Raw genomic sequence first — 60,948 nt, 5'->3', positions numbered from 1 at the left:
ACCTGTCTGTGATCGGTAGAAATAGCACAACGGTTGCATTGGTCATAGAGGACGACTCTTAGTTCTAAGGCAACACGTAAGTTTGAATTTCCGGACTTCTGAATGGAGATCTGAATGTCTCCCTCAGCTCCGTTCAGGGTGACGACACTGACTCAGTGTCTGTTTGCAGTACATGGAGCAGCTGACCTGAGACCTGCGGGAGTCACACATCCATGTTGCATCCCACAGAGCGGTTGACCTCTGACCTCTCATCTGTTTGACGTCTCTCTGCCACAGGTCTGACAGCTCTTCATCAATTATCCATGAACGCAACAAATGTATTGTCTATTGTTCTTCTGTTTTGTTTGTATCCAGAGCCCCGAGGCTCCAGAACAACCTGTCACAGGAAATATGGCTCTTCTACGTCGCCTCCATGAACATCTGATCTGGAAGCATATCTCATTTTATCTGAGCTGCCGGTTTATTTGATTGATTTTTTATTTGATTTTTCACCATTAATTTAAGTATTTAAGTTTATTATTAGTAGCATTTATAATGCACATAATAATAGTGATAATAATAATTAAATATCAAAAGACCACAGTATCAAACTTAAATGTTTTCCACTATCCATAATGTGTGGCCAGATGATTCATTTAATATGGATATAATTTTCCAAATCATTTAAAACTGATTATAAACTGCTACGTGAGCGGCAAATAACGCATTGGAAACATATAATGATCCTTCACGTTTTCTTTTAAATAGGATTTATTTTGACAGAGATTGTGTGTGTGTCTGAAAGGTGACGTCGTCACAGAGCAACCCCTCTCACGAGTGGAAGCCGAGGCGTGTGTTTACTACGAAACATGAACACAGCGAGTACCTACCGGGGTTTCATGGGACCTGATTTCTGTTTTGCACATTCCCCGGCCTTTGATGGCTTTTCCCGATGCAGCTGATGGAAACTACAATGAAATCCATCCTTTAAGTAAACACAGAATACAGGTCCCAGCTGGTGATTCCTCTCTACCTTTCTGTTTTTTTCTATTGTTTTTTCTAACCACGTGTTTTAAAAAGAAGAGTTTTTTATCCTTTAAGTATGCGAGTAGAGCCGGCAGTGCTCAGCCACTCAACATACTCCTGCTATCAGGAAAATAAATAAAAACCTACTTACCCCGTTAGCAAGGTTCTCAATAAAAGCCCTCTGAGTGAAGAGAGGAGTTCCAGCAGCAGGAATCAGTCACGAGTGGCTCCAGACGGTAAACATGCAGACCCCAGACTCCATCCCCTCTCGGTCCTCCTCCTCTAACTCAAACCACGGAGACGCCTCTTGTCAGGCAGCAAGAAAACCTCTGGATACTTTTTACAGCTAAACATTTCATAATGAGATATAGGTGGAGGTGGGCATGAGCCCTAAAGCTTGTTCTTACGTTCAATAAATAAAAATACTTTCAAGGCTTGAAAAGGTTTTTAAAGGTTAGACATTGCACACTTATTTTCCCGTGTTGTACGCAATAAGTAATTTATTGAAAAAAATCCGAATCAGCGGTTATACTGCTGAGGTGTGTAATGGGAAAATTTAGTGTTGTAACAATACAGTCTAAATTGAACCTTAGATGATCCTCAGAGGTGAGGGACCAAATGGCTGAGGCAGGAGATGGGAAAGTACTGGGATCAGAGATCTTGTTGACCTGTCTTCATTTGTATATGGAGGGGTCGTAAACAGATAAGGTGTTGATTGTCAGGACAAAGGGGATGTACGTTCTGTTTGGCGGGGACAGTGGGGGTTCATGTTTCTCGAACAGACTCAGCAACTTGGTCTCCTTCATTGGGGGGGTGGAGGCGGAGACCTCATGGTGTTATAAAATGGGCTGATGACTGTTGCTTCTTTGAATTCTGTGTTACAGGCTGCGCCAGTAGCTGTGACAGACTTTTCCTTCCTGCAGGAATAAACGGACTTAAGACAACTTTGATTCAGAGACCTCATTCCTTTTTAACAGATCTATAGTAAAATCTTTCATTACAGGTGTCAGTTTGAACACGTTTGAATTCTGTCCTCTAAGACAACATGTATGTGTATTGTCCTGCAGGCGACTGTCATCTTTAAGTGGTGCTTGGATCAACTCCCCACACCTCCAAAACTTTGAGTTCACGGACAACCTTGTACCTTCAAAATAAAACAAAACAATCTGTCGGTGAAATTAGACTTTTAATACACAAATACATCTTTTATTTTTCATACAGCAGCAGCCCACAGGTTTGACTTGTGTGTCCTTGCACGACATGTTGTGTCCAGGAAGCAGCCGGCCAATAGCTGCATCTGGTGGAGCAAACGTGTATGTTTACACAGAACAGAAGCTCCCAATGGTTTCAATTGAAAAAACACAAGCGGGCCCGTATTTACTGAGCTCCTGGAGCCAGAGGGCCCCGATCTAGAGTCGCTGCACGTTTCCTCGAGCGACTCATTCATAGCAACTTCAAAGAGCACACTGATTCCAGATCAGCACTGCTTCTGTGCTTTCAGAATAGATTAATAGCCGGGAATGCGTTTCTTTCTCGTCCATCAGTAGAAACACACGGTCACATTTTAAAGTTATGACGGTCAACCAGCACAACAGATCGGTTTGTTGAGGAATAAAACGGGAAAAGAAGGAGATATGTTCAATATACACTAGGTTGCTCTGTGATCATGTCAGAATACAGGCAGACGCGTTTCTTTGGGACAACTTCCAGTCGAGGGGACACTTCACACATGGGTCGCCCCGTAAAGGGCCTTCCATCAGAGAGAAAGTTAGGAGTAAAGGCAATCCGACGATGATCACGAGCAGACACGAGACAAACGGGAAACACACAGCGACTGTTCACTCATCACTCCGGGCAACAAGATCATTTGTGCATAAGTTAGATGTGACTATCAAAGGTAGGACACAAAACACTATTGCGGTACACACAGAGCGTGACTAGAAGTAATACAAATATATAGTATCTAACACTTTCGCGTGCCTTTTTGCACCCAAGTTCAAATTCATTGAAATGCACCTCACGTCTGGAAACAGAAACAGAGGATGCATGGAGGCGGTACGAGCTCACCAATGAAACAACAGGAAGGGATGAGAGGTCACGTGGTGGTAGAGGTGTGTGCATGTGCATACGGTGATTAATATGCGTCGGTGCATGCATGGGTGTACTGGAATGTCTGTGTAGCTACAATATATCCGTGGATATATTGTACGCTGGAGAGGCAGTGTGATGCATACATCTTGCTGGGGTGGTGTAGGGGGGGTTCCGGTCAGCAGGATGCTGGGAATGTTTTCATGCTGTGGCGGTGGTGTACGGGGGAGGAGCCTGCTTGGGAGGGACGCTGACGCTGTCGTCGTACGGAGGCATCAGCACCTGATGAAGGGCGAAGAGGAGGAGAAACAGACTTAGGTTAGTGTGAGATGTTCGATCACATGACTTCGCAAGAGAGCAGGTGCAGTTTGAAACAAAAAGAGTCAAATAGTGCAAAATGATGATAATTCTGTCAATTGCTTTTTGTTAAAGTCACATAATATGACACCAGTTTTGGTGCAAAGGGTCTTTCAAATTATGTGTTCAACTCATGGATGAAGCATCAGTGTGTCCTCTGTTTTGGTGAAATCCTAATGTGCCGTTTGTCAAAATGATTGTTCCATTAACATGGGAAGTTTAAGATAATAGTGGGGAGGGCCCAAAGCAAATATTAATAACCTTGGGGAAGTTTTTATTAAAGTAAAACGAAAGGTTTTACTTTAATAAACCCTTTTTTGGTTCAGTACAAAGTAGCTTGACTATTTGTTTCATTCTTGGATGATACATTGATTCATTGTTCCAGATAAAAATTATTATGCAAAATATTTTGATAATGAATTAATAGTTTAGGTTGTGTCTGAAAAAAAAGAAGGAAAAAAAGCAAAACTTGTACTGGTCACAGCTTCTAAAATGTGAATATTTGCTGGTTGTCTGTGACAGTAAAATGAACATCTTTGGGTTTTGGACTGTTGATCAGACAAAACCAGAGATTTAGAGATGGGCTAGATATGGGATAGTGGCCAGTGATTTAAGCTATTGACCTAGTTATAGATATGAAGCTTTAGCACTACATCATGTGTTTGTCAGCTAGAGACAGAGCTTCTAGTCATTTAACTCATGAAGTTTTTTTGTATTACCCCCCTCGCCCCCCCCCCCCCACTAAAGCTTGCTGGTGTCACCCCCGTGCTGAAAAAACATAACTACCGGCCCATCTCTAACCTCCCCTACCTGTCCAAAGTCCTTGAGAGAGCTGTTGCATCACAACTCAAGTCCCACCTCAATCTCCACAACCTCTACGAACCCTTCCAATCCGGCTTCCGTTCAAAACACAGCACAGAAACCGCCCCACTGAAAATCCCAAACAACATACTTCTCTCTGCTGACTCTGGCTTCCTCACCATCCTCATCCTTCTTGACCTCAGCGCTGCCTTTCGACACTATCAACTCTCACGTCTCCAGCAATCCCTTGGTATAACTGGCACTGCCCTCTCCTGGTTCACCTCATGTGTCTCAGACCGACATCAATTCATTGCCATAAATAACTGCAAATCCTCCACCTCCCCAGTGGCCCACGGTGTCCCCCAAGGTTCGGTGCTTGGTCCCCTCCTCTTCATCATTTACATCCTCCCACTTGGACAAATCATTCGTCGTCATGGTCTTGATTTCCACTGTTACGCTGACGACACCCAACTCTATTTCTCCTCTAAGACCATCACCTCAGTCACCCACTCCACTCTCACCTCCTGTCTCACTGATATAAAATCTTGGATGCAGCAGAATCCAGCAATAAAAAAAAAAACTTCCTTTATGCAATAAATCTGAAATGCTCATCGGCCCTAACTCCCTCACCCGCTCAGCCCAGACCTTCTCTCTGCACATTGATGGCTCCATCGTCACACCCTCCACCCAGGTCCGGAACCTCTACATCATTCTCGACCCCACCCTCTCTTTCCTACCCCACGCCAACCACGTCACCAAAACTGCCTTCTTTCACCTCGGGAACATTACTCGCCTCCGGCCCTCCTTGTCCTCTGCCACCACTGAAATTCTCATCCATGCACTCATAACATCTAGACTTGATTATTGCAACAGCATCCTCTACAGCTCCCCCAACAAAATTATCAACAAACTTCAATATGTTCAGAACTCTGCCGCTCGACTGCTCACCTCCACCTGCCGCTATGACCACATCACCCCGGTCTTATGCAACCTCCACTGGCTCCCAGTCAAATACAGGATTGACTTTACAATCTTACTCACCACTTGCAAAGCCCTAAACAATCTGGCCCCTCCCTACCTTTCAGACCTCCTCCCCCTTCATGCCCCGACCCGTTGCCTCAGGTCCGCCAATTTGAACACTCTGAAGACCATCAAGACCAAGCGTCGGACCTGGGGTGACATGGCCTTTTCAGTCGCTGCACCCCCCCTCTGGAACGCCCTCCCCATCCACATCCGTCAAGCTCCCACCCGATCGTCATTTAAGCAAGCCCTCAAAACACACCTCTTCAAACTCACCTTCACCTGCTAACCCCTGCTTCCTACCCTTCACCTGCTAACCCCTGCTTCCTACCCTTCTCCTGCTAACCCCTGCTTCCTATCCTTTACCTGCTAACCCCTGCTCCCTACCCTTCACCTGCTAACCCCTGCTCCCTACCCTTCACCTGCTAACCCCTGCTTCCTATCATTCACCTGCTAACCCCTGCTTCCTATCCTTCACCTGCTAACCCCTGCTCCCTACCCTTCACCTGCTAACCCCTGCTCCCTACCCTTCACCTGCTAACCCCTGCTTCCTATCATTCACCTGCTAACCCCTGCTTCCTATCCTTCACCTGCTAACCCCTGCTCCCTACCCTCCACTGCAGGACTAATTCCGTTGCAGCTTCTCCAGCTGTTTTATGAAATGACTGAGCCTTTAAAAATAAAGAAAAGTAAAAACCTCAGGGTTAGGGGCACACACTGTTGGTCTACTACTGGATATGATATCGGCGCCCTTATCGTCTAAACCTTGATTTCAAACAATGACGTCAGCGTGGTAGAGGGGACTTACCGTGGTGTCATTGGTCGTGACGTAGAGCAGGATTTCTGAAGCCCCCCGGCCGCAAACATATCTGTAGCAGTTCCACACACAAGCCATCAGGTAGGCCTGACATCGCACAGGAAGAGAACACAACCGCAGATTAGAAGCTTGAACTGCATCACGTCAACATCTTAGTTCACAAAAATCTAAAATATACTTCTTAGTTCTTATGGTAAGTGGTACATTATTTGGTTCATGTGTCGAAGTATACATATTCAGCTTCTCGTGACAAAACACAGATGGCTGTTAGCCCTGCTAGCGCAATGGATAACTTGTTGGTCTGTCCTCCACTTTGGTCCAGACGCAAATATCTCAACAACCATTTCATGGATCGTCTCAACATTTTACAGACATTCATGTTATTCTTGGGATTAACTGTAATAACTCTGCTAAAAACCCTTGGCCTTTCAGCGCCATCGTACGGTCAAAAAACTAAATTCTCCAAGACTTTGGTTCGTGACACAATAGTCATTCCCATGAACCTCAGCTCCATTCTGAGCTAACTAGCATGATAACAAGCTACGCTAAGATGGAGGAGGAGGTTTCAACTGTGAGCATGTTAGCATGAATTTAGCTCAAAGTACAGCCTCACGCTATAGTTTTTTAGTAGAATTGTAGTTTCAGGAAACCGTATATAAAATAATGAGGTCATCTCATCCCAAGGGAAGCTGTGGTGGAAGTGTAACAGTCTTGTCTTATATATTCTATATTCAGAGTAGCAAAAACAACTTGCTGTTGTTCTCTGTCATCCAGGAATCATCTGGCTCTCGGCAGGGAGCTTGCTACTGGAACTCCCCGGCCAAACACAACACCATCTGCTGAATCCATCCGCTGGCACCCACTAAAGCCAGACAGAGCTCTCTAACTTCTACAGCAACCAAATAAAGAAGCCACTTCAATGCTCTGACTGCTAGGTTTAAACAGCCTCCGTGGGAACCGGAGGACATCCATTTGGAACAACAGAGATCATTCAATTAAGCTCCCATTACGCCAAGCAAAAGGTTTGATAACAATGCCGATTGTGCAAAGCAAATGATTCCATCGGTCAGAACCGATTCTGGGTCTCACTAATAAAGAACAATTAGCGTATCCAATCGAAAAAAGGAATTCATCTATGATACTCCAAACCACAACCACTGCTATTAAAATAAGCTGTTTGTTTTATAATCTCAGACTTGGCATTGGTTATTACAGAATGCAAATGTGATTGGTTGTCAGCAGAGCTGCATCATAACCACAACAACTTATCTGACGACTCTACTGGATCATCTGTAGCGACACAATACAAAAGAACAAGACTGATAGTATATAGCCATGCTAGCAGCTCTGTGGGGCTGGACCTGGACCAGAAGTGTGACCAGTGTGCAACTCCTCTGGTTGTATAGAAGTCTATGCTTCATGTGTTAAAGTTGCATTCATTCTCCTGTCCACCGGGGGCAACTCCTCTGGTTGTATAGAAGTCTATGCTTCATGTGTTAAAGCTGTATTCTCTCTCCTGACCACCAGGGGGCGACTCTTCTGGTTGTATAGAAGTCTATATAAATGACTCTACTTCTCTTGATTTATTCCCTCAGTAAACATTGTAAACATGAGTTTATGTCTCAATCTCTAGTTTTAAGTCTTCTTCAATACAGCATGATGTTCATTTAGTACATTATGGTCATTTAGAGTCAAACAGACCATAAAGCAGGGGATGCTTTAGGGCGGGGCTACAAGGTGATTGACAGGTCTCAACCAGAGCCGTATACGGCGTCAAAATGTCACTCCTCCTCATTCCAAATATAGGAAAAGTCAGGGATCATCCAAGTGAGTAGGATGTATCATCTGGGTACCATGAGCGTTATGGCAATCCATCCAATAGCTGATGAGATATTTCAGCCTTGCCTTAGAGGTGGATCGATTGACATCCCTCGAGTCATGCCGCATGGTTAAAGAGATACAAGTGACAGACAGGTAATTTGTCACTGCGATATTAAATCCTGCCCATATTGTGGGAAAGCCAACAGCGGCAAAGTAGCTATCCGTAGATCCCATTACACATCCTTGGGGTCTACATCTGGACAGAAAGAACCAGGTGCCTGTGCAACAATGTTTTCTGTTATCATATAATTCCTGGCAGGCCTGCAATAAGTGCTGCTAATAGCATGAATGAAGGTGTGACAGCGTTACCTTGAAGCCGAGAATGGAGCCGATGAAGAGCAGCACGATGAGGACCAAGCACACGTTACTGAGAGCTGCGATCTCCTCTTTGTAGGGGAAGTTATCCGGCTGCCCGGGAGACAGAACAAAACACATGAGCTGCAGCAGCAGACGGTTCATTAGAGATTAAAGGGAGCACCAGCCGCGAGATAGTAGAGGCATCTGCCCTCCTCAGCTCTCAGAGGAAAACACTTTCCTCACCAGTTGCTGCAGGTAGTCCTGCACTGTGTTTGGGTAAACCACGACGCTGACAGCGACCAGGGCGTTGAGCGCAAAGTCAAATATTTGGTAGCAGAAAAACGGGATGATCCAGGCGGCGCGCAGCTGAAACAAAGATATGTGTCTTTTTTTAGGAACAGTTATGTAGACTTATTCATCTGCGAGCAGCAGGGAAACAAGCTGAGCTCCTTCATAAATCACAGCTTGAACTGGGTCGTATACAGTGTGTTCAAAGAGAATTAAATAAAGGGTAGGGCTATTTGGATTAGTTCTATTTCCAAAGACTTCAAAAATAGATGCAGCGGAGCTGTAGCCTGGCAACATTCATATCTTTTTCAAATTGTTTTAAACCCGTTTATGTTCTGGAAATGAACGCTTGAGGATCCTCTGATCCGACAACACAGTCAGCGTTGGTCGTAATCAGCAGTATAATCTCAGGAATCATTGGTTTACCTTGAATGCACCATATGTTGCCATCCCGCATATCAGTATCATCAGCAGAGAGATGGCTGAGGCGATGCACATGTCTGGGGCAGAGAGAGAGAGGCGGGGTTAGAAGTCAGTGTGAGGTCTCTCCGGCTCAGGAACGCCGTTTGGATTTTCAAAATCAAATTTGTGAATATGTTCGCAACATCGCGTTCAGCCGAACACCAATTCCATCAACCGGACGAGAGGATTAAGCCCTCCGCTCCATGTCAGCATGACCTCGTATCAAAATAACATTACTAATCATCGCGTTACGTAAGGACAGCGCCGGGAAAACTGAACCGAGTGCAGAACATGTGGCGCTGCTGGGGAAACGTCTCTGTGACCCGTTAGAAGGCCAAGTACATCCGTTATAAACTCTCAATGACATGTGGAGCCCTGAGTCACAGGAGGAATCACGTTTGCTCATCAAAGTGGACAGAGAGGCAAATTATCCCACTTCTTCTTTCTCAGTCTAATTTAGCTGAGTGTCATGAGGGCCGACGGAATCAGACATCTAGAACATTCTAAACCAATTATCTGAAATGCCAAGAATAGAAGAAGCTGTGGCCGTCTTCAAAGGTCAGTCAGAAAGCTGCGATTGATTGAGATGTTTGTTGTGTTTGCCAGCAACATACAGTCACACCAAGTGGATATGGATAAGTCCAATATTCACTCTCCTTTTGGCTCTGTTTTTGGTCTCCTCCAACTCCTGAGAGTTCTGTGTCCAGCTGTCTGCTGCTGCCGGACACAACGCTGCGTTCACGCTGCGAGCTTCAGTGCTCAATCCACATTTATTCCTCAGGTCTGATTTATTTGTAACTTTAAAATGTGGCTATTATCAGATTCCAGTGTGAGCTGAGCTGCAGCACACTGCGGTACAGTATAAAACATGGAGTCTGCTGAAGTCAGCGTTTACGGCTCAATATAGAAGTTGATGTGCAGTGGAGGCCGGCGAGGAGGTAACGAGGACATGTTAATCGTGTTCTTCTCTCCATTGTTTGACATTTTTTGTCAAATAAATTATCTCAAAAAATTCTAAAATTCTTTTTTTATGATTTATGGCAATATAACTGTGTTATACTGCACAAAATACATGTTTGAGTTCCCTCTACTTCTAGCCACGGTTGTGTTGGTTCCAGAGAGGAGCAGGACTTTTATATTCTCATCCGATGTGAGGTCCCGGGACAGAGGGTGTCGTATGTGTACAGATTGCAAATTTGTAATTTGTGATTTTGGGCTACACAAAATAAACTGAATTTAATTGAATATTGCAGTGAACACCAAGGCCACAGACTTGGGGTCCAGAGGGTTTTAAGGACCACATGTGCAAGTGGCCCGAATCTGAAGTTCAGATTCCCCAAAAACAATTGACTTGAGGCCACGTTCATCTGCAGTGTGAACGTAGAGCGACACACTATTCATTTGAAAAAACGAAACAGAGGAACATAAATAAACAAAAATAAAACATCCAAAAATGTGTTGATCATCTGATTTAATAATTAGCAGCATATTTCTATTCCGTATGGAGCGGCAGAGGGGTCAAAGTTTAGAGAAACAAAACAGCTGTCACTACAGCTTGTTGAATATTCAACAACCCTAAAACATCTGAGCCGTATCACAGGGTTCTTGTTCCCACAGACCGGCGGATTGGGTTCTTGCAGCACCATGGGACACCCTCATCGCTCAGAACCGGGACACTACAGTCGTTCCCAACCAGAGGCGCACAGCGGCCCACATCGATGGACATCGGGCTGAAGCTTTAGTCTCAGGTGGAACACAAACCCTGCAGAGGTTCCTCACAGAACCCAAACAAGCTGTTTACCCGAGCAAACGGAACAACATGAGACGGAGCTGTTGAGATATTATTAGAATGCAGAAAAAATAAGAACTACGCAGCCGATTGGTATTGCGAGACACAAGTAGTGCACTTACTGGCGTCATCCATGACATCCAGGTCGTTAGCCAGCTCAGCGCTGGTCAGGTGGTACTGCTCAGGATCGCTGAGCGCCGTGAGCAGGATGAGTAACACCACGGCATTGATGAGCTTAGGGACAGAGGACATATGGGTAGATAGAGGCAACAACACGGACACACTGACACGCACATGCTTAAAAACACACAAAGCCTCTAGAAACCCCACATACTGAGAATAAGACCTCTCTCCACACACAGGAGCCTTTGTGTTGGCGCAGCTTATTATGCAAGATGACTCACACGTCCCCATTGATCAGGTGCATGTAATGGAACATTCTGGGCGGTCACAGAAGCCGCTACCTGAAGGGCCCGATGCTGATTTATTCATAGGGAGCGGAGGGAGCATATTTCCACGGGTGGTGTTTGGGTTAGGTAACCTCTCTCCTGCACATTCAGTTTCACACATCAAGAGAGGGTGCATGTGCATGTTTGCACACATCATTATTTCTAAAAGGCTCCCAATCGTAAGCATAATCATGTATAAAATTAGAGGATGAACCCACCTGAAATTCAGTGAATATAATGCCAGTTTATATAGGCAGAACCCTCTTTTACAGGCCTATAGTATATACCTCAGTCACTTCAAGTATAGCACAATTATACAGATTCAAGATTTGTTAAAAAAATAACAATAATAATAATTCAACCCTTCCCTGTCAGTGAGGGTTGAATTATTGTTTTTATTTTTTGTGCGTGTGCGCAGTAACGCTGCACACACTGAGCGGCGCTCACCATGTACCAGACGCCCAGGATGATGGTCCCTGTGCGGACATGGCAGCACCGGCAGCAGCTCGTGGAGAACCAGCGGTCCCACGGGGAGATCCTCATCTTGTCCGCGCGCGACGGCGGCGTTTGAAGGGAAGAAAGCGCGCGCGCTGTACTGCCGAGCGCCCGGTCCTCTAAACGGCCAACGGGATGCGACTGCGTACGACCTGCGCGTGTCTTCTCACCGCGAGCGGCTTCACGGAGGAGCGGAGGAATGCGGCTTCCGGTTTTCAAAATAAAAACCCGATAATTAATTTGTGTTGTGGTTCAGTTATGGTGGAAATGTTCAGGCATAATCACATTTCATTCTCTCATGTATGATGTAAATGCAATGTAATATATATATATAAATAATATTACTAGTTTCTTTAAATTAGATATTGAACAATGTGTGTATGTTATCGCCAATATTGTACAGGGTTCATACACATTTTGATGGATTTTCATGACTTTAAACCAAATTTCCTTGACCAAACATTTAGTGGAATCTGGGTTGAAAAAGTGAAGTGTAGTATTTAAACTAACAATGAGAATACAAAGCATACAGTAAACCTCAAATGACACAAATGAATGAGAGACAATAGTTTGATTAAAAGAATAACCATTTATATAGATGTCTGTATGTATGCCTGCTTATATTTTGAGCGTCTTTCTTTTAAAAGCATATTCATTATTTCAAACTCAGCGTAAATGAACGTCATCCTCCTTCCATGACTTTTCCAAAACTTTTGGAATTTTATTTTCCCCAAGGACTTTTCCAGGCCTGGAAATAACCATTTAAAAATCCATGACTTTTCCAGGTTTTCCATGACTATAAGAACCCTGATTGCATCACTGCAACAACCGTGGGTTATTATCCTGCCGATCATTCTCCAGATTATTCGATTCATTGTTCTGCCCATCAACATTTCTCAGGAACGAACTGCAGGATGGGATTATGAAAATAGAAGAATGGGCATATAAATGGGGATTTACAAAGACAAGTTCCTCACAAGATAAATCATTGGAAATGAGGTAAAGCTCAAATGAAATAGTCTAGAATGTGTTAAGGCCGAACACCCCAGTGAGGGAAGGACTCATTAATAACGGTTGCGTTGGAAGTGGAGTGATCCATAAACACAGCTGACAGGAGAACGTTCACACCTGGAGGGAAACTCTGACCCGGACGGATCATTTTGGAGACGGTGATGGTGAGACGTTGAACTGAAGCCAGACTGGAGATGTTATATGTGAGAGGCATTTCATTTCACTTCATATCACATGCCACTTACACTTATAGATCCTCTTTATCATAAACATTACTACAAAATAAATGCACTATTTTGTTTTTTATTTATTTTATCTGCAAAAAGGTTTTGTTTTTATGTATTTATAAATGTACATCACTAAGAGGTGTATGGTCTGTATGAAATGTGCTGTATAAATGAAGATATTATTTTTGTATTATTAAACAACAGTGCTATTTGTGCATGTACTAGTGAGTTAACTATTCCATAAACACCTTTCAATTATGAAAGATATAAACCAACTCAAACCTCAAATCAAATTTTGCTTATTATTTCATCAGTGTTGTCTACTCTCATAAGATCAGAGGTGGTCAGCTGATGAAATTATCATTAAAATAACGTCAGTGTTAAATAACTGTAGAACAGGTGAAAATGAACAGCATGTAACTCATTACATGCCCAAAGTAGGGCAGATAAAACTGCATTGAAGGCATTATAGGGTGGATTAATTATATCAATATTTGATTATGGCTGTGATACGGATCAGCAGTAAGCACATCTCTCAGAAAGGAAGATCATATTCAATATCAGGCTTTGAGATATGTTCGGTGCATTTAAAACAACCCCAAAATCAACATTAAATGTGGAAATGGGAGAAATGCAATTAGAATTGAGAAGGATAGAAACATCACTGAACTACTGGATTCACTTAAATCAAGACCACCCAACACTACACACGTTAAACCTGGTTGGGAAATAGAAAAGCTTTGGATGGTGCAATCCAAATATATATATATATATATATATATATATATATATATATATATATATATATGTGTGTGTGTGTGTGTGTGTGTGTGTGTGTGTGTGTGTGTGTGTGTGTGTGTGTGTGTGTAAAAAGGACTTGACCTGAGCTAAAAGTCTGAGCTGGAAAAAGTTTGATTTTACAACTGTAATAATCTATTTGTTCACCGTCCATTATCACAACACATGTGCTTTACATGCCAACACGGCGCTCTGAGCGAGCGATGAGGAGAGTGTAGTCAACTGTATCAAACGCAGCTGAAAGGTCCAGAAATGACCAATCAGAAGCTAACAAAAGATGGTGAAAACCATTCTTGTGCAGATTCAGAGCTTAAACAAAGACTGTGAACCTCCTCTAAAATGCCATGTAGATGGTTCAGAGTGTATTTGTACAGCTTCTTCTCAAATATTTGAAACAAACGTCAGTCTACGCATCATTGTCAGGACTGACTCAAGGACAGAGACAAGCGGAGTCGACCGTGGTGGCTCAGGGTGTGTGTGTTAGAGAGAGAGAGAGAGAGAGAAAGAGAGAGAGTGAGAGAGAGAGAAGGTGGACTACTGCATGCAATGTTTCTGTAAGTTATTAATAACTCACTCTGAATGCTAACCCGTGATATTTCACAGTAAGGTCGCGGGTCGACCTTCTCATCTCAACTGTTTAGCATCCAAAAGAATGCAACACCCGCGTAACCCCTCAGTCCTCGGTACATCTTGCATCCTGTGCATTAAGATGAGGATGAAGTGGATTCCATTACTTAAAAAGGCGACACTATCACAGTTTACTTGAACTATTTTTATTTATTTTCACTTCCTCTTCAATAAGTTACAATAATTTAAATATAAAAATAGATAGCAGTTACAAAACACACACAAAAAGAAAGAAACCGGTACAGTGTGTGTGTTCTTTTGTTGAAACACTCATGACTTTACATGTTTCTGCCTCTAAGACCCAACAACCTCTCCGAGTACCGTAAAAGCCGGGTTACAAGCCGCTACTACCTTCGGTGGTTGTCCCCGCTGTAGCAAGCTAGCGCTGCTGCTAGCTCCCCGCTGTTGCTGCTACTGGCCGAGTCAGGCGTCGAGCCGGGGCTGGTCCCGCTACCTTCGGTGGTTGTCGGGGAGCTAGCGAGAGCTAGCGGAAGTTAGCGGGGAACTAGCAGCAGCGCTAGCTGGCTACAGCGGGGAATTTGCGGGGACACCCACCGGAAGTAGTAGCAGCTTGTAACCCGACTTTTACGGTATATTAAAACTATATCTCTATTTGTATGTGTTACTAATAAGTCTTGCTGATATGAAAGCAGCGGCTGATGTGGACCAGGTCTAGCTCTATCTCTGAAATCTGTAATTGAGTAGTATTACAGTGGCTGTCAACAGAAGCTTCACCTGAACTCATTCTGACACTGAGACAGTGACTGTTGCTTATGTCGTCCATCTTTGCCTTCAATACACGATTATCAGCTTCAGCTTTCACAAAGTAGACGTCAGTGAAACCTTGCGTGTGCATTAACTCTTCTGGGTGAGGGGGGCTATGAAGGACGGGTTCAGGAGTGGGGAAGGACCACACCCTGTCTCTGGAGATGTCTCAGGACGTCCAGGATGGAGTCCAGCTCCAGACGGAAAGCCTCCAACTCTCTGCTCTTGTCCTGAGCCAGACGCTTCCAGCTCTCCACCTCCGACTGCTGATCAGCCTCTGACGTCTGCCACGAGCCCACAATCACCTGCGGGGGGAGTGAGGGGGGGGGGGGGGGTAACTCTGTTCAGTATGTTCTCTGGCTCACATGGTCTGGAGTCTCTTTTTGCTCTATTGGGTCAAAATCTTTCTGTGGGCGGAGCTTCTTTTAACTTAATGATACCGACGTATACAGCGGCCTCAAAAGTATTCACCTCGTTTGGTGTTTTTCATATTTTGTTGCATTACAACCCTGAATTAAAAACATAAATACAGACATATATACACACATATATATACACATATACATATATATATATATATATATATATATATATATATATATATATATATATATATACACATATACATATATATATATATATATATATATATATATATATATATATAAATAATCATGACTGGTACCTGCTGCAGCTCCTGCTCTCTGTGTTGGTGTCTGAGCTCCATGTTGACGATCTTCCTCTCCAGGCCACACAGGAGCTTCACCTCTGGGCTCTGAGCTTCTTTAGCTTCCTTCAGCTCTGTCAGCAGTCGGGTCAGCTGCACACAAAGCAGTGACTCATGTGAACATGATGAGAGGGATGCTGAACTGTCTCTTGCAATATATATTTATCAATGGACTACTTTCTAAAGACTGGACTAAAATTGAAATCCAATGCAGTAAGGAAGGCAAGCACATCTCTGCATTGCAATTCGACCACCCATCTTTTTACATTTTGGAAGTCCTGAATAAAAAATTGTCCCAAACTATTGATAATTAATAGCGATTCTTCTTTAGACCTCTCAACCTGGTAGAAAATAATATTTCTAGCTGATGTTACAGCTGCTGAAAAGCTGCTGGTAAGATCCACATTCCCTCGTATTTGACTTTTCTTTGTCTCCATCTACTGGTATTTAAGTATGTTGCATATAAGGTTTACATTTTGAGAGAGGATTGCTATGTGTAGTATATGGTGCCATATATATATATATATATATATATATATATATATATATATATATATATATATATATAATATAACAAATATATATATATATATATATATATATATATATATATATATATATATATATTTAAATGACGTATTTGAGCATTTAAGGTGGGAAAATCAATAATAATAATTTGTAAAAGTAGTACAAAAAAAAAAAAATCCAGAAGATAAACAATGAGCTAAATGGCCTTAACATTATATATATATAAATGAAGTGTGTTGAGCGCTTAAAGCAGCAGGGCAGACATCACCTGCTTCTGCAGAGCGTCCTCTCGGGTCCTGGATATTGCCAGAGCCTCTTTAGCTCCCTGCACCTCTTTCAGCTGGTCTCGTAAATGGTTCACCGTTATCTGCAGGTCAGTGAGAAGGTTAAAGGTCAACAGCGTCCCTGTCAGGACTTCCTGTTGACATGTGGAGACTAAAGAAGGAGCCCGTACCTCCTGAGTGTTGAGCTTATTGGCCAGGTCAGCGACCTTTGAGGACGCGTGTTCCAGAGCATGGGCGGCACGCAGCTGGTCCAGCACCCGGAGGTGCTCTGCTCTCATGGAGGACAGCTGCTCTGCAGAGCGGCCCTCGAGCCTAACAGATCACAACCATGTCAGCCGTCTGATGGCATCCGCGCTCTGCGGGAATCATCAGCTGGTGTGTTCGCACCGATACAGACCTGCACAGCTCCTCCTTGGCTTGTAGAGCGTCAGACCCCAACAACTCCCTCTCCTGCTCGCTCTGCAGCTGCAGCCGCTCCACGAGCTCCTTCAGAGCCTCGTTCTCCTGCACAACCTCCGAGATGTGACTGCCTGTCAAAAAGCAGTGACATCTCGGAGTTCCCATGTGTTTTTCACTCCCTGGTAACACCTGAGGGTTTGCTAATACCTGGGGCAATCCTTACCATTCCCTAAGGTACTTATGCAATGAAAACGTTGTTCGCTACTCCAGTAAGTAGGATGCACCTCACTTTAACATTATGCTAGCAAGATTACAAGTCAAGACAAGACTAGCTAGCTATCCATCCACGTCAACGTCCCCAAATCAATATCCAGATTTTCACAAACAAATGAGAGGTCCTGTCTACTGTTTGGCCGCAGCCTGAAGTAGTGAGTTGAACAGCGTATGGGATGCGAGATAAACGTACAAACAAAATGAGCTGTGAAGAATCAAGAAGACAAGGAGAGTAACCCAGAGACACTCCCACAGACAGACAGACAGACAGACAGACAGACAGACAGACAGGAGGTGTAACCGACAGAAAGTCACAAAGCAACCTCCACTATGAAGAGGAGGCATTGTAATTATCTGGAAACTCTAATCTCATATTCACGGACTAATGGATGTCCTTATACGAGCCCTGTAAAGAAAAAAGTATTAAATGCATTATAAAGAAACAAAGGATGAATTTGGCTGCAACATATGTACTGAAATCACATCTGTCATCACGCCATTTTCTGGCTTCACAACAGCGAGTATAAACTATGCTTAAGCTCAGAGAGACAGTGTAACTTACTTCTTCTTGTGTGTTAAAGTCTCCCCCCTTCAGAGGATGAACCACTGTTGCAAATAATATTGTTTTCTTCATTTAATGTGGCCAACGCATTCATTCAGAATGGTGGAACTCCTTAGTAGGTGGCCATTATATGGAACTAAAGGACAATCAGAATCTAGCATTCACCCAGAGCGTGGAATAAATTATGATATTCATGCGGAGGAAAGACGGCCGGAACAAAACGTCCACGTCCGTACCTGTGAAGCTGGTGGGCTGGTAGGTCTTCTCACTATGAGCAGCTGGGAACGCCTTCTCCCCTCCTGCAGGAGCAGAACGGGGCGTTTTGGCTGGTTGCCTCTTCGTCTCCGTAGGACGGGTTTCTGGTCGCGTGTTGGGGACAAACATCATGTTCCTCCTCTCCTTCTGCAGTCTCTCAACAGTGCGGCAAAGCTCCTGAATGCTCCGCGTCTTGGAGGCGAGGTCATTGTTCAGCCGCTCGATCCGGGAGCCAAACGCTGCCTCGGCTTGGCGCCGGTGTCGGTCGGGACTGGGTTGGGCCTGTGAAGGCAAGTGAGGTTATATCATCAGCCCCTTGGATTTGTCTAATCATCACTTATATCATCACCAATATCCTACATAGTCGGTAAAGAATCACACATTTCTGTGAGTTGTGTTTAATCTATGCAGCGTTCATCGACATAGTGAGGCTGAAGCTGGTTCAGGTGCTTCTGCGTGTGAATTACCTGGGTAGCTCCCGCTCCAACCGTGTGCTTGAGCTGCTGCTGGAGAGACTCAATCTGGTCCTGGAGACATCTTTCTCTCTCCTGATGGCTTTGCTCCGCACGCCGCAGCTCGTCCTCCAACGTTCCAGCCTCAGACGGCCGTGGCTCGGACCCCGCTGCCTCCAGCTGCTCCAGCTGCTGCTGCTGCTCGGAGATCTGCTGCTCATAGCGGAGCTAAACACGGCGCACGCAATTTCATGTTTTTCAGAAATCAATTCGGAAAGTTTGTTTTGCACGACATTTTGTTGCAGTTTATGCCAATGTGTTGGTCCTTGGTCAACATCGTGCTGATAACTAATAAAATCCTGTGACCCTACCTCCTCTTACTACCTAAGGAAATCTAGGCACTAGTGATCAACTTTTGGAGGTTGGTTTATGGCGTTTTGCCGGTTCCACTCTTTATCTTCTTGCTTCTTCAAGGTACATTTAGTTTGTAGGCCCTCTGGCGTTTGGAGAATAAAGAAAAGGACAGAACGACGAGCATCAACACCTTTGTGCTAGCTTGGCGCTCGTGCGGCAAGACGTATGCCTGCAGGAGAACTCATGGACGCTTCCTTCTTTTTAGGATTTTCAGCCACATTCTGCCGTTCTCCTAGCTGCTGCTGCTCCATTACTACCCGACCCCGGAGGATAGAAAATGCATCCTTTCCGGTAAACCACAACTGCGGCGGCGACAGGCTTAATCAGGAAATTGTACCTCATTGTTACAACCTCGTCATTGAGCCTAGGTCACATGCTTGCACAATAATAATAACACTAATATATTGTTCTGACAATGTCACTGAAATTGTTGACACAGAGGTGACGACATCATCCAGCAGTTATTACAGCTGGAGTGACATTCGCTGTACCTTGATCCTGTGGAACATTTGTTCCATGGCCCTCAGGCCCCGCTTGGCCTCCTCATCGTGGCCCTCCAGCTCCGCCTCCAGGCGCTTGATCCTGCACTCAAGCAGGGCGTTGATCCTGCCGGGTGGCGTCTTGGCGGCCGCGTCCTCTTGACAGCCGGCCGCCGCTGCAGCATAGATCAGAGCGGGCAGAGAGTTTGGGTTCCTGCGTCTCAGTATCTGCTCCAGCTCCTTCACCTGGTGGAGAGAGAAAGACTGAAGGAATGATGGAGGGACTCAAACTCCAGTGGAAGGGAGAGCGACGGTAACAAGTGTGATCAGTCAGCGTGTTTGTTTGTGTCAGAGACCTGTCGCTCAAGGTCCTGCATCCTCTTAGTGTCCACGGTTTTCTCTCTGGTCTTCCTCTGCTGCTCACTGCCTCTTTTGCCCACACGTTTCAGTTGCTCTACCTGACGTGGAGACAAGCTGTCAATCAGAACACAGTCAGCAGCATTGAACTGATAACTGGCTTCCTGCCACACATCATAGCTGACACTAGGGATGAACGATTAAAAAAAAAAAAATATATATATATATATATATATATATATATAGTTGTGATCATTTGGACTAATAATGACAATGCGATATGATTTGCAATATTAGATTGAATGATGTTCTTACATCATAAATCTCACAAATTATATTGGTGTGATTCCTTTTTTTTTTACCATACAAAGATGGTTCTTTTACGTCTGTAGCACATGATGTGTAGGCCAAAACATCTTCGCAGCACCACGCTATTTTATTTGTATAAATATTGCACCTCGTGGGATTAGAAAACAGTATTGCCATGTCGATACAATGTGTATTACTTGCAATAACTCAGTTCCTTCAGCCGCTCACGTTGCTGCGCACACAGCAGACACACCATCTGTTGAGCTTTCACAAGTGGAGCGGGAAATACATGTTGTTCTATATATTTCCATCTGTCATGCTGCCATTAGCTGGCAACATTGATGAGATGGAACCCATAGTTTTTCATTTTGGCATGGATGATGCGTCTTCCTCTCAAAAAAAAGAAGCCGCTCACTCGCACCCCATGGATGTCTCTGCTGCTCTCTGCTGGGCGGCACTAACATGCATCACACCGCTTTACTTGGTTTTCTGTGTTCTGATTTGATTTGAATGCAGCATGGAAAATGTATTTGTGTGATGTTGCATTGCACTCCACATCCCAAAGCACACGTGACACCACACTCACTCCACCTGGAGTCCACCTATCAAGACATAGACCAGCAGAAATCATCTCTCAGGGGTGTGGAGATCTATTTCATTCTTCCTGACCACCACAGAGAAAGCCATCTAGAATTAATAGAACCACAGTTCCATACAGAACTAGAGATGGAGATTAAAGGAAAGAACGACATCCGCGCTGCAGGTATGTGAGTGAAGCGCATGCTGCAGTGTTACCAGTGCAGACAGCTGTAGTGATAAAAACTAAGACAGACGACATGAGGAAGTTGGAGCTGTGTTTGTGGTGGAATATAAAAACTAAAACTGAGTGTTTAGCTTGAAATACAAAATGTTTATGAGTAATATGTGGTGAAACACTAAAACCTATGCACGTTCATACTGATAAATTATGCCACAAAGTACAACAATGTTGATAAAACACATCACACAACAATATAAGTTTTAGGCAGAAAATAGTCTTTTGATTTACTTTTTTTTTTTTTTAAAGATGTTATATTGTCTTTACTCGTACAAATGTCAACATGCTTTGGTGACGCCCTTTGGGTCCGACTGCTTTGCAAGTCATTGCTGTGTTTTTAGTCCTTCACTGTTTATACAAGGCGACCCAGGACCTGGGCTTCAGATGGGATCCAGACCAGCTGATCCTAATTGGACCAAATTAAGTGGTCTGTTGGAGTACATGCATCTATGAATGCATGTTTTTTTGTCTTATCTACGATGTATAGATATGTATGGTAAATATAGTGGACCTGTAGAGCAGCTTTCTAGTCTTACGACCACTCAAAGTGCTGTAAGACTACATGTCATTCACACACTGATGGGAGAGGCTACCACACAAGCCATCTACGCATTCACTCCCATTTACACACACAATTTGGGGTAAAGTGTCTTGCCATAGACACCCTGATAAGTGGTAAGAGGTAGGTGAGCCTCACCTGCTCCTGGAGTTGGTGTATCTCAGCTGTAGCGGCCTTCAGTCTGCCAGCATCTCTGTCCAACAGCTCCTGGTTCTCAGCGAACCACTGCAGCTTCTTCTTCAGGGCCGCCACGTCTTCTCTGTGCCCGTCCTCCATTACGCGCATCTCAAAAGTCTTGTCCTCTGACACATTCAGAACATGGATACACGTCGTCAGTAAAACAAATATTTGCATATTCAGTATAAACGTCTCAATTCTAGCACTGCTCTGAATCCAGTTTCACCTGAGGCAGACACAGCCTGAGCTTTCGCGAGCTCCCTCTCTGTCTTCATCAGCTGCAGGTCTACCTCCAGAGCCTGCTTCTCTTGCTTCAGTGTGTGGACGTCCTCAGACAGCTTGGCCTCATTCCTCTGCACACAGAAACACATCCCTCTGTTGGTTTCCTGAACACTGAGCGTGTCCTCAATGACTGGTTCTATGGATGGAATTGCAATCTCCGCAAGTTGCTCAATAAAACAGCTGATGGGTCATTGTCACCAATAAACAGTTGTCAGTTATATCTGAATGCAGATGCAGCTGCTCAGTGTGGGCTGGAGAAGACAAGAGGTGACCTCCAGTGACTGGGGTACGCACCTGAAGTGTATTTAGTTGAGCCAACAAGTCTGTAATGCGTTGAGTGTGATCCATTAAGCAAACACTTCCCACGGTCCCTGAGGTTTTATTCAGCTGCTCCCTGGTGAAGATGGAACAATGTCATCGAGAAAACAAGCAACAGTTAACTACATTTTCAGAAAAAATAAAGAAATGGACATTCACACTTGGAAGACATTCACAACGATCTCTGATAGACACACCTTGTGAAAGCCAGCTCACTCAGCAGCCTCTGGTTTTCACTAAACATGGCCTCCTCGTTGGCTTTACTCTTAACCTGCTGAGCCCTCATCTGCAAATACAGCTTCTCATTCTCCTGCAAAAGAAAGCTCAGCTTTACTGCACTTGAATAAGAACAACTGTTCAAACTACAAGAGGAAAAAGAAGCAGAAAGAAAACTACACATCATGCAATTGAGACATGAGTGAGGGTTTTTCGTGGCAGCCTGCTTCATGTTAAGAATGAATGAATTAAGACTACTGAGCTGGCACAATGGAAATAGTGTTCCTCTGAGGGAGTGCGACGTTATCTCAGTCAGACTGTATGTGCAGGAGCACAACAGGGTAATTTAGGCTGTGACCGAAATCCCCCCCTCATTCAGATTCACTCCTCCCTGCATAACTGACACCTCATAGTTAACTCTGTAGTGAGCAGAATTTGAAGCCCCTTTTCAACCAGCAGAGCTTTCGGGGGGGATGTGGGGGAAGGAGGGGTTTCAGGGATGGCCGTCGCTGATTGGTCAGACACGCACAGCGCCGCTGCTTCAGCTCTTGTACCACCTCATTCATGACACGAGGAGGTTCTCTATAATCAATTTAGGACCATTTTAGAAACAAGGAGGGAGAATGTCTCTTTGTTTGATAACATTAAAAGTAGTTTGGTCTTTGTGTCTTCATCCTAACAGAGCAAGTACATTTCTGTAAACACAAACATTTCTAACACAAAAGCACAACAGAGTCGACGAGCTTGAAATTACAGTATATCAGAAAAAGATATCTCAAAAGAGATTTGGTTAAATGGGGGAAAGGGAAGCCCACGCAGATTAACCCCCGACAGGAATGCACAGTGAACATGAAGCCACATAAAGAGATAAACGTTCAGGAGGACCAACCTGCTGGTAACCTTTGATGAGTGTCTCCTGCTCTTTTATCTCTTTATCAATCTGCTGGAGCTTTCCCTCTGAGTCAGTGGCCTCGGCCCATCTCTTCTTCTGACTGGCTTCTTCTGCACTTCTCAGCTGAGGAGAGAGAAAACACGACCGCTTATCTACTACTTATCGTTGTGTCGTTGTTGCTACTACAGATGTATGCATCGAAACAAATGAAGGAGTCTACAGCCAACAATAAGATTACAAGGCAACGTGTTGAAAGGTCCTGAGCTGTGAGTGTGTTTGAGCACCTTGCTGTGCAGAAGGTAGTTCTGCTGTCTGAGGGAGTTGAGCTCCTCTGCGCCTTCCTTCATCAGCTGCAGCTCGCTCTCCTTGTGAGCCAGCTGGCCTCTCAGCTCCTCCAGCAGAGAGCCGTCCTCCTCCCTCTGCAAGTCAGACGTCAACACTGACATCACATGCATCACCAAGGAGGACCAAGCCCGACATAATCGAGTTTGGTCATAGAAGAAACACATTATGTGACGTGTATTTCATCCATTCAGGAGCCGGCCCAGCAGCAGGGTTAACCAGCGCTGCAACAAAGACATGACCCCTCACCGGCATCCCGTCTGCAAACACTGACATCTCACACCAAAGTGAAATGCAAACATTTAAAATTCTATTGTTAGTCACATTTGTCCGACTAAAGCAGCACAATAACGCGAAATAACTGTATCTCTGTCCTGCAATACAGGAACGACGGCGCTCCTTCTGTACACACCCCCGACTAGAAAGCATGCAGGATGTCATCTGAACACCAAAAAGAGATGTAGTTTCATTTTTTCCTACGTTATTTGGAAGCCGATGTGTCAGTCTGGGGACTTTCTGGGGACTGCTGGTGTGTATCTGCTGCTGGAGGACAGACACTAAGGACTGAACGGACGCCACCAGCTCACCGCTCGCCTTCAGGCCCGGCTCTGCTAATCCAACAAACACAGAAGGTATTCAGCAGCTCCAAACACTCCAAACACAACACATTGATAACACTCCTCCACGCCAGGCTTCTGCATTATGAAGACACGAAGGGATACAAAAAATACAAAAAAAAATGAATTCCAAAGATAACAAATAACATGAAGAGGATGGAAATCTTTACGTAGACTTAGAAGCAAATACAAATAAATGTTTATACCCTTTGTAGCGAGAGCCAAACCCCATAAGTTTGAGTAGTTTAATGACTTGATATTTTGTGTGTGAGTGTCATAAATAACCTGTGCAGTCCTCTTTGTCTTGGCTTTTTGTGACTTTGTGTTTTTCTGGTGGATGCTGCAGAGGACGGGAAACAGAAGGCTGGCTTTTGGCTGAGGCAGATGCTCTACTCAGCCCTGAGGAACTGGAAGGCCCCTCCACTCTCCTGCCTCTCACAGGGGTCCCAGTGGGCTTCCTCACTGAAGACGAAGAGGAGCGGGAAACAGCGGATCCATGTGAGGCCTGGGGGGAACATTAGGCCCACTATGTTTGATCCACTGAGTGTTCTGTCTGATACGATTACAAATCCAAGCTCTCCTGAAATGGAGAATAGTTTGAAGTGTTCCTCACCTGTTTCTTAGCTCTGCCAGCCTGAGACGACGTGGAAGAGTATTTGTTCTGATCCTGCATCAGCTTCTCTACTTCCTGTCTGAGGCTCCACGTGAGGTTGGGCGGGTCTGGGGAGCTACAGGTCGACCCCCTGGCTGCGGGGTCAGCCGGCTCTGCTCGCTTCAGTTGTGAGTCTGGAGGCGTCGCATCTGGGAACATCCTTTCCAAGAAGCGGGGTGTCTTTTCTTGGTCCTCCAGTCCTCCAGCACTGTAATCACAGAACGTGAAGAGACACGCTGAAACGCTTTCAACAAAGGTTTGCGTTGCTGTTTGGAAGTCAATTAAAGCACGAATCAGATCTGTGTCTGATGTCTATGGTACAGTGGTGTCGTCCTACAATGACCTCAGACTGTAGATGATGGATATTCGTGTTGATTAACTCAAATACACAGGCTTAAGCCTTGGGTACAGGGAAAAAGCTGTTTCTCTTGTAGACTTATTATTATGTATTATTATTATTGCTCTAGGTTCATTATTATGTATTATTATTATTGATCTAGGCTCATTATTATGTATTATTATTATTGATCTAGGCTCATTATTATTAGGAATTATTATTCACAGGCTCATTATTATTAGGTATTATTATTCACAGGCTCATTATTATTATTAGGTATTATTGTTATCATTGATCTAAGCTTATTCTGTATTTTGGTAAACTATCAACCAAAATAATCTCGTACAAATGAGTAATAAAACTTCTTCAGTCAAACGATAACTGATATCAAACTTTTTTGTGTCCAGATCTAGAATAAAAATAACTATTTGTCAGAGAATGTGTGCGGACTTGAGTATTAATGAATTTTTGCAGAGCAAATGTTTTTAACTTTCACTCTTGTTCCCCAAACATTTCCAATAACTCCAGTTAAGTTGAGTCCAAAAGTCATTTGTTAAAAAAATGACACAAAATTGACAGCATGCTTTTTATCTAAATACATATTCTGGCTCAATCCATATTTGTTGTTGTTTCATATTTAAATCTTAGCAATCAATCAGACATAATAATTAAAGTTTAAAAAAAAATATTTTTAAGACTAGCTCATTTAATCTGATGAATCACTTTATTCAAATTAGTTTAATCTTTTGAAGACTATTTGTTTAGGGTCTTAAAATATGACAAAAGACATTGAAAGTGATATTAGTAGTATCCTGTCTGAACTGGAATTACAGTTATATTCATATGCATGCTCTACCATCAACACTTCTGTTATTACATGTTCATGACAGTTTTGTGACGTCTATATTTTGGATAATTGCTGGTGAGATTGTACAGTCCTAACCTGGCAGGCTGGAGGGTGAAGCCTCTGAGATGGTCCGTCTCTGGCCGGATGGGTCTCATCAACTCTTCTGCAGTCGGAAGCTCTATATTCATAAACAAAATAATGATTCAACATACTTTAGTCCTGTAATGAGCTTACAGAACAGTAAAGGACTTCCTGAATGTTTGATTCAATTCCACTGACAGTACATTACACTGGGCGTGTCTCCCTGAGGAGTCAGGCCCTTAGAGGAATTTTTGTGAAAATTCTCATTACATCCCAACAGAAATCAATGAATGATTGATTACTGGCTACTTGCCTGTCTGCGTGCATTCGGTACGTGCTCTCATTGCTCGTCACCAGAGTCTTCCACAAGCTGCTAGCTTAACAGCTGTGAATACTAACAACAGCCATGTTTGTTGTTTATCATTATGATCATTTAGTGGCTTTGCAGGAGGACCTGAAGGGATAGACTGTCAGTGTTGACGACTTTAGCAAGATTACCAACCCGGCCTTTAACTGGGATGCAGCTTTGTAGAAGCATCCTTCCTCCCGTTGGACCAGTGAATCATAGAGACAGACAGAGGGACCCCACCAACAGCTACAAATACTGTTTGCAGTTTGGTGGTCACACTCGTCAAATGTTGGGAAAAAAACATTTCCTCTAATAATTGCTGTTTCATGGCCTGTGACGTATGAGTGAACTTTACCCTAATTATGACTCCGGTGTGAACTTTCCCTTACGCAATGCTCAGTTTCAGAGTCAAACGATCTCAAAACACATCATTGTTGTTCTTAAGGCTGAAAACATATCTATGGGATGACAGGAGGAAGGTTCACGATGCGTGCAAGGCGTCATGAGGGCTTCTGTGATTGTGTTTCATGTATTAAAGAGGTAACTCTCCGCTCGTTCGGAGAACAGACTTGGATATGCAGTTAGTAAAGTAACACGTTGTATCTCTGTCCTTTTTTTGCAAAGAAATAAATGTCCCAATTAATGATTTTACAACCGGTGTCGAGTAACACGTTTTCTAACAACCAACCATCACGATTTTTCGGGAGACTTCTATTTTTCATTGCCCTCTCATGGTTTCCATATTTTCCTGAGCTTCTAGAAATGATGAGTTTCAGAGCACAATGCTTCTGTTGTCGTGTCTTAAAGAGACTTTACATTCAAGAGACAAAGAGAGAAATGGAGAGCATGTTTACAAAGAGAAATAAATACTAAAACTATTATGAATATTAGTTCATGCAAAGTATTCCATTTTTTTTCCTTAGAATCAAAAGTAAAATAAAAAGTATTTAACGTAAAAAATGCGGTTGCAGTGTACTTATTTTTTTTAATTTTCTTTAAAAATCCCCAGAAGGTCTCACGGTTGGAAAGCACGGTCTGACCTGACTCGTTGGTAGAAGCTGGCTGAAGAGACTGAGTGGCACGATGAGGAGGAGAGGATGGAGACACAGATCTGTGGATCCTCCCCCTCCCTTCCACAGATGAACGATGGGGATGATGGTCCTCTGAATGTTCCACGACGTGGATCTGTCTGTAGGCCTCCTGGAGAGCCTCCATGTCCGAGGCTCCACTCTGCACATACGACTGGCCTGGACAGAAAGATCAGACGTAAACTAGTGGTCTCTCCATCATAATATCAGGATATTGAAAGATAACAACATAACCAACATGTATTACGTAGGTTAATTCGTTTTAGGCATTATAATAATGAAAAATGACATATCTAAAAATTCATTTGTGTGGGAACGGCCATGAATCATGAGTTCCTGGATTTGACTGATAGGAAACAGAGGAAGCTCACTGATGTATCGTGAGAAAATACATTTTGCGGACTTCATCAGAACAAAATGTATGATTTTCTAAGACTGAGATGTCTATGCAATGATATTTATCTCAATGTATGATTCTGAACTTGAATACTTTTTTACACAGGGCGCAAGTTTGTGTCCTTGAATTACTAATTTGTAACAGACACTCTGTTTAAAAAACAAACAAAATGCAACATGGGTTATGCATCAATACATCAAGGGAACTATCTAGAATCTTCTAAAAGGATGAGATGGGCATAAATGATCCATTGTGAACCAATCTTGATAACAATTGGAGCAATACATTAAAAAAGGGGCAATAGTTTGTCACCCACTGCCTTTAAATAAAGCTGGCTCTCACATTTTTGAATATTTATTGTTTTAAAGAAAATGCAAATTTCATGGAACAAAGTAACCTTGTTTACTTCCAGATTGCATGATCTAGTCTGGTTTTGTTTTGTGCTACTGGACTTACTGAGCCTATGTGTGTGTTAGCGTTACCTCTGTCCAGTGACCCTGCTGCCTCCGTTCTTCTCTCTCCTCCACCGGAGGCATCCAGGGAATCATGGAGAGACACTGAGACAAAAGTTTAGTTGGAGTCGGTTTTATTTGCAGCTCAGATCGGCTCTCGAAGCATATCGTTATTCCTGGTAACAACTTCTGTCCATTCGCCCAGTATAGCAGGACAACACACACACACACACATTATTATATATATATATATATATATATATATATATATATATATATATATATATATATATATATATATATACACACACACATAAATACACACATAAATACATAAATACACACTGGGTAGGCAGTCGGTAATTTCAACTAACACCAATGAGCCCATTTAATGAGAACGTTAAAGGAGCTTGAGAGCTGAGATGTTCATTGCCAACGACTGCTTCTCTGTAATTGTTGATTCACATGATGCGAGAGAGCTTGAAACTAGAGACATTTGAGTGAGATTACACATACATTCATTATTAGCATTAACATGGCTTCCACTGTAGTGCTTCTTTATTTAATGATACGTGATAAGTGTTGTGTACGGCTTGTTTGTCTCAGTCAGACTACATTCCACTTTCTCTTTTACTGAAAGACTGTATTCCTCCTAACACCCAGCTGACCACTGAGTCTTTTTCTCTTACCTTTGGCAAGAATTGGAGACAATTTAGTCTTCTGAAAAGAAAAACAAGATCATAGGATGAATTACTGAATCATGTAGCAAGATGTCAGTTTGTGATATTTCAGTATACAGATATGAATAGCAAATGGTTTGCAGCTCTTGCGTTAGTATTGGGCTCATGGCTTATGTTATTTAATGTGTGTCATGTGTCATACTAGAACTGAGAAGATACAGCTGAGATTATTGGTACGGGTTAATGCCCATACTATCATCTTAGTATGCCGGAAAAAGATGTAGCATGTTCCAATGCATAGAATGCAACATGCCAGAAATAGCAGGATGTTCTGCTGCATACGGGCTCATTTTGCAGTATGGAAGTCCGCATGCTGCTTTCTGTTCTGACCCACAAGCCTCTGTGCTGTGAGACAGACAGAGGACCGCAATGGACCTGGCACACGGCTGAGGTTCAGGTCACATGATGACAACTGAGCCAATCACTGTGTCGTCATGTAGTTGAAAGCTCAAAGAAAGTTAGTAAGTTGACCTCGAGTCAAAATCGTTTTGTTTATCAATAAGGTCCTAACTTATCATACGACACTTTCTGAATTGAATCCTTACAGATTTGAACTACAAACCTCCTCTGAAAGATCTTTTCTGTTCTCCTCTTCCTCAAAATCTTCACTGTAATTTGGAGATCCTGTAACGACCGAGAGAGAAACGACCTGATTTAGACACACGGAATCAGACAGATAATAAAACAGGGTTGCCAAGGGATGAGTGCTCTTACCTGGAGACTCTCTGACCGCCGCTGGGACTCTGGCCTTCCCTTCATCATCATCATCATCACTCTGCTGCACGGCTTCCTCCGCTCTCCTTGAGGGACGACATTCATCCTCATCACATTACAGTCACCACCCTGAAGCAGCAAAGACATTACCCAAGACCCACGTGAGATCTGTCAGTACAAACCCTGCTGTTCAAGGTTAACTTCTGGCACGTCTGTCGGGGCCTGATGAACCTCTTAATATCACAGAGGGAAATACTATATCGACCACGAACCTCAGTAACTTATCTCATGATTCATAACAGCAGTTTATCATCAAACTGCAGGAGTTGTTTTGTACCATACATGGGTATGTTGCGAAATCATGTGGCCCTTGTGACCAGTGCATTTCCAAGATTATAACTTACTAGAACAATATTTGTCCCTTGAACCCAAATCACCCAGACTGGAATAGAACTTTAGATGCTTTCCATACTGCTGGACATATACTGTGGTCTGTTATTTGGCTGACATGGATCTAGCTAGCAGCGTGGACAAGGTTGTTAACTTGTTAATGGGAAATTCCCCCATCCCTGGGTACAAAGCCGACAGACTGGTCAACGCTGGGAATGGCAAGGCTGGCACACACATTACATTTATACACAATAATTCCCTATCTTTTGATCAAATATGATAATAGACATTTAAAAAAAAAACTCAATCAAAGATTTTAATGTAAAAAAAGAAAAAGACATTGGATACAGCCACTGGACTGATGTGACCAGACTGCATGTTACCCTCAATGTCGATCCTTTTCCTCAGTAAGAACAAGTAGGCAGACATCGGAACGCTGAGATATTTGTTACGGTCTTCTCTCTTGTTGCAGAGTTGCATTCCGTTGATTTTGAGCGTCTTTGCATTTACTCCATTATTTATTTATATTGAATGAGCTTAATAGGTCTATGCAATGCCGTCACAGAATATGCAATATGTTGCTGGGGAAATATTATATTATAATTTGGAATCGTTATAGGTATAAGCATCTTTTTCCGGCATACTAAGATGATAGTATGGGCATTAACCCGCACCAATAATCTCAGCTGTATCTTCTCAGTTCTAGTATGACACATGACACACATTAAATAACATAAGCCATGAGCCCAGTTCGTTTTTTGCTGAAATTACAAGAGCCCAGTACGTTTTTTGCTGAAATTACAATTTACCCGTTAATGTTACTAGTCGTTGACACCAATCTATGAAGCTTACACTTTGCAACCCAACACCCTTTGTGATTCAGTGGTTGCCAGAAAATGTCTCACGCTTCAACAGCTTCCTCAGAGTCTTTATCCAGTCGAACGTCCTCAGGTGAATAGTAGTGATGTGTCCTTTTGTGTCGAGGCTTCGATGCGCGTGTCGAGTAATCCAGGTAGATTTTGGTGAAGTGCGTATCGAGGCTTGTGTCGATGACGTATGCGGTGACGTTCGAAGCCTCGCGAGCCGGCCGTACCACGTGACTGATTCAGAAAATGGTTCGTGGGTTTGCCGTGCGATTTGAAATATAAGGGGCAGAGAAACTCAATGGATTTCCCCCCTTCCTCTCTGTACCAGCTTCATGTGTGCCTGTGAAAGGGTATTTTATAAAGCAGGTGAAATAGTCTCAAAAAGCCCAGCACTGTGGAAAAGTTCTTATTTTTACTTTAAAAAAATTGGACACATCAACAAGCGGAGCTGAGGCTTGAAACGCCAATCCTCTGACTGAAAGTCAGATATTCTAACCACTGACCCACAGTCACATCACAACCCTCTCCCAATTTGTTTCGAGTTTTGATTTTGACCCCGCCAATATATCATAAAGATAGACACAATATTAATAGGTTAATAATTGATGTATTGGCGTCACAAACATAATTTATTCCATTTAAAGCTTCACACACCAAAGCCATGGTGTCGTTATGATCACTCTGCCTGTTTTACATCTATTGTCCACTTGGTGGCGCAGTAGAGCAGATGAAGCTCCATGAAGCTTCGGCACATGAGCGAACCAATTGGATGGAAAGCTTTAATGCTTCAGGAAGCTTCATCTCGCCATCACTAGTGAATAGTGCAACATCCCCTGTAACGGAGCGTATTCTCTCATCCATCTCCATGACTGATTAAAGCCCTTCGCAAAGAAGTCATGAACGTCTTTGATTTTAAGGGAAACTTTGTTGATTTTCAACCGCCTTTGTATCTTTGCCCACTTTGCAACAGTACAACCTTTCTTTCTGTCTTAGTACGGCTATTTTGACAACAGATCGACAGCTGCAGTGATATCACTAATTATAGTGTTAAAAATTATTAATTTTTGTCAGAAACCACAGAGTGTTTGACATACCTCTTTGTATTCCTTCTGTTTCATGGCAGAACAGCTGGCCTTTTAGAGTAATATATAATATAGTAGTATAGTAATACAGATTTCACAAACAACGCATACACATTCATCAAGTTGGAACAAGCCACTCACGGCAAGTCTGTGCCTTTTAGAGGGTTTTGCTAAATCTGGTGTGGAACACCTGTACTAGCAACTTTTCATGGGAAAGGTTGAACGTTTCGGACATGAATACGTGAATGTTCTTGCGTGAGGTCAACCGCCTCCCAAAAGGAAACCCAGAACTGTGCATTGTACAAGCAACAGAAGAACACTGGTTTGAGTGGAAAACAGATGTCACCTCCGAGAAGAGTATTCAAACCGTACTAAGTACTATAGTCAAGGAAACAAAATGTTCTTCTATTAAATGAGTTATTGTCTCTACTCGACTACTTCTGTCCTTCAGTGCTTAGAGGGTGTCATATGCCAGCATGGCTGCTTACATACCTGAGGTTAGTAGCGACGGTAGAGCTTGTTGAGTCCAGCTCTCGGTTCAGAATGGAGTAATCTATAGTGGATAGAGCTCCTGCCTCTAGTTGGGCAAAGAACCTGGCTTTCTCCTCTTCTTCCTCTATCGTGTCCAAGCCGATAGCTGTCACGTTAGCAGCTGGTACCATCACTGATGAACACACATAAACAGAGAGCACAAGTGTGATTCCTCTAAACTGAAATATCCCGCGGAGGATGGGCGGCCGCAGATGTCTTTGTTTTTTGTTGATCCAACTAACTACTAGCCAAACTAATAGTAATACAATGACTGTATGCCTCCACCAAGCAATCATGTTGCAGCTTAAAACCACATCTGTCTAAAATGTCGTCACTTCGTCATTTTATCCAGTTAGACATTTGTTATAAATTGTTATAACTAGCATATTAATTAATGAGTTATGGCCAAAACCGTTTTTTTTTGTCACAGTGACCTTTGACCCCCAAGTTCTAATTAGCTCATCCTTGAGTCCAGGTGGACGATTGTGCCACATTTGAGGAAATTCCCTCAAAAATTCCTTGAGAAATCACCTTCAGGAGAATGGGACGGATGGGAGGTCACAGTGACCTTGACCGTTGACCTCCAACCGGTCGTAGAAAATGAAAACATCATGCCGTCATCCACAGCTATCACTGACAGGGAGGCAGAAAAACTATTGTGTGCCCATCAGTCTTACCCAGCTCATCTCTGCTGGATGCAGCTGCTTTCAGCCCGGCTCCCTTCAAACCAGCATCTCCTGGATCCTCGTCCTCCTGTCGAACAGACTCCCTCAAAGACTTCCTGAAAGTCTTCCCAGATCCCAGCAGTCCTGGAGGAACGTGTCATAGAAAAGCACGAGTGAACCTTGTTCAGAGATTATGGCTATTAGCTGGAAGTAGAGCAGCTATTTATTATACTTGGAGGTACTTCTCGAGTGTACTCCTCTTGTGTCGACAGTCATTCAACACTGAGGACTATCAGCTGCAGATGGGGACTGATTGAGTAATTAGGACATTTTCTCAGAAAGAATATCCTTCCTCTCCTTTCTGCAACCTCTTCTCCTCACCTGTCAGTGCAGTGACTTTTATCTCGACTATACTTTCCTCGCTTGAGCCTTTTTTCGGTCGTCCTTAATAAAAAACATGTTAAATGATGAAAGAGTTCGCCAATTACATGTTCGCACGTATTGCAAGATGGATGAGGACACGCACACTGTGTACTACTACTACTGTCACGGTTTGGGTTTTTCTGTGTTCCGGTTTTATTCTGAAGTCCTGTCTCGTGTGTCCTGTTTCCCTGCACTTCCTGTCTGTTGACTGTCTGCTGATTGTTTCCTCCTGTGTCTAATCACCCACACCTTCCCCGTGTACTTAAACCCTGTGTTTCTTCTGTTCCCTTGTCTGATCGTACTGTGTGTTCCTCCTTTCGGTTAGATCGTAGTGTTTTTTTTCAGTTTTGTGTTTAGAATAAATTGTTTTTTCTCTGCATTTGGGTCCTCTCTTCGAGCCTCGGCGTGACAACTACTACTCATGGGCCCATACTGCTACCACTGTCCACTACCTGTTCAGTCCTCATAATAATAACAAATAATCCATTTCTAAAGTTAAATTAGACACATTATCTAAGGAAGTTAAAATAAATTACCAGTTCATAAAAATTATTTCACAAACCTATCAGGCGGTGAATAACAATGACAGAACCAATGTCCTCCTATGTAATAGATATATCTACTGTACCAGTAAGCAAACATACAAGACTATTGGTCTCCTTGTGGCAGGCAGAAAGACTAAAAGCTGAATAGATACAAAGACTGAGGAGAACTACTCGCGCTAGGGATATATATGACTCTACTGCTGAGGGACTAGCGCTAGACGACCAGAGGGTTTGGGGGCTTGAGCGTTAGTTACCATATTCACCGTCCCCCTGGGAATGACTATCAGTGCTGGCTGGTGCAGCGTCATCAGAGAGGGTCTCATCAGGGCTCCTCTCCCCTGACTCACACTGCAGGTTTTCACTGCTCGCCCCGTCAGAGCCATCGGACGGAGCTCTGTGCCTTCCCTCGGTGTCTGTGTGCGGGGAGTCCAACTGCACCGCTTTATCAGAGGCTTTGCAGCGAGGTTTGGGGACCGGCTTATTAAAGGGCTCCGCGCTGACCACTTCAGACAGCAGGAAGAAACATACGGGCAAATAATGTTGGTGAACTGTCGAATTAAATCTGGAATAGCGATCAGAATGAAACATCTAAACTACACCAGGCTTTGTTTTCATTTGTCTACACACACTGGCCATCTTTTATTAAAATTACCTGCAATCGATTGTGCTTCTGTGTTTTCCTTTTCAAAGAAAAGCCAGTAAAAAATAAATAAGATCAATCTCACTGTCGATTCCACTCAAACAGAAATAAGTGGCTGTTGCCAGCTCATGAGTTGGGTGTAAAAACAACAGCAATGAGGGACATCAATCCCAAAGCTCTCCTCTTTAGCACATCTCTTTGACACGCACCACTAGGTGGACTGGTGCATCTGATTATACTTCAGTTTTCGATGCATGCCCCGGCTTCTAACTAAAAAACCCTTAAAAAAGGGTCTCCCTCTCTGTGCTGCTCTACAGATACATACAGTCAGTCGAACTTTCTTGAGATAGCAGAACGAGCAGGTACAGGAAGGTAGAGCAATATGAATTATTTTAAAAGACAGTTTCATAGGAGATAATCAATCCTGTGTCTGTTCCCTGTCATGCTTTCTGCTATGTTCCCCGTCATGCTTCCTGCTATGTTCCCTGTCATGCTTCCTGCTATGTTCCCTGTCATATTCCCTGTCATGCTTCCTGCTATGTCCCCTGCTATGTTCCCTGTCATGGTTCCTGCTATGTCCCCTGCTATGCTCCCTATCATGGTTCCTGCTATGTCCCCAGATATATCCCCTGTCATGCTTCCTGTTATGTTCCCTGTCATATTCCCTGTCATGCTTCCTGCTATGTCCCCTGCTATGTTCCCTGTCATGGTTCCTGCTATGTCCCCAGATATATCCCCTGTCATGCTTCCTGTTATGTTCCCTGTCATGCTTCCTGTTATGTTCTCTGCTATGTTCCCTGTCATGCTTTCTGTTATGTTCCCTGATATGTTCCCTGTCATGCTTCCTGCTATGTTCCCTGCTATGTTCCCCGTCATGCTTCCTGCTATGTTCCCTGTCATATTCCCTGTCATGCTTCCTGCTATGTCCCCTGCTATGTTCCCTGTCATGGTTCCTGCTATGTCCCCAGATATATTCCCTGTCATGCTTCCTGCTATGTTCCCTGTCATGCTTCCTGTTATGTTCCCTGTCATGCTTCCTGTTATGTTCCCTGCTATGTTCCCTGTCATGCGTTCTGTTATGTTCCCTGATATGTTCCCTGTCATGCTTCCTGTTATGTTCCCTGCTATGTTCCCTGTCATGCTTTCTGTTATGTTCCCTGATATGTTCCCTGTCATGCTTCCTGCTATGTTCCCTTCTATGTTCCCCGTCATGCTTCCTGCTATGTTCCCTGTCATGCTTCCTGCTATGTTCCCTGTCATATTCCCTGTCATGCTTCCTGCTATGTCCCCTGCTATGTTCCCTGTCATGGTTCCTGCTATGTCCCCAGATATATTCCCTGTCATGCTTCCTGCTATGTTCCCTGTTATGTTCCCTGTCATGCTTCCTGTTATGTTCCCTGCTATGTTCCCTGTCATGCTTTCTGTTATGTTCCCTGATATGTTCCCTGTCATGGTTCCTGCTATGTCCCCAGATACATTCCGTCATGCTTCCTGCTATGTTCCCTGTCATGCTTCCTGTTATGTTCCCTGTCATGCTTCCTGTTATGTTACCTGCTATGTTCCCTGTCATGCTTTCTGTTATGTTCCCTGATATGTTCCCTGTCATGCTTCCTGTTATGTTCCCTGCTATGCTCCCTGTCATGCTTTCTGTTATGTTCCCTGTCATGCTTCCTGCTATGTTCCCTGCTATGTTCCCCGTCATGCTTCCTGCTATGTTCCCTGTCATGCTTCCTGCTATGTTCCCTGTCATGCTTTCTGTTATGTTCCCTGGTATGTTCCCTGTCATGCTTCCTGCTATGTTCCCTGCTATGTTCCCCGTCATGCTTCCTGCTATGTTCCCTGTCATGCTTCCTGCTATGTTCCCTGTCATATTCCCTGTCATGCTTCCTGCTATGTTCCCTGCTATGTTCCCCGTCATGCTTCCTGCTATGTTCCCTGTCATGCTTCCTGCTATGTTCCCTGTCATATTCCCTGTCATGCTTCCTGCTATGTCCCCTGCTATGTTCCCTGTCATGGTTCCTGCTATGTCCCCAGATATATTCCCTGTCATGCTTCCTGCTATGTTCCCTGTCATGCTTCCTGTTATGTTCCCTGTCATGCTTCCTGTTATGTTCCCTGCTATGTTCCCTGTCATGCTTTCTGTTATGTTCCCTGATATGTTCCCTGTCATGGTTCCTGCTATGTCCCCAGATATATTCCGTCATGCTTCCTGCTATGTTCCCTGTCATGCTTCCTGTTATGTTCCCTGTCATGCTTCCTGTTATGTTACCTGCTATGTTCCCTGTCATGCTTTCTGTTATGTTCCCTGATATGTTCCCTGTCATGCTTCCTGTTATGTTCCCTGCTATGTTCCCTGTCATGCTGTCTGTTATGTTCCCTGTCATGCTTCCTGCTATGTTCCCTGCTATGTTCCCCGTCATGCTTCCTGCTATGTGCCCTGTCATGCTTCCTGCTATGTTCCCTGTCATGCTTTCTGTTATGTTCCCTGATATGTTCCCCGTCATGCTTCCTGCTATGTTCCCTGTCATGCTTCCTGCTATGTTCCCTGCTATGTTCCCCGTCATGCTTCCTGCTATGTTCCCTGTCATGCTTCCTGCTATGTTCCCTGTCATGCTTCCTGCTATGTTCCCTGATATGTTCCCTGTCATGCTTCCTGCTATGTTCCCTGTCATGCTTTCTGTTATGTTCCCTGATATGTTCCCTGTCATGCTTCCTGCTATGTTCCCTGCTATGTTCCCCGTCATGCTTCCTGCTATGTTCCCTGTCATGCTTCCTGCTATGTTCCCTGTCATATTCCCTGTCATGCTTCCTGCTATGTTCCCTGCTATGTTCCCCGTCATGCTTCCTGCTATGTTCCCTGTCATACTTCCTGCTATGTCCCCAGATATATTCCCTGTCATGCTTCCTGCTATGTTCCCTGTCATGCTTCCTGTTATGTTCCCTGTCATGCTTCCTGTTATGTTCCCTGCTATGTTCCCTGTCATGCTTTCTGTTATGTTCCCTGATATGTTCCCTGTCATGCTTCCTGTTATGTTCCCTGATATGTTCCCTGCCATGCTTCCTGTTATGTCCCCTGCTATGTTCCCTGTCATGCTTCCTGCTATGTTCCCTGCTATGTTCCCTTGTATGCTTCCTGCTATGCTAGAAGTGTAGCTGAATTCAGACCCAGTGTAGGTCGTCAGAGAGCAGGAGGGGACTGACCAGAGGTCTAACCAGCTGACTCTTATGGGAACTGGTACAGAAACAATCTAAGAACACTGCATGAAGCTTTCACACGGACAATGTTTTTTAAATGGAAAAGAAAGTGGATGTGCTCTGAAATAACTCGAAGCTCTCCATAGTGATGCTCTCACCATTGTCGTTCTCATGCTGAGACTTTTTGGCTTTGATAAATCTGCTTTTGGCCACCTCTGCTTGGGAAAGAGAGTAAACAAAGGGACAGCGTTTAAAAAAGGATAGAAACAGCAGACAAATACAAAGATGTGAAGTGAATATTTGTGCATATTTGTGTGTGCATATTTGTGTGTGCAATGAATTCAATGTTATGTCGTAGCAGTGAGGGAGATTTCTTCACTAGATGCGACAACATATTAACTATGTTACGATATCTCACACTTTAGACTCTAAATTAGTCTATTATTGGTTTAAATAAATCTCTCATGTAAAATGACTTGTGTTTTAACTTCGGCAGAAAGATACAGAGAAAGCCTTTTTCCACATTTCAAAGTCGGGATGTAACTACACTACAAGTACATTCATCAGCAACATAAATAGTGCCACGACATGTTTGTGTCAATTCAGCCAACTCCATATTAATTTCCATCCATAGTGCATAAGGTTATGAGTAAACTGAGGGTGACTATACGCCTGAATACCAATTATACATAATAAATAGCAGCTCTCTCAGATATTCCCCAGTGAGTCAGTGACCTCCATTTGTTTTTTTCCACGACATACTTTTTTTGCCACTTGATTAGTGCCAACTAATAACTTCTGTTATAAAATCCCATAACAGATGCCGGAATCTTCTCTCGCAGAGACTCAAACACTGATACCACTGCAGCCACCGACGCATTCTCCTTCTGGAAAACTGCCAGCCGAAGACGTCCACATGAGGGGCGTTATTTCATGGAGAATCTTCTCCCCATTATTACCTCTCCCGGTTCCTCCACCGCTGTGTTCGTCCTCTTGCCACCAAGGCACTGCTGTTTTCGGGGCAGATTTCTGACTGCTTTTGGCACGGGGCTGCTTGTCAGAGTCATCTGAAACGGACTGACAGGAAACACTGTTTAAGTCACAGAGAAGCCGGTGTATATTATACCATGAGTCAGACACTCATTCTTCTTCACAGAACAGCCGACTGTCAAAACCACTATTCGACTCTGTGCATGGTCGTGGACTACTCGTTTATCTGTGGTTTTAGCATGGTGCAGTTATAAAAATAAAAAAATGTTTCAGCCACCAAAACGTTACAATTAACTGAAATGAAGTGAAAACACACTGTGAAAGGGTTAAAGTTCAACGACCAAAACACGGACAAATGCCGTCGTAGCGACCTGTCAATCACAATGTTAGCTGTCGTTGTTATTGGGGGAAGAAAATATGATACATCTCCCCTGATTGAATCAACTACTTTATGGAAGTAATCGATGACTGCTTAAATGCAGCAGTCGTGAATGCCTTTTGACACTAACAAAAAGACCACAGCAGCAAATGCAGGGACAGATTAAATGTTATCTTGAACAGCATTCTAAAACCACTGTATATGTGTATTTATTTAAATGAATAACATTTCAAGATATTCAATCTTTATCTGGTTTGCACAAAGAAAAAACAGGAAATACTGTGAAAGTGCCCATTTTACATACGCAGATGAAGCCAGCAAAGTTGCCGTATCCATGTCTCTGCAAGTGCGATTCATGCAACCCTAAATGTATGCACAGTCACATAGCAGCATGTGCATTATAAGTTAAGATAAGATAATCCTTTATTAGTCCCGCAATGGGGAAATTGCAGGATTACAGCAGCCTTGCACACAAGAGACACACAGTAAAATCAAGTAATATAAATAATAAACAGTAAAGCAGTAATACAAAAACAGTAAAGAATAGAATACAGTAGCAATTAAAATTAAAATGTTTAAATAATGTACATTACCTCCTTCAAGAACAGCTCAAACTGTTCATCCAGCTCGTGCTTGGTCAGTCGGTGAGACATAGGGATACTGTCCACCCCATCAGCCAATGGAACCCAGACAACTGACAAAGACAAAAAGAATTTAGGGAAAGAAATGACCCCTCATGTGTGTGTGTGTGTGTGTGTGTGCATATATATATATATATATATATATATATATATATATATATGAACAAAGGTTTTGACATACTTGAAGCATTAACTGGCTGAATGCGATCATGTGTATGTATTGCTGCGTTCTTTGCATTGTGAATACTAACACAAATACAACACCGATAATCAGGAGGCCTACTTAGTGCAGATATATTCATTTGTGGGGAAATGATTGATGTACTCAAGTGAAGCGAATGGTGAACATCTTCCCTCCCAACTCATCCCAAGTGAAGATGAAATACTGTATAAAGGCACCAACATGCATCCACTAAATATTGTCACAACTGTGTGATTTAGTGTAAAGATGTAAGGTTTTAATCCAGAAAACAGAAATCCCCCAGAAGTGTTGCAAAAAACGTTCAAACTCATTCAATTTATAAGTGTAACTATTTGTTTCTATTCATTCAGGGATGAATTTGAGTGATTACAGAGCTTGTATTAATACATTAAGATTACCACATACATAATTGGCTTTAATTGGATAAGTGTTGCCGGTATTTGTGATTGTAAAAAACAGGCTGAACAAGAACTGAAATCCAGTATTTCAAGTGATCATTTCCTTGGTTAATAAACATGCAATACAGAGGAACACGCTTTGATTACAGGACTAGTGTGAGATTTACCAGGAATCCCACAATGCTGCTCCACGTACTACGCGAGCGACCCTCTGGTAAAAAGGGGACATTTTGCAGAAAGGAAATGCTTCTTGCAAACACCTCTTATGCCGAATCTTTCGTGATAACATAACGACTGATACAGCGAGAGACAGTGCACCATAACAATGCCAGATCTACGAATAGTGATAGGCATCTTCAAATCCACGTAGGAGCGAACGGGACGTTGTCAGCGAGGATGTAAACTGTGACGCTACCACTTCCGGTCCAAACTGTCAGAATAAAGTCGTCCACGCGATGAATAAAGAGGCAGCACGTATGATAGTGCACGTGAGGGGGCTCATGTAGCTATATTTTGAAGGAAGTGTTACCTTATTTCCGGTGTTTTTCAGAACATGCATATAGCTAGCAGTAGCTAGCTAAGCAGTTTATCTCCTTGTGTTAGCTAGTATCGTTAGCTGGTTTGAGCAGTAAGCTAACGTTTCCCTCTGCATGCGGAATGCGCGTTCATTCGCGTGCATGTAGCCGACTAGCGTCACATAACTCACAGTACAGACACACTTTGGTCGCTCTCTCCTCTCAACGGGACACTTGTTGCTAGTTTGAGTGTCTGTTGGTTCCCGCAACAGAGCCCGGGCGACAGAACCAACCTGATTGGCTGGCAAGAAATGCGTCACGGGAAATAATACCCAATGGGCGGACGGCTCAATTGAGAAAGGTTTGTGGACATTGTACATGCAGAATGTGACCCAACAAACACTTTGAGTTTTTCACCCCGAGGAAGTGAATCAGCAACATTTTTGATAAATGATTAATCATTTGAGTAATTCATGAGCAGATCACCAATATAGTTCTAGCTTTTCCCATGTTATGATGCTTTTTTCTTGTCTTATGTCATAGTAAAGTAAATATCTTCAAGTTTTGGAATAAAGCTCGAACCCAAGACATGTGAAGCTGTTGAGTTTCAGGAAAAAATGGACGGGTTAATCGCTAATGACAATAATGAGTTAGTTGCAGCGCACAGTGTTGGGCCGTCAGGGCCTGCTAAGCCTTCTCTGCTGGCCTAAACAGAATCACAAAGTTAGAGCTATTTTATAATGTAAATGTTTTTCACAAATACACTACATGTATTATAATTATTTTTGCACTGCTGCAGTCTTCAGCCTGCAGCAGTGCAGCTTGTTTGAAGGAGAAGCTTTCATCCAATCACATTTTTTCTCCCCTGTGTCTCTGTCAGCAAAGCAATTGAAGCAGCCTTTGCAGATTAAAGTACACTGAGAGTGGACGTTGCAGTTGATTGTCATGGACTTTAACAAATCAGATATTTAGTTGTTTGACAAGCTGGGCGGATTCTGTTTAACAGCTGATCGAATGATTTGAAAGCGGAGGTAGGAAATGGACAGCCTGCCACTGCAGCTCACATTTACAGTGGAATCATTTGACAATTGAATAGTTAGGCATATCTCTTCTACATTGTGTTACCACTTACCCAATGTATAGATGATGTGTGGGACGGCATCACATGTTTCTGTATGCTGGTGCGCTCACACCTTCACTTTTTGTGATGGAAACACTGTCTATCGTATTCACTGACAATAAAATACTATTTGGTAACTAGCCCGTACATTGTTTTGTTTTTTATCTCCAAGTGTTATAACTCGTTATTTAGCAGTAGCTCAGCGGCATGGACTGCAGTTAACCATATTGAAGCATTGCTGTTGGTGTAACTTGTCATATTCCTTTCCACTTGGTGGCAGTATTGAGCCGAGGATCAGTCTATTATGTCTTCCCCTGTGTGCCTAGAAGGGCAGTCCGTCAGCAGAGATCAGTAGTAATCTAATAAACCCTGCCCTGTTCGCTTTTTTTTTGCTCTCCTCCAGAGGTCAGGACGGATCCATATAAACTCTGTTTTTACCTCCCTGTCTGGCTCCTCTCACAACCTTGCACACACGCACACCTTCGACGCTCACACTGTGTGTCAAGGATGCGAGGAGGGAAAGAGTCACGGGCCGCTCGGTTTTTGCTGATCTGTGCTGCAGGCTCATTCCACTTTTATGTGCCCTTAAAAAACTACTGATGGCCAGGCAGCAATCATAATGCTCATCTCACACAATGTAATGGTACATTTTCTGATCTGAACAAAGACAACGGAAGCTGAATATTGTGTGGAGGAACTAGGTATCAGGCCCTTTTCTTTTTTCTGTGAAACGCGTGAACGTCAGAGCATCGGAGTGAACAATGAAACAAATTATGTCGTGGCTTCAGGTAAAGCCCATCGCTCTTCCTTCCGTCCTACAGATAATCCCCCCTGTTTTCGTTCACTTCTATCAAAGGCCATTCGACGGTAGGGATGGGTATCGTTTGGCTTTTTTCCGATACCGGTGCTAAACCGATACTTTTAAAACGATACCGGTGCCTAAACGGTGCCTGAATCAATACTTTTTTATTGACAAGGCAATTTTTTCTTTTTTCAAATTGAACAATATTATGAACTGTTTAAAGTATACTAGATAATAAATAAACACATATACAACACTTGACTTCAAACTACAGCTTCAAACCTTTCAACTTCAAACTATAAAAATATATATTTAAAAAAAGAACAGTCAGGTGGCCTGATGGGACCGTGTGCAACAGAACTCAGACACTGTTGGATCCTAAAACTGCTGCTTTACTGGACTACACGTCATCATTAATATCAACTGGAGAGATTTGTTCCATCAAGCCGAGGACGGACGTTCAAAAGCTCGTGCTCGTGTCTCTCGTGTCTGCAGCGATCTCTGTGTGCGCGCACTGTGTGTGTGAGCGCTGGAAGCCACGCCCCCTCGAGCCCCGCTCTGCATGCAGGCAGACAGAGAGTAGAGCAGCGAGTGCGCTCTGATCCGCGCTATTTTAATAATCGTTTTTAGCGTACGGGCACCTTGCTACCTTTTTAGTATCTATATACCGTGCAACTTTACAGAGTAGTGTAAAAAAAAAGTATTTAAATCGGCTCAGGCACCGGAAGGAAGCACCGAAATCTGCGTTGCTTTTCGGTCCGGTAGGTACCGGACGTGTTCTCGGTACCCAACCCTATTCGACGGACACATTCCAGTTTCAGTGCGTGTCCGCCCAGCTCCCAGCAGATCGCAGCTCCGACTTCATCTTTGACCGTCTTTGGCAGAGTGGACGCGCTGGTTGGGCCAATGGAAACACTGCTGTGTTTGGAAATGGTGTCATTATTAGACAAAGTTATTCTAGCCGGCGTGTTCAATCACTATAGTTAGTACATTAATTCAGAGTCATTACGTATGACGGATGGCTATAGCTAACAGTGCAGACCTGGACCACTGGACATCAATAATGTAGCACACAGAAAGGAACATTTGTACACTTTCAAACAAGCTATTTCAATACAAATTGGTGGTTGTACTTCTTAACGTGAACTGAAAGAAGCACTCAATAGTGATTTTATTAATGCACTTCCATAAAGTCGGTGGAATCACAAGAGACCGCCTCCTTTTGTAGACTTAACATCCACTGACCCTAAAATTGAGCTGAGATGAGATGTTGTGTTTTGGAGGTGCTACTGGGTGCTGTAACACATTCAGGGAGTGTATTTTTAGCCAGAAGGGGAGTCAACTTTAAGCTGGTCAATGACCTCACAGGCGGCCTCACGGAGCTGCTAGCATGCTGCAGACTCATCGACGTGAGTAAAGAAGTTCAGTTTATCATAGAGAATGAATGAAAAGGAAGAAAAACATGTTTCAGATCGAAATACGCCAGGAGTCAAATCAACATTATTTTTTTTCATTAATAGACCTATAATTTCATCTGAACGTCTACGCTTTGTGATTGTAATTACTGCTTCCAAACTGAGCTGAACTTTTATAAATCAATGGAGCCTAGGAGAGAAGTGGTGATCGGTGAATCAAACACTCGTGACCTTTCCTTTCTTAGAAGGAGTCAGAGGTAAATGTCCCCCGCGTTGCACTTGTCTGTTTCAAACACAAATGAGTGAAGAAGGGGGAGGAATACCAGTCAGGAATTAAAGGGAGGAGCTAACAATGATCAACACGTTCCCCCAATCAGCCAAATGAAAGCCGGGAGCGTCGAGGGTTGGATCGGCCCATCAGCGCTGCATCCGACTGTGTCGCTCCGTGATCCCTGGTTGACTGATTGAGATGGGAAAGCCGGTCATGTGCATCTCTGATGTAGACGCACCAGCTCCCCGCCCTAATGAGGGCTTCGTCCTCTCTTGTCACACTGACATTGGGACCAGCGCCTCCCCGATGAAAGCCGGGCAGCGTAACCTCCTCCTCCCACACACCGGCTCTTTATTCAGATTCATATTCATGTGCGAGAGGCTTCTTATGGAAAAGTGGCTCACGAGGAGGCACTTCCATCGCAGATAATTGGAGTGACCGCCGGTGAGTGCACCTTTCTCAGCGTTCAACGTCCTGTTTTTGATTTAGGGTATTAGAATCCAGAGTGGATGCCGTGCGTTTGATAGATGGCCAGCTTTACCCCAGATACCCTGACAACCCTGGGTTCATTTGAGGGCTTTGGGTTGGATTCTCAGGTTGGTCCTTGGTTATCCCATCAACTTTGAACTTTACTATTCAATCCTGAACCACTGAGGGTGGGAAGAGGACAGTCTGAGTCACGTTCCTACAGCCCAGCGTTCCACATTATGTGAGTACTGTAAAATGTGCTTGACATGTGACCCAATAAGTCGGTAGTTTGAAACTGAGGGAGCACAGTTGAAAAGCATGAAAAGGGAGCACAATTGTGTCCGTGAAGCGTGCGGGGAAGTTGAACCCATTGAATTTGCACGGCAGACTGAAATGCTGCTCGAGCCACGCTGACCTCTGAGAGACAGGGAGGAGTCTCCAAAAGGAGCAAAGGGACATTATCCACTTTTATACAACAGCACTCTGGCTGAATACTAAACCAGCAAAGAGATGGCTCGCAGTAAGTCGTAAGTTTCTCCTGATACGAGGGAAGTATAGCTCAGCAGCTTGTATTGCCCTCCTTAACGTTTGATAAGCCTGCCCTAGTGCCAGCACCTTAAGCAGAATCCCACTGGGCCTTGTCCCTGGGGCCTCACCCAACCGAGTCCACTCCCAGCATGGAAACAAAAAACCCTGTCAGCTGCCTCCTGTGACCAATATCACAGGTTCAGAGCCGTTCCACTTTAAACAATGCAAGATCCCCCAGATCTATAGAAAAAGCTAGTTCAATTCGTGATAACACTTTACACCAAAGCCAATGCTAAGATAAAAAACACAAGCACTCACAATCAATAGATTGTCCAAAAGCCAGCAATGAATTCAGATTAGTTTCTACAAATCGAATCACTGAAAGCACCGGAAATGTGACTAATAATCAGTCATTGTGCAACAAAACTGTGTGCACAACTACAGCAAGAACAATACGTCAAACACATTTAGCTGAACTAGGATTTTGTTTCCAGCTTTACAGCAAGTAGGAGTGCTCGGACAAAACAGTTGACCTCAGCAGCAGTGGTCTCTTTAAATAGCACGTATGGAGTGACACTTAAAGTAGGTCGTGGACCAACAAGCTGGATTAACCAGCTGTCCTCTTGATGCGGTAAATCCGTTTATTTTCATGAATATTGAAGGTGCAATGTTCATGGCCAGAATTTTAGTTTAAAACATTCAACACAAACAGAATGTGAAGAGTTCACAGTGTCGGCGCTATCAAAGACGTCTTTGCATTGTGTCGCAGAGATGTCTATGAGCACGCTAACCAGCTAGCCGTAGCCCGTCCGGTCTTGTAATACCACTTGTACCTGGGGAGGCGATAGCGAGTCACTGCAGCGTCCAGTCTGTCCTCAGTCCAACATGAGAGGACGAAGAAATAGAGCTGCCCGAGGGCTTGTCAGTCATGTTAAGGTAAAGGGTATGTGTATGTTTGAATAAAATAAAATAAAATAATATACTGAAATCCAAGTTGTATTTCCAAACTCCTTCATTTTCGGTGCTCTAAAACTCTGGCGTAAAGATATGCGCTTTAAAATGGAAACGTAGTGTGGACAGGGCCTGACACACTGATTCCCATGATGCAACGTTTTTAAATTAGCCCGCTCAGCCGTCGCCATGTTGAGAGCCGTGAGGAGGCAACAGATACCAAATGATTTGATCTTCAATTCTGCTAATTTAAGTGTCTGTGCTGTCACACAGTGTTGTGTGTCTGTGCTAAACGATGCACGGGTACGTCATAGATGCCCCTACAAATAACCCCAGAGGGTAAAGAGAGCTGACCCTGGATTTCAAGTAAAGCCGTTTTTTTTTTTACACCGATTCTGAAAATGCTGATCTTTGAGGGGAAGGAATTAAGATGAATGTTGCAATCAAGAGATAAATGGGCGAAAAGAAAAGTGTCACACCGGAGAACTAACAGTCTGTCTAAACCTCATCAGCTTGAAGCTCATTCCAGTGATGGATTGGTTCTGTCATCACTCTTCGCTTTGATGGGAAAAAGCTCACGTCAGGTCAATCCTCTTCGTCCCTTTCTTCTCGGTCAAACCACATGATATCTGCTTAGAGCTAAAGAAAAAGATGATTGTAGGAAGGCAGGGACGGATCTCTCCTGGGCTCCCCTGTTCCTCCTCTGATATAAGCTCTTACCCGATGGCCACTGGCGAGGATGACGTGACATCCTTGTGTGCTCATCTCAGCTCTCGTTGAGGAATCTTTCCGCTCGCAGTTCTGTGCCCACACAGTTAAGCATGCCACGCCAAATAGGTCAGACGTTTATTCAATTTCATCCTCACCAATCTGTGCTGCGTGTCGAGCAGTCAAGTCGTTTGTGTGAGTTTTTATCCAGAAATTACAATTTGGAATTTGACCAAAATAGATCAGATTCTCTCTCACTATCTCTCCTGCCATTTTTAATTCATATTGATGCCTGCCAATGCCATATGGGAAAGAGATTAATTTGTTTTTATTCCGAAGGGAAAGTGGGGTGATTTAAGCTGGTGGGGAAGTGGTGCCATCCGCCTCTCGTTTCCAGAAAACTGCACTCAAAATTGGTCATGAGTCCATCGTTTGATTTAATTGATTCGAGAGGCACAGGGAATTAAAGTGAAAACACATTCAAAGACATATTATTATTATTATTGGGCCCTTTAAAGTTTTGTATAATGTGTTAGAATTCACGGGGTGTTTGTGTCCACCTGTTTGAATGTGTGTCCAACATTCTCTCTCTTTTAGCTCTGTCTCCAGCAGCACCTATGAACAATACTTGGCTCTTTAGCTGCTAAATGCTCCGCTGTGAGATTATCAGAACAACAACAACAACAACAACAACAACAACAACAACAACAAAAAGGTGGCCAGTGTGGCACAAAATGGGTTTGATTGAGAAAATCAAAGGAGCTGAGGCGAGCTAAAGAGTTGGTGATAATTATCTGGTGGTGCGACCTACACACCTGTCATATTACACATAAGTCATGTATTCATTTGTCATTCATGGTCACAACAATTTGATTTTTTAAATATTAAATTTTTCCATAACCTTAACCAAGGGTTTTAGTAGCCTAGTCCAAGCAGCGCATATGTTTCTCCAAAAAGCTATGTGTAAATGCATCAAAGACACAAGTCATGGAAACCCTGTTGTTCAAACCACATCATCGGAGGCGTGACACTCTCTAGCCAGATGTTTAAAAGGTGTAAAAGCATCCTTTAAGTGGAAATAGCCACACAGGGCCTGTCCTCTGTGATAAAGGCAGCTGAAGTTAAACTGAAACTAGCGGTCGTCATTCTCTTGCCTCGTTAAAGGGACACAATCATACTGAATGACTGCTTGGAGAGAGCATTGATCTGTAGAAAGGTAACACAACTCGTGGATTGTAACTAAACCAACACCTTCTTCTGGTCTTTTGTTCGCTAACAGCTTCAACCTCCGATGTTGAAAAAAGAAGCTAACGCAGAAATACCACAATCTGCAGTTCATCGAATGGTCACTAGAGTCTGGCTCCAAAAATGAGTCAATCCCCGAAGTTATGTTAAAATGAGCAGAAATCAACACTTTTACAGCACTTTTACATCAACACTTTTAATTTTATATAATTAACCCATTAAGAATATATCAGGGTTTAAAGTGAGACTATCTCCTCTGCTGCATCTCCCGGGTTCTCTTTGCTCACTTTTATTAAAGCCAGAGACACTGAGAATCACAACGGCGCTTCAGAAACGTACATGGCGTCCTGGAGACCGCATCCATCTTCTATACAGTTGATGATTTTACCCTTTCAAATCTTTCATCCTCAGCTGAACCTTTCCCACTGTTGGAAAGTTGAATTTTTCAAATTGTTTATTTTAGAATGAGTAATTCTAAATTAATTTAAGTATTATACAGAAGATGCACACCATCCTGAAATACCAGGATGAGTCGCACTAAATGATGTCATCCTGTTGATGTATTACTTAATAAAGTCAAAGCGGCGGCTCTGACCCGGCTCTCCAGCGATGGGCATACTGTGTGTGTGTGTGTCCTGGCCTGAGTTTGTGTGTGTTCCAGCTCTGAGGATCTACATATGTATGCTGTCCGTGTCATATTTACTCCCCCGGTCACATGGAAGGTGTCTGGATCGGTGTTTGAGAATAGTATACCCCCACTTAGCTCTGTATTTATATTAAATATTAAATCCAATTTAAATACAAAATTACCATATGAAATATTAACCGACAGTGTAAATATTTAATGCGAGCCCTTTACCATAGGCCTGGTATTCATTACCATGCAGTGCTGGATTTTAATGGGCAATTTCCCCGGAGACCGTGTGTGTGGGTCTCCTCCCGTCCTCAGGGCGGCAGCAGGGGGCGCTGTTGCACTGCGTCTCTCGGGGAGCACCTCCAAAAAACAAACACATTAAGAACAGGAGGAGACGGACTAAGGGACACATTTTGAGGAACTGGAAGATGCAGTTTCACTGTTTTTTTGTTCTCTTTTCCATTCGTAGGTGTAGCTGAGTGGTGTGAGGGCCAACGTGTGTTGTCCTCTTCATGCATGAAGGAGAACCTGGGGAGGACAGAGAAGGACTAAACACATAAATCAGACACTTTTCTATTTGTTCATGGTATGCACATTAAAGCAAAAAGGAATAACAATCCAGCGTTGCCAGTAGGGGTCAGGCTGACACTACTTGACGAAGGTTCTTTAAATTACAGTTTCTATTTGCTTCTCTCTCCGATTGATCGCTGCAACACAGGGTTGACGTCTACAGTACAAGGGGATTTCCAGTTAAGCACTGACACTACAGTAGGTTCCAATTGTATGTGACGTCCCTCAGGTCTGACACATCGACTGGAACCCAGCGTTTCTCCATGAAATTCAGGGAAGGTACCACCTCCTTCTAGTCCCCACCAAAAACAAATTACACAAGGAATTCGAGCTGATGTTTTCTAGAGGGAGAAATCTAAAAGATGAAGAGCGGCAGATGAACTTCGAGAGGATATAGTAAAAAGATGTGAGTTGAAGAAATTAGCTTTATGGAGTGCCGGGGAGGAGATGTAGGGTTAGAGATGCATGGGCACGCAGCTCCTCTGAGGCAAAGGCAGGAGGAACATTAATCATTGGGAGACATCTGTTCATTCTGCCGCTTTACAATCCAGTCAAAGAGCTGGAACTCCCCCCCACCATCCACTCAGAGAAAACCTGTCCTTCGTTAAGCATGGACAGGCAGAGTGAAACATCAGAGCCTGCATCCACTAAGAGCCGCCTTCACTTTGATTTCCATTCAAGCCCATTTAAGATGAACAAAACAAGGAGACGGGGAAGGAGTGCAGTGTGTAAATCAGTGCTATTATCAGCATTCAGCTGCTTTTATGCAGCAGGAGACATGCTGTCATGGAGGAAACAGCCTCCAGAAGCTGACACACACACACACACACACACACACACACACACACACACACACACACACACACACACACACACACACACACACAAACACACAGGCATTTGCACTGTCATTTCATTGGCATCGGCTAAACTTCCGATGAGTTTGTGGCAAAAATAAGCGGTTAGGAATGCAAAATATTTCCTTAAAATATGATTTAGAGCAAAACACATTTTGTGAAATAAACCTCAAATTGAAAAATTTGCGCAGCATATGTGGCATTGAAATGAGTAATGTGAAAAGGATGCTCCTCGACCGTGCAAGGATTATGAGGTAATAAAAAGTTATAGAGGGATAAATGCAGGGAAATTAAATGTGGAGTCCAATTTATCCCAACATTAATTTGAACCAATGACTTCATGATATGTGCTTTTAGTGAATATACTACTATAGTGGATAGTGTTTTGAATGTGAATGTTTTGTTGCCGATTTAGAGTTATTATATCAACGTCATGTGTGTACTATTGATGTATATGTGCATTGTGTAACTCACAGAGTAATCATGCGTGGGTTTCACTGTGGACCCCAGGGAGGCTCAGTGTACATGCCTGACGCAGAACACTGAAGAAAGTGTTTGGACACTTTTCACTCAATGCTTTGTTGTTGTGGACTGTCTTCTTTAGTGTTCTTTATTCAAATGTGGCATGAGTTTGTATGGATGTGTTTCATACAGGTGTGGACCCTTGAGGGACCACTCCAATGTGCAAGGCAGTGGTCATGTGACCGAGCAGCAACGAGGATACTTTTCAGTAGCTAGGCTGCTTGTACAATACATCTTGCATTGTAACAAGGTAATAAGTGGATAAGCCCATAATATTAATGTCCTTTAGAGTTCAAGGGAAACACATTATTTCTCAAGTTTATATATTTGTAATTGACAGCAACATTACACCCTTTATGAATAGGCATGTACACAAAGCTAGTTTATTTCAGTTTAAAATTGACAACTAAGGATACCGCATATCTCCTTCCTCGTTTATGTGTGAGGTGTTCTGACTGGCTTCTGATATCCTGATAATGAAAAAGGCACATATCCAGGACAAGCATAATTTAGTAAATAATGTGTATTATGAAAGGTCATTTGATGTCACGTTTAGTCTCATCTTTTTGAAGACAAAATAATGTTTCTGTGTTTTTTTTTATGTACGTGAGGAAATTTCAGATGATTACCAGAAGAGTATACTGTTGAATTTATAGAAAAGGAGACGCCTTCCCAAAACCCAAAAGTGTTTTTTCTCCCTGTTGGTTTCTTATTTTGTTAAAGGAGACGAAAGAACAAATATGATCTTTAAAAAAAAATATATGTATTGGACTTTACAGCCCATGGTGATCTATAACAGTATCCTATACGATACGCTGGCTATACACATGGTAGTGGACTAGCTGGGTAATACTAGTGCTAATGTGTGGTAAAGCACTCTGAGATAAATTTGTGATTTTAGGCTATACAGAATAAGTTTAATTTAATTGAATTAATGTTATCAGCTCATTAGCAAGTGTGTGCGGTCCTCAGTGGTTAGCAAACTCCGAAATGAACCTGCGTTATTAAAACACATTTGACGTCTCCACTAATGACTTATAAACCACTAAAATCAAGTTCTAACAGTAAGCTGAGAGGACGTGTCGGGGCTTTGAGCCATCTGTAGAGAGTATAACAAAATCAGGCGGTGTATCTTTAGTGTGCCACATATTTCGGCACAAAGCGAGGAGCCTATAAATCTCTGTTATCTGCTCAGATTGGTCCTGCTTGTTCACGGGCCCTTTCATGAGCCCTTTTATATTTTTCAGTGGGAGCATCAAATCAAATCTAGATCCAACCTGTGAGCGTGCAACGCTCTAAACGCTGTCCTCCCATTGGCAACAGAGGAGAGCGGAAGATGGACGAGGCCTTTCTGTGGGGTTTGACGACTACGGGCACGAGGGTGCTTTGTCATCATAATATTGAAAGTGAGTTTTTGCGAGAGTCTGTGCCTTTTGGCCATGAAGGTGTGCGCCGCCCTGTTTCACAACTCATTAGAGTCAACATTTTGATTGACTGCCTGCTATTCAAGCTGTTATTGGAGTTCATACGGATTTCTAAAGCTCTGTTCTGTGGAGCTTTCACACTGAGAGTTTTACTTTTGGTGTCGCTTTACAGTGAGACCACAACGTCTGAAATCTTCAGAAAAACACACAACGCACATTATGTTTGTTTCCTGTGCTTTTCTCATTTACTTTTATGAAGCTGCATGTTACCTTCTTGCTCTGTGATCTGTGCAGAGAACGCACCATCTGGTCTCTCCACAAGATCTCTTTCACTTCCTTTACTTTCATTTGACGACATTTGTGCTATCTCTGTCCTCGCTTCTGATTGGCCGGCTTGTCACATTGAGCCACTCAAGCAGAAGAGTCACCACAATGATGCCGGAGCTGCCTTTTGTGTAGAATTTTGAAGTAAGCTGAAGTACGCAAAACACCAATGTGTCGGTTATTGAAGAAAGAAAATATTCTCAAGCAACGCACTTGAACATTTATTTGGTTGATCATGGTCCGATGTATATTCTACAAGCAGGCATACAGCATGATTTACTCTCAAGCCTTAAAATAAGCTCAGCAAAGTAATCTGGCACTTTCTTTCCCATATTCTGAATACAAAGAAAAGCAGCAGCAAAATATGCCAATCAAAGATTGTTAAAAACATTGTTCTTTTTTTTGTCACAGATATTTCACATCAGGAGTACATCACATTTCTAGGTTTTGCCGCTCACCGTCGAAGAGAGTCAATGAGATTGGACCCGATTATGTACGTCTCTTGTGGCTGATAATGTGCGGATACGTAGATCTGCTCAATGTGTTTATTGTTCTTGTTGTATATCACCAAAACTCTGTCCTTGTTGCTTTCAGGGTCGCTGCGGTTGTAGTACTTCCTGACTTCATCAGGCAGTTCCTTGGCATGGGCGGCGTTGAGGTTTCCAACGGTGTAGTACTTGTATTGCCTTTTGTCCCTGATTACTGGGAGAAGACGCCTGGGCCCTCGGTTCTTGAACTCATGGAATCCATATTGTCCCCGCGTGGGATCGCACAGCGCCACCATGTTGTTATCCACGCAGTCCTGGACGTACCACACCAGCAGCTTGAGGCCGTGGCGAGGCGGCGGCTGACCGAAGCCGCTGTCCTCCAGCTCCTGGTCTGAGTCGAGCGTTCTCAGAGAGGTGAGAGCGACCAACAGCAGCAGCGCTAACTGAAACAAGATCTCTTTGCCGTGTGCCATGTCGAGGTTATCTATGAACAAAACCCATCACAGCATCTTCATGAAAACATTGCACTGTACACGGATGCAACTACTGCACATAAAGGTTGTACCCTCACCTCTCAGTTGGTCATACAAGGAGCGAGTTTGTCTTGAGCAGCCGTCTCCAGATGTGCAGTCTCTACGACGGAAGAGCTGCTGAGACCCACGGTCGACTTCTCTCTTTCTCGTCTCTGCGGGATGAAAGCAGCATTCTTGTTATTTTGACCAGAGGTGCTATTTCCTCTCTCTATTTATCAAGAAAGAGGAAGTGCTTTGGTTGCTGTATACAGCTGGGGTCTGCACACAGTTTAAGTAAAGCCTCAGTTTGAAATATCGCTCATAATGTTGACAACAGAGGGAAGGTATTAAACCACAAAAGAACAGCGTTACAGTTACAACTGCACATTATACTTTGATGTCGAATCAAGTCAGCTGCTATGTTGGGTCTGATCAGAAGATCACCGGACCAATGCAGGAATTATACTTGCAAACATATGTGTAAAAACATGCAGACCAGAGTCTAAGGCCGGAGACGTACTTTCTTTTAACTAGAGGTTTGCATGGCCGTCACCTGTCCTGCGTGCGTTTGGAGTTTTGATTGTGTACGACTTCCGACATTAGGCCGGTAATAGACTTGCTTTTTAACAACACCTTAATGGGTAACTAGAGCCTTGCACAGTCGTCAACAAGAACACCTTCCAAATCTCCACAATGCATCTCATACACATTAATAAAGCAGCAATAATTAAATGTTCCAAGATTACGGTTCTCGATTCAATACTTCATCGCCATTTCAACATGCAAAAACAACAAGGTCACCTTCAGACATCAAAGTAAATTAAGTGAGAATAATACACATTAAAACCAGCATTTCCTCTTTTTTCCCACTTGTGGTCTCCTATAGCAGCAGGACAAGAAACACAAGATTGACATGCGCTCACTCTTAAACATGTTGTGATGAGCGTGTTAGCAGTTGGCTCCTCCCACATCCAGCAGACAGGGAGCATTGGTTTGGAGTCGTGTTCCTGTCCACATGTGCGGCTACTTACTGCAGTACACTGCTACGATATAAATGTGCTTTTCTGGTGACCAAAACAGTGTGCACAGGATTCGGTCACCTGGGGAGACAGAAGCACATAGCAGACAAAGAGCGACGCTACCATTCAATAATCCAACACTGAGTATTTTTAGCTCTGTTTTTAGTCTCCACCAACTCCAAAGGGAAATATCTGTCTCTTAAGCTGCTAAATGCTCTGCTGTGTCCACCAGCTCGCCTCTAACTGTGTCTGTCTGCTGTTGGCTGCTGAGCAGGTAGAGTACAGTGGGTTTATCACAACCTTCCTTTTTCACTGGAAACAGCTCCCTGCTGCTGCTGGAAATGAGGTCGATGACAGCGGCGAGCTGAGGGGAGCTTCTGAAATGATCATTCTGGTCACTGCGGGCGACATCTGAGACATTACACATTACACTCATTGCATTAGTTGTTGATGATGATCTTAAACTTTAATGTTATATTGCATAGTCTATAAAAGTACAAAAGAAAACAGCAACAACCGTGCACATGAGGCATGTATCAGTCAGTCAGTGCAACAATGCTTTTTCCTCCAAACCAGATCTATTAAATGGGATTTGTATGTGATCGTGTGTGTGTTTGTTGGTGTAAGTCAGAGTGAGTTTGTGTTGTGAGTCCTACGCTGAGTCCCATCACAGGGCTGTCTCATTTGAGGGACACATCCCAGTATGGTGTCGGCTTCACAGGGCTGACGCTAATGGCCTGAACCTGCACCTCTTCCCCAAATGAGACGTAGTCGTCGCAATGGCCTGCCCCTCCCCCACGGAGGCTGTGCTCGTTATTCACAGCTGGGCAGGAGGTGCCTGATGCTAAGGGAGCCCCGAAAGTAAAGTGAAAGGACCGCCCGGCTGCGGAGACATGGAGGGGAATGGGGAAGAGCGAAGAGAGAGGAGTCCGCAGTCCATCAACGACAGAATGCAGTTTGGTGTAGCAGAGGGAGAGATTAGCCGTGGACACACACAGATATGCATACACTCACTCACTCTTAACATGGATAAGGATAAGGCTGGCATGTTTTTTCAGCTTTTCTAGTAACAACCTGAATTGAGCTTTGTGGAGTTTGACTGCAGATCAAACAGCTGCATGGCTAAACAAAGAGCGAAATCACATCTTGGAGAACAACTTCTCTTGAGGAATACATGAGAGAGCGGTGCATCCATCTCAAAGTAATGCTCTTTGCCCACAGACATTATTGGGTGATGTTTTCCTGTTGTCTCATATCTACAACATACATATAATTACAGGTGTATAATAAGTGCTCCTTAGGACTGAAGTTTATTACATATCTGCAATATATGGTTGAAAGCTCTGGGGAAAGCTATTTAGAGAACCTTTCTCCTCTTTACGTGTCCTGACCGTTTTCAGAAGGACGTGATTGTCTGAAAGCTGTCTCCAGAGTCTCAGCCTCAGCATCAACGTCTTTACTGCATGTGAAGATGAACTATTTTGACCAATCCAATGGAGCTCCATTTAATTAAATGACTTAAGAATTATACACAACTACGTAAATAACCCACTAAATTGGGAAATAATTAATAAAAGACTGTTAAAACTCAACTCTTTATTCAAGTCAAGTCAAGTCAACTTTATTTATCAAAAATACCGTATATGCAAGACATACAGAAAATTGAAATTACGTTTCCCTCTTATCCCCGGTGCAAACAGCATTTAAACATGAAACACAAAATACAAGATACAAATTCTGAAACGTTGTTTCACCAGTCCTGTTTAAACACGAGTGGTCCGTGTAATCTTGTAAATTAAAACAGAAAGAAGAGTTGTTTTTTGTGTGGGAAAGACGAAGAATACAGTTATCCTGTGATGCAATACATGGTTTTATTTTAAGGTTTTTAGCGGAGACAATAACTCTTGTTTTCCTTATCGACGCTTTGATTTGACGTCCAGTGATAAGCAGCTTATTACCTGTACGGTTTGAAGCATGACGGGACGTGAGACAGTATAATGACCAACCCTGGATGTTCACATTGGAGTCCCCCTCTCTCGTTACCTGAACTCAACATTCACAACTATTTACAAGCTCCCACTGCTGTGCCTGCATCCTCGATTGTGACTTCGTAGACTTCTAAAATGAATTCATTTCCCAACTATTGGATAAGCCAGTTCTCCTGCAGGTTTGAGCTTAAGCGCTTAAGCTCCAGATACATTTCGGGAGGGATTCAAGATGGATGTGATTATGTCACCAGGCGTAGGCTCGGAGGCAGCAGAGAGAACCGTCTAATAACATACAGAGAGCCCTGTGCGGCTAAGTGTATGGACCCGGGATGAATACATGAAAATCAGTAAAGTTGTCCTTTATGATGAGATCTTAAGTCCGGTGCTCACGGTGATGGATGCAGCCAATAAACGCCCTCACAAGGGTAGAAATCCACTGATGTGTGTTGGTGTGTGCATGAGAGGGAATCTCATTGACATTGTCACACTTGGCAGACGTAAGTACATCTGTGCTTTTTGTGCTTCCTCGACGGAGCGTCGACATTGACTGAATCCGACTGGCAGGAAAACCAGTCTGACACTTCTATTGAGGAGCTGCCAGGCACCCCGGGGGGCCGGCTGCACCTCATCCATGTGCTGCAGCGTCAGCCCACTGCCACTCCTGCAATCACCACACACTCAGTTCACACCTTGCAACAAATAGACTTCTATTAAATGTGCTGCTCGTGTAATAACAACATTAACAACAACATGGTTGATTTCACTGCACATGATGGCATAGCAACGGGAATGTGTTCCTGCTCCACAACTTTGTAATGGTGTGTGTGTGTGTGTGTGTGTGTGTGTGTGTGTGTGTGTGTGTGTGTGTGTGAGAGTGAGTTACAGTCCCAATGAAACGGTGGTTAAAGCGTCCTTAGTTCCTGTGCTGTGGGTTCCTCGGTGAAACAGAATATTTGAGCGATGTACAAGAGGGAGTTAAATCCAAATCCTTGGCATTTGATTGGATGGCTAAAAAGTGTGCGGGCCTCGAATGTAGTGCGATCTGGAGCTACAGAGGACTCTGGCTCCACACACACCTTCATTGTCGCTAAAAGTTGCAGATTGATGGATGTCATGATACTATCGGTTGGCACTAGCTTACGTAAGCGCAGGAAGAAAAAATCATTGGATTTTAATACAAATATATGCTTTTGGTAATGTTTTTGCATATACTGTTGAATAGGAGCCCAATATGACCAGGGATGTGATCTAATTAGGTTGAAAAGGCATTTTTCATTTAGTCTTGAATTCCAGCCTCATCCTTTGAGGACAGCAGATACCGGTGGCGTCTTGACAAACAAAACATCATCAGGACACAACATTGTCCCATTTAACTGATGCTCAAGCTGCAATTTGATCACGTTCCCTTCACAGCTTGGCGACCCCTCTGGACTACTTCCTGTGTATGGACGCCAAATACCACGATGTTGCTCTACGTGCCTGGTGTGTGTTGCGCTCGAGGCCCTTACTCTAAAGTGTACCATAACTCACTAAACATACTAAATACTTGTTGAAGATTCAACACATGTGTTTCAATGAGACCACATAATCACCAACAGTGAAAACACAAACTTTGCATGCAATTATGGTTTTCTTTTGTGGAGAGGAGACTCATGCAGACCTCCATCACTATACCGTGGTAGGATGTCAATCCCATTTCATGCATTGTAACTGCACATACACACTGCCAGCGGGCGCTGCCCTCCGGCTGTCTGGATGATTAGCTGTGCATTAAGTAGGTAATTTATGTATGAGGGCACTTATTATGACCTGAGCCTCTTAGCACAGATTGTCATGCCACATCTCATTTATTGTGAAACGCCGACAGAGTCCCCTCAGAGCAGCCATTCCATAGGCCGAGACAACAGAGCTCGAACATGATTGCATCTCTCAAACAAATAAAGCCACAATTAAGGGTTTTAGAGGGGGAAAAGGGATGCAGTGGAAACAATAAGTGACATTTGCTTCTGTAGCCTCTCTCTAGCCGAGGATGTGGAGGCATAATGAAAAACACAATTTCAATTTGAGACGCATTTCTCATCTCACTGTGGTCGTTGTGTCAGATGTGAGCAATTACATTCCGAAAGCAGAACGACCGTGTTGGACAGTGGCTTTTAGTTCGTGCAAATATGTCTCACAGTTGTTCTGAGGAGATGTGAGAAGCAGAATTCAAGAAATAAAATATCACCAAAGTTGTAATAAACCTGATGGGTCGATATAAAGAACCACAGAAATCAAAGCTCCAATGTCAAGCAAGCAATTTCAAATATGAAAATCAATGACATGAGGAATGACTTCTTCTATTCATTAATATGGCATTCATGAATTTGGAAGGTCAGCGGGTCTCTGAAGACACCGTTTTTGATGGACTCCTCTCTCTCGCACATTTTCACTCAGTTTTGACTTGTTCTGGGACCGGGAGCTTGGGACTCGTCCTGCTAGGGCGGGGCAGAGGAACACTGTGGTGCAATCATTTGGCCAACTTTCAGACAGCTGCTAAAATAGATGGTAATGTGAGTGACTGAAGCACAGAAGTTGAAAGCCTTTGTCTCGCCATCTTTGAAGCCTTATGTGAACTGGGTTGCTCGCAGACACACCAATAATTATTCAACCCAGTCCCAGTCCCAACTCTCTGCTTGGCCAGTTCCCCTCAGTGTCTGAGACTGTACGTGTCCTATGAACATGGACGTTTATATTGAAAAGACACTGTGCATGTAAAGGGCTTTACGCACAGGAAGAGTTTTGTACGATCCATTTGCACAATTGTTTCTGTCGCACAGAACGAGATAATTACGTGGGGGAAAAAAGACATTATTATTATTAGCGTTGGCGTTCAAATGGTTTGAGAGTAAATTATCAACGCCTCAGTTCTACGGAGCATTTTAACATCTTTAACCAATAGGTTCTGGCCTGCTTTCAGAACAGCTATTTTGCATCAAAATGTGGCACTAAAAGTCCAGTCTGTCATTGCACTTTAAGATTATTCAACAGCTTTGTGTTCTGGTCATTGAGAGAACCTTGACCTTATCCAAATCCTGTTAGTATGTATTGGAAATGTGTGAGTGTGTCTGTATTTGTGTGTGTGTGTTTGTGTGTGTGTGTGTGTGTGTGTGTGTGTGTGTGTGTGTGTGTGTGTGTGTGTGTGTGTGTGTGTATATAGGGCTCAATGAGTAATGGGGAAGTATCTGCCTGGAGGACGGCCAGCTCAGTCGATTCTGTAGATGAAACCAATGTGAAGAAAATGAGAGCAGGAGCTGATTGGACTGAGTGGGCCCCGGCCATAAAAGGAGAAATGAAGACTAATGGGCATATGATTGGACGGGGAGCTGGGACACAAATGAGAGGCTGGCGGCCGGGACAATGAGTAATGACAACTCCATCCCACAATCAGGACATCCACCTACTGAGAGGATCATTGGCCTTTTGGTCTGGATGGCAGGCTCATCGACCACACTCCCATTCAGTAACACACACACACACACGCACACACACACACACACACACACTC

At 43.5% G+C, this 60,948-nt stretch overlaps 2 protein-coding genes across 2 annotated transcripts; both read right to left on the bottom strand.

Moving 5' to 3' along the window:
• Positions 1 to 3,294: 3,294 nt before the first annotated feature.
• LOC306744819 (lysosomal-associated transmembrane protein 4B-like) lies at positions 3,295 to 11,797 on the bottom strand (the record flags this gene model as incomplete). Its single annotated transcript, XM_079227508.1, has 7 exons — positions 3,295 to 3,375; positions 6,080 to 6,175; positions 8,279 to 8,377; positions 8,510 to 8,632; positions 8,981 to 9,054; positions 10,928 to 11,039; positions 11,702 to 11,797. 7 exons carry the CDS (start codon positions 11,795 to 11,797, stop codon positions 3,295 to 3,297), a joined length of 681 nt encoding a protein of 226 aa, XP_079083634.1.
• A 3,383-nt stretch (positions 11,798 to 15,180) lies between these two features.
• On the bottom strand, positions 15,181 to 41,645 carry cep162 (centrosomal protein 162). Its single transcript, XM_079227947.1, has 28 exons — positions 41,570 to 41,645; positions 40,393 to 40,493; positions 39,390 to 39,507; positions 38,589 to 38,645; positions 32,924 to 33,095; positions 30,094 to 30,179; positions 29,942 to 30,003; positions 29,329 to 29,359; positions 27,743 to 27,949; positions 26,369 to 26,450; positions 25,050 to 25,296; positions 24,830 to 24,941; positions 24,269 to 24,430; positions 23,762 to 23,916; positions 23,475 to 23,600; positions 22,567 to 22,679; positions 22,346 to 22,445; positions 21,996 to 22,122; positions 21,731 to 21,894; positions 19,907 to 20,008; positions 19,563 to 19,796; positions 18,694 to 18,885; positions 18,187 to 18,487; positions 17,114 to 17,246; positions 16,887 to 17,028; positions 16,701 to 16,799; positions 15,863 to 15,997; positions 15,181 to 15,482 (listed from the first exon to the last, which is right to left on the bottom strand). The coding sequence occupies exons 2-28, from the start codon at positions 40,450 to 40,452 to the stop codon at positions 15,306 to 15,308; spliced, it is 3,696 nt and encodes a 1,231-aa protein (XP_079084073.1). The 5' UTR covers positions 40,453 to 40,493; positions 41,570 to 41,645; the 3' UTR covers positions 15,181 to 15,305.
• Between the last annotated feature and the right edge of the window lie 19,303 nt (positions 41,646 to 60,948).

Source organism: Taurulus bubalis (genome assembly GCF_910589615.1).
Source record: "Taurulus bubalis genome assembly, chromosome: 12".
Classification (NCBI taxonomy): Eukaryota; Metazoa; Chordata; class Actinopteri; order Perciformes; family Cottidae; genus Taurulus; species Taurulus bubalis.
Note: the sequence above shows the minus strand (reverse complement) of the source record. Positions and strands in the feature narration are given on the sequence as shown.

Bases quoted from the DNA above. Each gene is read 5' to 3' on its own strand.
- cep162 (XM_079227947.1), bottom strand. From the start codon at position 40,452: ATGTCTCACCGACTGACCAAGCACGAGCTGGATGAACAGTTTGAGCTG. The intron at 30,004-30,093 runs GTAAGAGCACTC...CGGTCGTTACAG, and splicing joins GGCGGTCAGAGAGTCTCCAG to GATCTCCAAATTACAGTGAA. The intron at 15,483-15,862 runs GTACCAGTCATG...CTCCCCCCGCAG, and splicing joins GAGAGCAGGAGCTGCAGCAG to GTGATTGTGGGCTCGTGGCA.